At 36.4% G+C, this 72,089-nt stretch overlaps 1 protein-coding gene across 3 annotated transcripts; it reads left to right on the forward strand.

Moving 5' to 3' along the window:
- The first annotated feature begins 27,345 nt into the window (after nucleotides 1–27,345).
- Nucleotides 27,346–35,640, forward strand: LOC131050249 (kinesin-like protein KIN-5D). 3 transcript variants are annotated; one of them, XM_057984437.2, is made up of 24 exons: nucleotides 27,346–27,511; nucleotides 28,196–28,628; nucleotides 29,421–29,550; nucleotides 29,642–29,800; nucleotides 30,298–30,635; nucleotides 30,724–30,862; nucleotides 30,998–31,095; nucleotides 31,176–31,332; nucleotides 31,429–31,498; nucleotides 31,613–31,689; nucleotides 31,808–31,861; nucleotides 31,951–32,031; nucleotides 32,140–32,251; nucleotides 32,335–32,421; nucleotides 32,499–32,674; nucleotides 32,795–32,956; nucleotides 33,062–33,169; nucleotides 33,290–33,448; nucleotides 33,534–33,617; nucleotides 33,704–33,909; nucleotides 34,098–34,199; nucleotides 34,288–34,397; nucleotides 34,496–34,647; nucleotides 34,744–35,640. In XM_057984437.2, exons 2-24 carry the CDS (start codon nucleotides 28,438–28,440, stop codon nucleotides 34,975–34,977), a joined length of 3,186 nt encoding a protein of 1,061 aa, XP_057840420.2. In that variant the 5' UTR covers nucleotides 27,346–27,511; nucleotides 28,196–28,437; the 3' UTR covers nucleotides 34,978–35,640. The 3 variants fall into 3 exon arrangements, with proteins under 3 accessions (XP_057840420.2, XP_057840419.2, XP_057840421.2); XM_057984436.2 differs by having other exon boundaries at nucleotides 28,199–28,628; XM_057984438.2 differs by lacking the exon at nucleotides 27,346–27,511 and adding an exon at nucleotides 27,666–28,071 and having other exon boundaries at nucleotides 28,199–28,628.
- The last annotated feature ends 36,449 nt before the right edge of the window (nucleotides 35,641–72,089 follow it).

Genomic DNA, 72,089 nt, shown 5'->3' on the forward strand with positions numbered 1-72,089 from the left:
CCCAAAATTTTGGGAAAAATGTCCGGGACCATGTCCACTTCGGGCGCCATGGTCCCGACAACTTTTCACCAAATTTTCAGGGCCATCGGATATGATGATTTTAGAAAGAATCCCGAAGTTACAGGTGATTTCGAGATGTTTTGACCCCCGAAATCAAGCCCCCAAGTTCAAAATAGGACCTAATTAGGGTTTTTGATTAAATGATGTATTGGAAGAATAAAATGAAAGGGGCACACTTTAATGAAAGGGCCCAACTTTATAATGTGGAAGATGATGAAATAGGACCTTAGACCTAATTAATCTGATTAATTAAGTGCTAAAGGGGAAATGCAATGCAAAATGCAAAATGCGCCAAGGCGGGTGCTAAACTAGGTGTGAAATTGTACCACCCTAGCAAGTGCGTACAATTTACGACGCTACAGATACATGTTAAAGAATAGATCTATGTGACATAGAGTTAATTCACAACTATATAATTAATCCTTAAAAGAACACAATTTTGCATAGAGTTCTAGATAACATACACATTGATGATATCTAATTTTTGTGTTCTTTATTACTGAATTCTAAGCTACATAGATCTTTATATTCATCATTAATATATGAACTAAGTATTTGAATCCTTTAACAATTGTTTTCTAATATTGCATTAATTTGATTCATATAATTTATCACACTTAAATGACATTAACTTTAATGTAAATTAACTTTGTTAATTTTATACATTTATTTAATCAATATAAATTAACAATAATAATTACAAACATTTCTATTGACTAAGATGATATTTTAAACTAGAATGTATTCTTCAGGTATCCACTAGAAATTTGATCTAGTTAAATGCAAAACCCTTACACCATATAAGACCGACATTATCTTTGAGAACTCTCGACCTTTTATTTAAATGCACACTAAAAGAAAATTTCACTAGATAGTCATAAATACCTCTGAATACAAGGAGAAGCCAGAGAATCTAAGAGAATCTGAGCCAAACAACAAGCAAATTGACACAAATTAATCATTGACAGACGGTCTCGGGTTACAAACGCGTCTATTCTGGCTCCAAAATGACAATACGGATTGACTAACACGCAGGTTAGTCACACATTTTACACAGTCAATTTTTGTAATAAACGGTTGCGATTGACTAATACGTCACTATCACTCTGTACGAAAGATCTGTTTTGAAGCCATAATAGCTCTGACCTTAAATTATTGTTTGCAATGGTATATACTCACTACGTATATGACACTATATACGCATAATCTCTAGTGCTTGTGGTAAAATGTGACCGACGTAATAATAGTGGGCTTTAACCAAAACGTCTATTTCATAGCCTAAGTAATAATGCTTGTAGTTTGAACGGTGAGATTAATATCCCACAAGCGTTTAATGCTTGCGATTACGATTTGGAGGTTCTTAAATGGAGATTAATCGTGAAATTTATAGAATGTGTGATATTGTCAAGACATTTTTGTTGTGATGTGATTGACAAGAGTGGAAAGGACATCCTGGCACATGCAGAGTAAATAATATAATAATGAAGTAGGTGGGCCCATTTTCAACTCTTTTAAGGACGCATCTATTCTGGCTCCAAAATGGCACTGTCGTACAAACGAAATGCATCTGGAGCCCATTGACATACATCCCTCCCATTCCCTCCTATGATGCGATGAGTTACGTTCTGGGACCTACCATCGAGCTGACTTGGAGGCATATTGCCATTTTTCGGTTGATAGAAAGGCTTAACGAACAGTGGTTGGTGTGGGCCCCTTTGACCGTCCGCTTCCCCGTTATCATTTCCGTCATCCATAATCCTGCGCAAAGTTTGATTTTTTCAAACTCTTTTCTCCCGCCAGAAAGCATTGCTCTGATACTATATACTATATGTTTTGCTGATGGAAACATTTGGTAAGATTTTTTATTTCTTTCAAAATGATTATTATTATTTTAAAAATTATATTTTCTACATTTTATGAACTTTGAATTATTCTTTTTGAAAGGGAAATATTTGTGTAAAAAGAATAATTATATTTTACATATAAAAGTTCTTTAATGCATAATATTTAATTAATAAGTGGATTGTAATGTTATGATCTTTTAAGCTTTCATAAATATTTTTACCTGAAATTAATGAGTTGAGTATATATTTTTGGGTAAATTTTATTTATGAATAATTAAAGAATGAGTATATTTTTATTATTTTTCTCTTTTCTTGATTTAGAGAGAAATAATATTTCCAAAGGGATTTGTTAATATTGGAAATTTTCGGAATTTATTAAGTAAAAAATTCTCTAAACATTATTAAATGTAAATAGACAAATCTTTGAGAAATTTTAAAATGATTAGTGTAACTTTTGAAAGATATCTTTGAAAATCATTTGAATGTTAGGGATTCTTATTTATGTAAACATTTGCCCTAAAATTCTATTTTAAGGGGCATATTATAAAATATCCCTGTGTAACACATGTTGAGTAGGATTATTTCTCACCACATAATGATCTTTATTTACTTGCAAAAGCACTTTGAAAACAAATCTTATTTGTAGTCTTTAATATAATTATGATAATATTCTAATTGCCTTTGAAGAAGTTATAAAAGAATATATTTTGACAAAGGTGAAATTATATTTATACATAAGTGCTTTCAATATGGTGACCTAATGATATTGTCTCTCATCATGTTTTTACCCTAAATTTTTTTGAATTGAATCCATGTTAGGGTAAATATTATTCTTTATTGTATGAATAATGTATTTGAGGACCAAAGTGTGAATATTATATTTTGTTCAAAGAAGAAAATGTATTTTGAAAAGTTCTTTTTACCCAGGTAAAATGATGAATAGCATTTATTAAAATGGACTTTGGTGTTTTGAGGCAATCTTTTCATATGCATATTATTTGCCCTAAGTTAATAAATTGAATATGTTCATTAGGGTAAATTATTTTTATCATATAGTTAATGATTTGATTGATTTTTGCAAATATATATTCTATTGGAATTGCCCTTAAAGGGTGAAAATGCGTTCTTATCACATGGTTGGAATATTGATTCACTGATGTCATTTCCAAAAGGGAAGTATATTTTTATCATATCACACTACCTTATGTTATTATTTGAACGCACATCAAGATGAAACTTATATGTGTTATTTTATATAAATGGATGTTATGTCTGTAAAATTATTTTCTTAAAATGTAAATACTTTGGTTTTATTGAATTATTTTAAACAAGTATTTATATTAATATAATGATTATTGACTTTTCAAACTAAAATCTAAGGTGGAATATGTTTAATTTTTAAATCAAGGAATTTGATTGGGTTATCTTGTGTGTAGGAGATATTGAGAAGATGATGAATATTTGCCGAGGAATTTTATCATTGTTGTATTCTTAGATGTTACACATTGTTGTATTGTCATTATGAGAATTTAATATTATAGTCTACCCAATTTGTATCCTTGGATATGAATATCATAGCTTGGTGCATTGATAAGGCACGGTGGACAAAAATATTTTGTATGCTTTCATTATATTAATTTTCTTTTGTTGCGACTAAATTGTGTGTCCATGTGAGCTATATTGGTTAACTTCATGCTTTAATTGTCTATGTATATAGTCACATTTTTGTGTATATAGCATATATAATCTTAATCCTAAATATGCACAAATGGTTTAACATCAAAACTGATGGAATCTATCTCACACACACACACATACACACACACAAAATGATTTCTTATCTTTGATCACAATTGGACACACTAATATGTGCCCCAATATTCAATATCTTGGTGACAAATCTCCCCTCTAGTTGACATCACATGTTGTTGATAAGTGAATGTATTGTCTCATTTACACTCATCATGAATGTAAAAACTATAATCATGAGCTTGATTTCTTTTGTTACATGGTGTTTTTATTTAAAGCTTCAGTATTATTTCTTTTGAATGAGTCTTTCAATGACATAATCTACACTTGCTCTAGCCTACAAAATTTTATAATTTTCCATAGACGTAGCTAATAGAGATAACATGTAACCAATAAATAGAATCTAAACTTGTTATTTGACTCTTAAATGGATGATATGATGATGTTGCTATGGTTTGTTTAAAGATCTTTCAATTTTGTCTCATCTATGCATTTTCAAGACAAGAAGTGTCATGTTAGTAGAGGTTGTAAGTTGTGTTGAGTGTTTTGACAAGTTGAAGTTGTGAATACAATCATTTTCCTTCAAGCAATTATTTAATTTAAAACTTTCCCATGAACCAATTATATACTACATGTTTCTAATTTGAGTTGCGAATGAATTTGATCTCCATTGAAGTTGATTGTGGTTTTAGGATAGCAAGTAGAATCTCAAAATTTTAGTGCATCACCTCCTAGGGCTAGTGGTTTTCAATTCAAAAGCAATCTTTCTATCATTTTCTCTTGTCAAGTGCAATAATTTTAGGAGGTTTTCCAAGGGAAGTATCCCATAATATGGAGGTTCATCCTTGTTTTAGGTCACTCATAGCTTGAGAAACTCCCCATGTTGTGCAAGATTATTGAGTTTTATATCTTAGCATTTGGGCACAATCCTTAGTAACAACAGCTTTTGGCACACCAAGTGGGATAGTTCGGATTGTTTCAGTCCAAGGATTTTCCATATATTGTTGATATTGGTATTTATATCAATGATATCTTCCTTTTGAGGTAATATCTTCACATGCCTAGTGACTCTGAGTTCAAGTCTATTGGTTCAATAGTCCAAGTGTTGGTATGTTTCAAAGAAAATCTATTTTATTTTGATTCTCCAACTCTTTGAATGAATAAATATGTCTATACTTTATCAAACCTTGTTTCATGAGAGTGATATTCCTACACCATATTATCTATATTAGACCCACAACACTGCTAGTTTTATCCTAGACAAACTTTCTACAACAAGCTATTAGCATATTCAATATGCTTACCACCCACCCATCCCTGCTCAAACCCCTTGGGAACTTGAATATAAGTGTACTTATCAAGGGAATTTGATTTGCAACATGATGAGTGGGCTTATCAAGCCTATCATCATGAGAAATATTTAGAGGCTCAAACTAAGCAGTATGAATAATATCTTGTAGTGAGATAAAAACCAAGGAGAAGTAGATGAAGGTTTTTCTTGCTCAATTTTAGAGGTTGGAGACTTAATCGGCTCTTTCAATTCCTATCCTCAAACAAGCTCCCTCAACTACAATAGATCATCTTATGAAAGAAGAGGTTCGTAAGTAAAGATTTAAAAGTTTTGGGAAAGGTAAGCCTATTAAACCTTCAAGTGATTCTTCTAAAGTTGAAATCCCAAGATTTAGAAGCTTTCAACACATGCAAGATGTTATATGTATGTAGAAAACTAGGTCATCATTCCCCAAGAGAAACCCTTTAAAGAGATGTCTCTACCTCAAGGAATCCCCAAATCTTATCAAAGTCCTTTTGCAAATCAACTTTCATGCCCTAGCATCATTTGCCTTTGTCCAAGAGGTCCTATTATATATCTAAAGAGCTATTTTGTTGAACAAAAGAGAGACTTTTTTGAGATAGAAACAAAGCTATCTTTTGTTAATACACCTGCAAATGATGTAGAAATAGAAAAATTCAATTTATTGCAATAAAATGATATGTATGATGATATAGAACGATAGGTTAAAGAGCAAGAAAAAAGTATTGATAACAAGTTTTTGATTGTTTTGTTTAATGAGTTACCTAGTTATATTGAGCAAGATGATGATATAATGCTTGTTTTGTTTAATGAGCTACCTTTGTATGTTATTGATGAAGAAGAAGATACATCTATAATAACTCAACAATGATTTTGAAACATCATCAGAATACAAATTATGTTGACCTCAAGGTGTTGATTCATCAATATTATGTTTTCTCTATCTTAGTCTCCCCTCCTCTCTCTCTCCATCTCTCTTTCTCTCATTTATCTCTTGTCTCTCCCTCTCAGTATTTATCTCTCTATCTCACTCTCCTCCTCTATTAGGTGTGTCTCTCTCCCATTCCCTCGCTCTCCTACCCCTCTCTCCCTCTCTAGGGTCATATGGTATTCTTAGGGTTCATATGGTATCCTAGGGATCCATGCATGTGTCCTACAGGGTCATAGGACATCATATGAGTCCTTAGGACACCGTGTGACTTGTAACGATACATAAGATGTCATATGGAGTCCTAAGGGGTCATAAGTTGTCTCAATTTAAATATGTTAGTGCACTTCCCCTTCTTGGTGATTTTGGATCTTGGTGTCTAAATTTAACCATTGGAGGTCACCCTAATTGGTGCAAAGAGAGGGAGAGAGGGAGAGAGTGAGAAAGAGAGTTAATGAGAAAGGGAGAGAGGGAGGGGGAGGAGAGAGGGAGAGAATAAGAGAGAGATACACCTGAGAGAAGGGGAGAGTGAGATAGAGAGGATGAGAGGGAGAGACTTTAGAGATAAAGAATGAGAGAGAGAGAGAGAGAGAGACTTAAGTGAAAAAGAGAAAGGGAAGGGGGGGAGGTAGGGAGAGAGTGGGAAAAAGATACACTTGACAGAAGGAGGAGAGTGAGATAGAGAAATAGAGGTAGAGAGGGAGATAGAATTAAGAAAGAAAGAATGGGAGAGAGAGGGAGAGAGAGAGAGAGAGAAGATTCATGGAACATTGTTTAGGCACATAGCGTGTTGATGGAAGATTCGACTAACATAGTGTGTTAGTCGCTTTCGCTAATTCGCGGACTATGTGGCCGCCATTTCCTTTTGCCCCGCAAAATAGCAAATTCGACTAACATTGCGTGTTAGTGGATTTCGCTGATTCGTGGGCTGCATGGCTGCCATTTTCTTTTGCCCTGCAAAACCTATGAATTCGACTAACATGGCATGTTAGTCGCTTTCGCTGTTTCACGGACTGCATGGCTGCCATTTCTTTTTCCTCACGAAATAGTGAATTCGACTAACATAGTGTGTTAGTCGCTTTTGTTGATTCACAGGCTACCTGACACAAATGAAGTGACTACATTGGGGAAGCATATGTCGATAAGACTGAAACAACTCGATAAGGAGAGTAAGGTTAGTCAATCGCAGCCGTTCATTGCACCCTTACAATGATAAGTTAGTCAATCATGTTAGCAACAGGTTAGTCAATCATTTTAGCGATAGGTTAGTACAACGTGTTAGCGACAGGTTAGTTAATCGCAGTCGTTCATTGCAAATTTGACGATGTAAAACGTATGACTAACACGCGTGTTAGTCGATCCATACTGTCATTTTGGACCTAGAATAGACGCGTCTGGTGCAAGAAGACTCATCGAGATATCTTACGCTATCAGAGAAACATTTTTAGAGTTGTGCCGATACCCGATGGGTAGAATGCCACAAAGGTCAAATCTATCGGGGAGACTATAACTATTGGAAGCAAGGAAAATACACTATGCTGACGCCTGATGAAGCAATCGGTGAAAGTTACGCCTATCAAAAATAAAGTTAGGGATGTCATCTGGCTCCAAAATGACAGTACGGATTGACTAACACGCGTGTTAGTCGTGCGTTTGACACCATCGATTTTGTAATAAACGGCTGCGATTGACTAACACGTCGCTATCACGATGTATGAAAAGGTCTTTCTAGAGACAAAATAGCTTCAGCCCATTCACTAACACGCGTGTTAGTCAATCTGTACTGTCATTTTGGAGCTAGATGACATCCCTAACTTTATTTTTGATCAGTGTAACTTTCACCGGTTGCTTCATCAGGCGTTGGCATAGCGTATTTTCCTTGCTTCCGATAGTTATAGTCTCCCCGATAGATCTGACCTCTGTGGCATTCTGCCCATCGGGTATCGACACAACTCTAAAAATGTTTCTCCAATAGCGTAAGCTATCCCGATGAGTCTTCTTGCACCGGACGCATCTATTCTATGTCCAAAATGACAGTACGGATCAACTAACACGCGTGTTAGTCACGCGTTTTACACCGTCGATTTTGCAATGAACGACTACGATTGACTAACCTGTCGCTAACACATTGTACTAACCTATCGCTAACACGATTGACTAACCTGTCCCTAACACGATTGACTAACTTGTCGCTATAAGGTGCAATGAATGGTTGCGATTGACTAACTTTACTCTCCTTATCGGGTTGTTTCGGTCTTATCAACGTATGCTTCCCCAATGTAGTCACTTCATTTGTGTCACGCAACCCGCGAATTAGCGAAAGCGACTAACATGCTATGTTAGTCGAATTCACTATTTCGCGAGGAAAAAGAAATGGCAGCCACACAGTCCACGAAACAACAAAAGCGACTAACACACATGTTAGTCAAATTCATAGGTTTGCAAGGCAAAAGAAAATGGTGGCCACGCAACCCATGAATCAGTGAAATCTACTAACACGCTATGTTAGTCGAATTTGTTGTTTCGCAGGGCAAAAGGAAATGGCGCCACGCAGTCCGCGAATCAGTGAAAGTGACTAACACGCTATGTTAGTCGAATCTTCCATCAACACGCTATGTGCCTAAACAATGTTCCCTGAATCTTCTCTCTCTCTCTCTCTCCCTCTCTCTCCCATTCTTTCTTTCTTAAGTCTCTCCCCCTCTCTACCTCTATCTCTCTATCTCACTCTCCTCCTTCTATCAAGTGTATCTTTTTCCCTCTCTCTCTCTCTCTCTCTCTCTCTCTCTCTCTCTCTCTCCTCTCTCTCTCTCTCTCTCTCTCTCCTCTCTCTCTCCTCTCTCTCTCTCTCTCTCTCTCTCTCTCTCTCTCCCTCTCTCCCTCTATCTCTCTATCTCACTCTCCTCCTTTGTCATGTGTATCTCTTTCCCACTCTCTCCCTACCTCCCCCCCTCCCTTTCTCTTTCTCTTTTTCACTTAAAGTCTCTCTCTCTCTCTCCAATTCTTTATCTCTGAAGTCTCTCCCTCTCATCCTCTCTCCATCTCACTCTCCCCTTCTCTCAAGTGTACCTCTCTCTTATTCTCTCTCTCTCTCTCTCTCCTCTCTCTCTCTCTCTCTCTCTCTCTCTCTCTCCTCTCTCTCTCTCTCTCTCTCTCTCTCCCTTTTTTTCCCTCTTTCCCTCTCTCCCTCCCCATCCTCTATCTTCCCTCTCCCTCTCTCCCTCTCCTAAGAGGTTATTCTATTCACTTTTCAAGCTCACCATATACTACTCAAAACAAACATCTAAACCTAATTGGAAAGATAATATACCATCCTAATAACGTGGGATTATGTTATTCATTTTCGTCACTAATAACTTACAAATCTATCTAGAAACATGGTGTTCCTTGCATACACACCCCATATTTCCAAAAAGAATGTTGAATCCCAAGTTATTTCTACTCAAATTTATTATCAAATGTTATCTTATATTAAATTTTCTAGTTTTCCTTGGTTCTTGACGAGTCAATTAGATTGCGAGATCTAAATTTTATAATTATTTTGATATCAGGTATTAGTTTGTGGTAAACAAAGTTTGACTCGGGTCCTCATTATCCTCCTCTTGTTTGTGTTTTTCTTTCTTAGCTAATCCCTAAGTTACTATCATTAGAATTCTTGATTTGAGTGTTTAATTAGACTTTTTTATGTTATGTTACTATCATTCTATAGTGTTGTAAACTGTAATACTTTACAAGATTCACACTCTATTTGGGTCCCTAATTTAGTATGCCTTCTCTTGGATGATTTTAATAATATTTGGGCCATATCCTTGTTACAAGTGTGGTTGGTTTAGGGAACATAGGGTTGAGTGTAGTGGTCATATTGATTCCTCCCTCAATCTCTCCATCTTCCTCTTTGTAGTGGTCGTATAGGATCTAGTCTCAAAATTAGTATATGACAATAGTAGGATAGGATAGGGGCCCAAATAGGCTTAAATAATCCAAGAGAAGCATACAAAAGTAGGGGCCCAAGTAGAGTGTGAATCTTGTAAAGGATTACAATTTACAACACTATAGAATGATAGTAACATATCATACAAAAGTCTAATTAAACACTCAAATCAAGAATTCTAATGATAGTAACTTAGGAATTAGCTAAGAAAGAAAACACAAACAAGAGGAGGATAATGAGGACCCGAGTCAAACTTTGTTACCACAAAAACTAATGCCTTAAATCAAAATAATAATAAGATTTAGATCTCAAAATCTAATTGACTCATCAAGAACCAACAAAAACTTGAACATTTAAATATAAGATAACATTTGACAATAAATTTGAGTATAAATAACTTGGGATTCATCGTTCTTTTTGGAAATATGGGGTGTGTATGCAAGGAATTGCCATGTTTCTATTGGCAATTGACACTCATCTGGTGGTTATCGATGCTTGATTAATGGTTTACTCTCCCTTTATTCTCTATATTTCTTCTCTCTCTCACCATCCCTCCTTATCTCCATATATATCCTTCCTTCCCCCCTCCATCTCTCTTCTCCTCCTATTGTTTCTCTCAACCCTCCCTTTGTTCTCTTGATCACTACCTATCCATCCCAACATCTCTCTCCATACCTATTTTTCTCTCTTGTTTTCTTCTCTCTCTCTCTCACCTATCTACCTCCTCCCTCTCAGTCACTCCCTACCCACCTCTCTCTCTCTTCTTAGATATCTCTTTCTCTTTATTCTTCCCTCTCTCTTCTTCTCTCTCCCTCCCCTCTCCAGGTCATCACTTCTCCCTCCTTGATATAGTATTTAGAGAATAGGTTGTAGGATATAAGATTTATAATATAAGGTACAAGATTGATGGTACATAGTTTAGGTAACATAGGGTTGAGGGTAGTGGTCGTATTGATTCTCCCTCTATCTCTCCATCCATCTCTCTCTCTCTCTCTCTCTCTCTCTCCTCTCTCTCTCCTCTCTCTCTCTCCTCTCTCTCTCTCTCTCTCTCTCTCTCTCTCCTCTCTCTCTCTCTCTCTCTCCTCTCTCTCTCTCTCTCTCTCTCTCCTCTCTCTCTCTCTCTCTCTCCTCTCCTCTCTCTCTCTCTCTCTCACCTCTCTCTCCATGAACCATGGTCTCCCCCTCCCTCTATGTCTCCCCCCTTCTTTACCCTCATATATATCTTCCTCCCCTACTCTCTCATACTCTCTCTCTCCCCTCTCCATTGTCTAGGTCGTCACCTCTTCCTCCTAGCCATCTCTCTCCCTCTCTTGCATTTCTAGGTTCTCTCCCTCCTCTCTCCACCTCTATACCACTCCATATATGTCTCATTAGGAACCTCTATCTATGCCCTTGTATGTATATCTCCCCTCTCTCTCCCATATAGGTATACAAGATTGATGGAACATTGTTTAGGGTAGATAGGGTTGAGGGCACGGTGGTATTGATACTTCTCTCTATCTCTCCATCTTCCTCTCTCTTTCTTCTCTATCACCTCTCTCTTTATTCTTGGTCACCTCTCTCTCCCCTTCCTATGTCTCTGCCTCCATCTCTATCTCCCCATTCCTTACCCTCATATATATCTTCCTCCCCTACTCTCTCATACTCTCTCCATTTCATCTATTCTAACACATGTGTTTCCCCTTACAAAGATACCTAGAGGGAAAGAGAGAGGTTAGATAGCTAGATGAGAGGAGAGGGGTGAGATAGATAAAGGGGGATAGAAGAGGAAGCTGATGAATTAGGAGAATGAGAGAGAAGATGAGGGAGAGAGAGAAAAGAGAAAGAGAGGGCTAAGGAGGGGGAGAGGGAGAGGGAGAGGTATACATGGTGTGAGATACCTAGAGAGGTAGATAGGTGAGGGAGAAAGAGAAGGAACTGATAGAGAATTTAACACAGAGAGAGAGAGAGAGAGAGAGAGAGAGAGAGAGAGAGAGAGAGAGAGAGAGAGGTGAAAAGGGAGGGAGTGAACTAGAGATGGATTATATAGAGATATAAGATACCTAGAGGGGGAGAGAGACATGAGAGACCTAGATAGGGGGAGAGAGAGAGGGTTGAGATAGATGGAGGAGAATATAGAGAGGCTGGTAATGAGATATGGATGGATATGTAGAGAGGTGGTGAGAGAAAGTGGGAGAAACCTAGAGAGGGGTAGAGAGGGTGTGATGGAAAGCTGGTGATGTTGATGGTAAAGAGAATAAGAATTAGTAGGGAATGGGGAGAGGGATGGGGATAAGGGGTGAAATACATGAATCCTATATATACCCACTTCATTCCATTACCACCAATAAAAAATATTTAAGATAAATTAAAATGACTCCTTCAACCCTAAATCTAGAACTTTATTGCATTTTATTTTCCCTAGTTTCCTCCTAAATGGATACATCTTATAGCCCATCAATTTCGTATTCCTCTGCTTCAACCTATACCTCTAAAATATTGGCCTATGATGAAGAAGGAATTGGGGTCTATGGAGGATGAGATGAAGTAATTAGTATTTTGACTAGAGGAAAAAGTGGTGCTTGAGCTACCTCTTGAGTTGATGATGCTCTTGTCCTTCCAATTATTCTCAATTGTTCTATCTCTTTGATCTCTTCTTCCTATGACTTCAAGATGGTTTGCAACATGGGAACCTCTTCTTTACTTATGTTGGCCTTCCCTTTTGTAGCAAATGAAGATAATTCCTCATGTTTCTTCATTGTAGTTTGGGCCTTGATATGTAACTAATATTGAGGGTGAGGTTCATTCATTGGGCAAGGATGCCTCAACCATCTCCTAGTTCTTAGAATCATAGGCTTAATCCTAACGTTAATTGAGGTACCTCCTAGTATGAACTAGTCTATTCACTCCTTTGGCTACTTGAGGACTTTTTCCCTATGATATGAAGGTTCCAAGACCTTTTCAATCTTCATGCATAGAATTAGGGACTTCCTTATTGTTATACCACTTTAATGGGATTACTATTCAAAATTAATAACTAGTAAATCAAAGTTTTAGCCATACGTCGCAATGTAACATAGTGTGTTGTTTAAAGTATAGTCTTGTTGTTCTAGCCACCAAGATTCAAACCCCTAATGGGATTTTGTGATCATGGACATTGTACCCTCACTAATATATTATGGAACTTGTTAACATAATAGATTAGTGAGGGTACAAGAGTATCAAGTCTATCACACATGAACAGATTCAAACAATTTGAAACTTTGACTCAGTGGCTTTTTCAGTTACCCATATGCTTCATTTTCCATAACAATGAATTCCAAAGACTATACGTAACAACAAAAAGGGTAGAGTATAGTTGAATACGATGAGATCGGGGCAATAACACTATTAAATATTAAATAATAATTACAATCATTAGTTACATATTTACAAGTCGAAAGATTCACATTACTGCATATTGAGGAATCTAGACAATTTCACACGGCTAACTCGAGCCCTACTATTCTATGGCACTTGGCTATCTTTTTATGTAAATACATGACAGGAAATATCCCACCCAAAATTCGCCAAATCTTTGGATCTAACAACTTCTCTTTCGGATGCTATGGACCTGACACATGCGTACTCAACTCTTGGGATAACTATTCACCCCATTGTTCCTATTCGGATGCCTTTCCAACAAAATAGGCATTTCCCGCTACGGTTCCCCAGGCACTTCTGCATCTATGGCGGTAGCAAATCCAACTATTCAATCTAGGCATATCCGATTCTTGAAGCAGGCACTCCATCAACTCGAACTATATATAATTGTGCGACAGATCGGGTTTCAAAGTTTAGTTTTGCCTATCCAATCCGGATAGTATCCAGCAGCTCTTGAGATGTTATGATGAACAGTTGATCCTATTGAAGGGTGACCGTGATCCCTAATGTCCCTTCCCCTTTGTGAGACATATGGGTGGGAACGACTCCATCTAGCTATCTCTGATGCTGGTGCTTCGTAAGAGATCTAGGAATAACTTATGGCTATCCCCGATGTCAATGCTGGGAATGACTTCGTCTGGCTATCTCCAGTGTTGGGAAGGAATCCATCTGGCTCTCTCCATCCTTTCGACAGCAGAAGCCTTATAGAGGCCCCCAACTACTATTGTTGATTGCCCCCAACGAAACTCTTGATTGCCCCCAACTCTCCAACTACTATTCCGGTTCAAAGATCCAATGTGGTATCGGTTATGCCCACCACTCCTTTTGGAAACCAAGTAATTCGAATACTGCATATTTCCATAGCTTGAACAAGGATGGAAGATGCATCAAGAGCCCTGCAAAACTATTCGCATGATTCACAATATAGAGAATTGCATGATGAAATTGCCCAACATTTCGTGAATTTATTGGCAAAGCATTCGGAAGAGAATACTCACATATGAATACCATGCCAATGATTTTATGTCCACTATTCCATTATCGTCAATTACAAACATTTATCTCAATGCAAAAAATAATGACACTAATTTACTATCTCTTGCTTATTCCAGCCTTTCCTGGGCATTTTTGGACATAGACCATGATCTACTTACATACCTTCCCAGCGTACTGTCCACAGTACCAGGCGTTACCAAATCCAGACATTGATCTTTTTACTGCAGATCTCTGGACCGTCAATCTACGCACAGAGACACTCTGCCTTGCAGAAGCAAACTTTGCCTTCCTATTTCCAACACTAGTCACCACAACCAATGACAAGATACAGGGTTTCCTTCTGTCTTCTCAATCTAAAAATTCTACAGCACCAAACAAAGAGAAAACCCCAATTCCCTCACCCTAACTCTAAACTTGAGCATCATAAAATGAAAATGGAATTCAATAGCGGTAGAATTCAAAATAAATATGTTTGAAATTAGGTTTGGGCGGGAGCGGGAGAGGAGTTTGAAAATTGAAATTCAAATTTGCAAATGTTAGCCGCATGTTGCGTGCAAATGCTTTCTGTCAACCGCAAACGGCAACATGCCTCCACGTCAGAAGCCCGATGGTGGGTCCTGGAACGTATTGTATGGGGTTGTATGGCATGAAAGGGCATGCGATTTTGGGGAGCCACATCATGGCATGGCATGCCGTTTTGAAGCCAAAATAGCTACAGCCCTCTTTTAATATTGTGACTATGATTAATTTTAGTATTTTTTTAATGGTTAAACAATTAATAGTAATTTTACATTTTATTTGCATTAAAAAATATTTAATGTGTTAAATAATTGTAGTTTAATTGGTGATGATGATGATTTTGATAAAAAAGCCATCAACTAAAGATTCAAATTTTTAATAATTGTTTATTTGGATGTACGCTTTTTCATATTGTTATAATTCAATTGTTTCCATAAAAAAAGTGTTAAATATTTGTATTAGTTATTTCAAACCCTAAATTCAATTATGATGGCCTATGATAAAAAAAAAAAAACCAGCCACCAAAGGTTTAAACTTCTAATAATTTTTTATTTGGATGTACGCTTACTCATATTGTTATAACTCAATTGTTCCCATTAAAAAAGTGTTAAATATTTGTCTTATTTGTATTGGTTGTTTTGGACTAGGTTCAACACTTGAGTTTTATAGATGGTATCCCCTACACATGGTTGCTTAACCAAAGAACAACTTTGTATTTAGATGCATGCTTACTCATATTGTTGCAATCTACTATATGAGTTATTGTTTGTTGTTATAATATTAAAAGGATTGTTTGTTGTTTAGATTTCACAAGGAGTTTAGTGATTGATGTTATGTGGTTTTTGGCTTGTCTAGTACCTTAGGACAACTATCTTTTTGTTTGCCGCCATTTTTGTTTTGATGTTGAAACAAACATACCAATATTTCGGTAGTAAAAGTGAAAGAAGACAATTGATGGAGCAATCTAACATTAGCCTTAAACTAGCAATTGCTCCTTGGTGTGCAATAGATATGCCAAAGAGGTGTGGAAGGTCAATTAGGGAATTTTTTTGTCTGTTAGTTGCATACTCTTGTGTATTAAATGAGGTCAATTGCTAGGCCATTTAGCAAGTGATGTTGTTTATGCAACAAAGGTCTTAGTGAAGAGATGATATCTTGAAATCAATTATACATCCACTTACGAAGATCCAATCAGGAGTGAAATAAAACCTATCAATTGAGAAGATATTTAGGCTCATGTTATGTTCATAATAGGGAGAGAGAGAGAGAGAGAGAGAGAGAGAGAGAGAGAGAGAGAGAGAGAGAGAGAGAGAGAGAGAGAGAGAGAGAGAGAGAGAGAGAGAGAGAGAGAGAGAGAGAGAGAGAGAGAGGGGGGGGGGGGAAGAGTGAGAGAGAGGGGGGATAAGGAGATAGAGATAAAAAAGGGTATAGATAAAGATAGAGATGGAGGAAAGGGATATGGAGAGAAGGAGAGGGAGATAAAGAGATGAGATGGGGATAGATAGAGATTAAAGAGATAAATATGTAGAGGTAGAGGTAGAGATCTAGGGAGAGATAGAAAGATAAATATAGAGATAGGAAGTGATATATAGATAGAAATAGAGTGAGGGAGAGATGTAGGGGTGAAGAGAGAGGGTGAGATAACAAGATTGAGATAAAGGGAATTTCAGAGAAGAAGTGTGGAGAGATAGAGATAAATAGACATTGAGATACATATATAGAGGCCTAAAAATAGTGAGAGGGACAAAGAGGGAGAGACATAAATGAATGCAGGGACACATGTATAGAGATGGAGGGGGAGGAAAGAAGATAGAGGAAGACAAATAGATATAGATATAGAGAGAGGTAGAGGGAGAGATAAAGATAGAGAGAGGTAGGAAGATAGAGAGGGATATAAAGAAGAAGCGATATACAAATATAGAGGAAGAGGGAGAAGGAAAGATAGATGTATATGGCAATATAGAGTGTAGAGAGTAATAAGGATTCATTGTCAATATGCACATGTTATATTTGTGATAGGGAGAGAGGAGATAGAAGGGGGAGAGATAATATATAAGAAATGGTATATAATATAATATCTTAAAATATTTGATATAATAATGTATAAATTATATTATATATTTAAAAAATAAACAAATATAATTGAATGATAATTTTATATAAACAGATGGCATTGTGTGTGTGGGGGTTTGCGGGCTGTCGAGCTAGAGCATCGATGCCCTATTCCGTGGGTGGATTCATGTGCAGGTGCGTTGGGGGAGGGAAGTGGAAGATAGTGCAGGGCAGGGAGCGGCCGAGGGGGTGGGGGGTGAAGCAGTGGTCAACAGGTGGGGAGTTTGTTTTGTGTGGGGGGGGTCCAATTTTGCTACAAGCCAAGGGTTTCCAGTGGAGCGGGGGGCTTCAACTGGTTCTTTCTCTCAACGGTGTTTGGGAGGGGTGGGATCTTGGGTGTCGTACCTTCTCTTGTGCCCCTTTAGGGTGTGGGCTCCTTATATTTTATTGTTTTTTTGAGATCCAATGTCGGGTAATGGTGGTGAGGCCTCGAAGGCACCTCTCACCATGGATTTTTGTGTAGCGATGGGCTCAAAGTTACCATCCCTTAGTATGAAGACTTTTAACAATAATCTTTTCTCCTCTGAATTGGGGTTTGGGAGTGTTGGTAGCTCTCGCATTATGAAGATTAATGGTTTCCTGGAGAGATGCAGTGAGAGGCCAAAGCTGGTTATTCCTCCTAAGATGATAGTTGAAGACGTTGAATACTTTTCAAAACACTCGCTATATTGCAAGTTTTTGGGAATGAGGGTTTCTTTGCAATTTCTAGAAAACTGGGCACAGAGGACTTGGGCTCCGGAAGGGCAAATGGAGATTATGCTGCTGGCAAACAACTACTTCATGGTTACTTTCAACTGCATGGAGGATTGCAATAATGTCTTTGAAGGAGGCCCATATTTTTACAACCAGGTGGGGTTGTTTATCAAACCTTGGCATGCGGGGTTTAACCCTTCGGAGGAGCTCTCAAATAGGGTTCCAGTGTGGGTTTGTTTACCACATTTTCCAGTGGAATGTTGTTGGGAAGATGTGCTACAAATGCTTGCCGCTCTGCTTGGGAAGCCAGTGGGATCTTCAATGCAAATCTTAGGGAGGAAGGTAATGACCTTTGCATGTATCTGTGTTGAAATTGATCTTAGTAAACCTTTGCCAGATGTTATAGATATTTGTGCAGGCTCTTATTCTTGGGTTCAATAGTTAGAGTATGAAACTTTACCATTTTGTTGTCGTCTATGTCATGAGTATGGTAATGTACAACATAAGTGCCCTAGATATAAACTGGTGGTGAACCAACCTCAGTAGTCAAAACCGAGCCTAGATAGGGTTGATAAAGGAAAAGTTGCTATGTTGGTCAAGGTTGAGGGTGCTGATGGTTTTGTCTCAGTTAAGACAAAGAACCTGAACCGAGGACAAAAGAGGCCCTTACAAGAGAGACGGGAGCAGGATACCTTTAACAGATCCAAGGCCTTGGATGACCTTAGCCATCAGGAAGTAAATTCGGGGTTAACCCTTTTGGATCAAGGTGCATTAGGGGGGCTCCAAAAAGAGTAATTGAGGACTCTACCCAGCCCCTGCAAGTGGTTGGAAGCCAACAGATCAAGATGGATCAGCCAGTACGAGTCCAGTTGGGACTCACTCCTGGTTTGGAGGTGAATTTGGTTGAGGTGGAGGGTTGTCCAATAGCTCTAAAATTGGAACCAGCTAGGGTTAAAAGTAATAAGTCCTCCATTCACCTAGGTCTGCATCAGAAAGATATTAAGAAAAGTGCTTCAGAGAAGAGCTCAAGGGTTGGCAGAAAGAAGGATTTGGATAAGATCAAATTGATGGGGGATAATTTGGTTGAGTCAAGGTCTGTAAAGACTTTGGATTCTCACTTTTTCAATCCTCCAAAATGATTATGCTTTCATGGAATGTGAGGGGCTTGAACAATGGCCCTAGACAAAAAGTTGTTCGGGATTTGATGTCCTATTCTTGCAAGAAACTAAACTTTTGGTGGAGAGTATGATGGGTATGGTGTCGAAGTTGTGGGGGCGAGGTGAGTGTCAGTGTATTGGGGCATCTAGTTCCTCTGGAGGGGTGGCCTGTCTTTGGAACCCTTTAAGGTTTCACTTTGTCTAGTGGGTTGCCTCCAGATCTTCGTTATCCGAGATTATCTCTAGTCTTGAGACTGGGGAATTCATCTTGTTTTTTAACATCTATGCCCCTACTGATCTTCAGGGTAAGAAAAACTTATGGTCTCATATTTCTTGTATGTGAAGGTTGGCCCCTTTTCATCCTTGGATTATGGCAAGAGACTTCAATGCCATCCTTGAGTTGAGTGAAAAGAAGGGGGGTGTTATGCGGTTGGAACCTTCTTCTTTCCTTTTTTAGGATAGTATATCTTTATTGCAGCTTGTTGACATTAAGCCTGGTAATAATTTGTTCACTTGGAACAATAGGAGGGTGGGAGAGTATTAGATTGCAGAGAGGATGGATCATTTTCTGGTTTCTAGTTTTTGGATTGGTGGGGGGTGGTCCACAAGTTCTGAGATTCTTGACTGGAGAGGGTCAGATCACTGGCCCATCAAGTTGGTTTCTTCTTCGGTTTGGGTAGCTCACTCTCCTTCATTCAAATTCCAACTTATGTGGCTTCGGGATCCTACTTTGCAGGTGCTTGTAGCAGCGTGGTGGAGGAAAGGGAGGTCAGCCTTTGGCACTGCCATGTACACTTTTGCTAAGCAGCTACAATTTGTTAAGTTTCAGCTTAAACAATAGAACCACCAAGGTTTTGGGAACATTTTTCATGCTAAGAAAGCTACTCAAATTGTGTTGAATGGGATCACTAGTAAAATCAAAGAGCATGGTTTGTCTCAGGCCTTACTTAGGGAGGAAGAAAGGGTTGTTAAGGTGGTAGAGGAATGGGAGCTTAGGGAAGAAATATACTGGAAGCAGAGAGCTCGTATTGATTGGTTGTAGGAGGGGGACAAGAACACTACTTTCTTCTTCAACTCAGTGAAAGAAAGAAGACATGGAAATTCCATCCCTGTTTTGGTTTATGATAGAGGTGAGCAGTGTTTATCCTTGTAGGAGATATCTAGGGAGTCGTTACAATTTTTCTAGTCCCTCTTCAGGGAGGACTCTCAGGGGGAAACGGTGGAGGAGAATCAGGTTCTTTCTTGCATTCCTTCTCTTGTCATGGGGGAGATGAATGAGCAGCTTTTGGGTCCTATTTTGTTGGAAGAACTTGAGAGGATTGTTTTTCGCATGAGGAAAGGAAAAGCTCCTGGACCAGATGGGTTCCCAGTAGAATTCTTTCAAGAGTTCTGGGATATTATAAAACTGGATTTACTGGAAGTAATCCAGGAGTCCCAGAGGAAGAGCAGATGCTTCAGGCTGTGAATGTGACTTTCATTGCTCTAATCCCCAAGTGTGATGGGGTCGACCAGTTAGGCCAGTTCCACCCTATCTCTCTCTACAATGTGATTTATAAGATCATCTCTAAGCTGCTAGCAGATAGGTTGAAGAAGTGCCTGGGGAATGTTATCTCTGAGGAGTAGAGTGGGCTTGTGGAAGGGTGCCAAATTTTGGATGGTGTGGTTATTTCTACGGAGACCATTCATTCTATGGCAACCTCCAAGGAAAAAGCTATGTTTATCAAGCTAGATATGGATAAGGCTTACGATAGAGTTTGGTGGTCCTTCCTTCAGAAGATCCTCGGGGCTTTTGGTTTTGCTGATGAGTGGATCCATTGGGTTATGAGTTGTGTTACGTCTACTTCTTTCTCTATCCTTATCAATGGAGACCATAATGAGTTGTTTGGTGCTTCTAGGGGTCTCTGCTAGGGGGACCCCTCTCCCCTTATTTATTCATTCTTGTGGTTGAGGGTTTGGGGAGGTTTATTAAGCATAATGTGGGTCTGGGTATTATTCAGGGTTGGAGATGGGGTAATGACTTACAGCCGCAATCTCATTTGCAGTTTGTGGATGACACGACCCTTATGGGACTTGCTTGGATCAAAGAAGCTACTAATTTGCGTAAGGTTTTGGATGTTTATCTTGCGGCCTCGAGCTAGTTGATCAATGAGGATAAATATTTTATCCTCTTTTTCAACACTCTCGAAACTATTCAAAGGAGGATTTCTCTTATCTTGAGATTCCAAGTTGGCTCCCTTCCCTTGAATTATTTGGGTATTCCTGTTTCTCCTGGTAACCCTCCTAGGGAGTCATGGCAGGGTATCTTGGATAAGTTTCACACAAAGGTTGAACACTGGACTCATAGATGGCCCTCCTTTTCTAGGAGGGTTCAACTGATTCATTCAGTGGTTCAGGCTCTTCTGAACTATCGATGTATGCTTCATGTGGCTCCTAAGTGGTTCTTGAAGGGTTTGGATTCTCTAGCTAGGCAATTCTTATGGGCAGACAATCTTTCCTCTTCCAAATGGAATCTTGTAAATTGGGACTTGGTGTGTAGCACGAAGCAATCAGGGGGGCTTGATTTAAGGCAGTCTATTCTATTTGGGGAAGCTCTGGCAACTAAATTGTATTGGAGGCGGTGTGTTGAGCACGATCGAGGTTGGGCTAGGATTTTGGCCAACAAATATATGTAGAGGATCCCGATGGAGGAAATCACTAGATATTCGCTTGAGGGAAAGGGCTCAATGATTTGGTATACTCTCAAGAGGGGGGCTTCTCTCATTAAGGCAGGACTCTTTTGGATTTGCAGGAGGGGGAAGAGGTCCTTTTCTAGAATGACTCTTGGGATGGATATCCTCCCATCCTTGATCAGTTTCCTAACCTTAGTAATCTGTGCCAGTGGTTTTTGGAGGCGGGATGGTCAAGGGTGAGTGACTTCAAGGCTATTTATAGGTGTGGGTGGTTGGATTTGGAGCAGTGGAAGGCTCCTAATGAGTGGTCAGTTGCTGGGATGGAGGAAGAGTGTGCTGAGTTGCAAGGCATTTTGGCGAGTAGACATTGTAGCTCCCTCAAGGGTAGGGATGGGCTTGCTTGGTCTCCAAATCCTAAGGGCGTTTTTACTATGGCTAGTGGATACCGGGAACTGTTGAACCGAAGACTTGAGGGAAGAGAGGTGAATTGGTGGAAACAGGTGTGGAATAATGTTTCTTGGCCGAAGTGTAACTGCTTTGCTTGGACTTTGGCTTTGAATAGATGCCTAACTTGGGACAATATCCGCAAGCGGGGATTCTTGGGGTCTTCTATCTGTGTTTTGTGTGGTAATGGGGAGGAATATTCCACATACCTGTTCTACAGATGCACATTCTCTATGCTTATTTGGCATTATTGGTGGGGGGTGTGGAAGCATCCTTGTGTTCATGTGGATTCTCTGGTGGATTTTTGGAGCAGTTTGGGCAAACCTCCTATCTTGTCCTCCTTCCTCCAGGTTGTCTGGTATATTGGGCCCATCTTCATTCTGTGGCAGATCTGGCTCGAGAGGAATAGGAGGATCTTTTGTGAGGTCAGATTGTTTGTTCAACAAGTTTGGAATAAGATCATTGTTATGATCCGGGAGACAGTGGAAGCTAAATGTGAGGTGAATTTTCCTCTATGTAGAGATGAGGTAGATATTGTGAGTAGGTTTGGTCTGTAGGAGTTGTCTCTTGCCTCAGCTTGTGTCAGGAGAGGTAGATGGGCTATGCAGAAGGTGCAAAGGGTGGGAAGGTGGATACCCCCTCAGGATGAGTTTATCAAGATTAACACCAATGGCTCATCTAGGGGTAACCCAGGGCCTGTTGGAATTGGTGGTGTTGGCAAAAATAGCATGGGGGAGGTAGTTTTCCTCTTTTCGGTGCATAAAGGGTGGTAGTCTAATAATTTTATGGAGGGATTTGCGATTCTCTATGCCCTAGAGCGTGCTTGGGAGTTGGGACGAAGGAAGGTAATTTGTGAATCAGATTCACAAATTGTTGTTAACTTGTTGACTGAGTAGAAGGTGAGTGGGATTCAGTGGTAGTTGGCAGGGATTGTTCAGCAGATTCCCCAAATTAGTTCTTTAATGGAGCGGGTGCCTTTCATCCACATCCCTCGTGAATGGAATAGAGCAATTGATTGTTTGGCCAAGTGGGCCTTGGAACATGGTAGTGATTGGAAGGTTGAAGGTTGGGAGCATCTCTCTGTGGATTACTGTCAGGACTTGCAGAAGATTTTTACTGAGGACATGGATGGTTATGAAGTTGGATGATCTCGGGCTGGTTTGGTGGTTCTTTTCTGGGGCCTCGGGGCTCTGGTTCTCTTTGTAATTCTTGTGCCTGATTTTCAATAAAGTTTTTACCCCTTTATTCAAAAAAAAAAATTATATAAAAATTAAATATATAACATTTAACTATATAATATTATTATATGAAGTTTAAAAAAAAAATGTTACATGTTTATATCATATTATTTTATTTTATAAATTAATTTTAAATTAATATTTTATAAGAATTTTTTAAAACATAATAATTAACAATAATAATTTAAAATATATATATAACCAAACGAGCTGGGAAAATAGCTTCGATCCTCACCATAGGGTTTTTGAAACTATTTATTAGCACTTTGCCTTTCCTTTTGGTACCATATTTGGTTAAAGATTAAAAAATTACATTTTATAATGTAATTGTGTGGGCCCCATTATTTGTTTCTTGCAGCGTGTATCCTTGTTCTTGGAGAGTATTTGCATCGATGGTCAAATCCTGTCACAGAATGACTTAATTAAACATTAGAAAATTATCTAAATTTTTTCTGTTCACATTTCATTGGCTATCTATTTTTATTTTAAGGAAAAAAATAAAAAGCCCAGGAAAAAGTTCACTAGCCAATCAAAAAAATGTAAAAAGAGAAAGAAAAACATGTTAATAAATAAAATAATGTGAACTATAATGTAAACTATAGTATAAAAATCTGACATGGTTTTCGAAGCAAATTTACTTGAATAAATGAGGGAGATGGAAACATTAGTTTGCCTATAGATAGGTGGGACTAATAAGGATTTTGAAATAACATTTCATATATTTTTTTATTTTAAATTTAATCTCATATAAATTGAATCCATTTAACTTTTTTGGGTTGATCAATGATGAGTAATATGAGATTTAGTTCTTATGTATGTACATTCACATTCTTAAAAAGGTTTTTGACAAGCTGGTTAAAATATCCATGGTAAGCATGTGTATTGATTGTACGATGGAATTTAAACCAATGTCATCATTGTGATAATTGTTCTATATTGTCTCATTTAATCACATGTGTTAGACAAAAAGATTTTGACATGATTATTAACCTCTTTAAATTTAACAAGTAATAGAATTTGGGTATTAGTTTTTTAATTTAACAATTATAAAAAATAGTTTTAAAGTTCAAAGTTTTAAATTATTTGAAAAATTTGTTTATCTGTTTTTTTTTTCATTGTTTCTCTTGATTTTAAAATTTTATTATTAACAAAATCTTTATTCTTCATCTATTGTTTTGTAATTATACCTTGGTCTATCTTATTGAAACCAAACATAGCTTACAATATAATCTTTTGGTATCTAGCTACTCTTTTCTTTCTATATTTTTTTGTAAGGATTCACATTTTTTTTCATCTTGAAATTTAATGTATATTTTGATTGTTCTCATTTTATTTTTTTTGAATTTGAATTCTTCAAAAATTATACATGGAATAAATTTCGATTTGATTAGATTGAATTAAACCACTATTAACTTTTTCTTTTTATTTTTTTCTTTTTTTCAATAAAAGTAGATTATTTCACTAAACTTTTTTATTAATATTTTTTATTTTTTACACAGGATTCAAAGAGCATACTGGAGGAAAGAACCCTGGGAAGAAAACCTCTGGTCATAGCTCATAAAATAAACCTATAGTATCTAACAGATCAGTTTATACACCCCACCCAAAACCACATACAAAATGCAGTGACAACACATATAATATCAGTTTTACATAAAGCCCATATGGCCCATCGGATAATTTCAAATGTAGACTCCACAACTGCTATCAATGGAAGAAGACAAAATTTACCAAAGCTCTGTGCCAAATCCCATGAGCCAAAAACCTTCCTGTCAAAAAAGAAAGTATCAAAAAACCTTTGGAAAAACACTATTGTATCAAATACCATGAGCTCGAACTCTCCTCCAGACAATGAACATGAATAATTGAAATGAAAGGGGAAAGCAGGAATACTTATCATCATAAAGTCTTACATCAACATCACTCAAGAAAATCACATAACTATTGTTGGAAACCTTCCCATACCCTAGAAGGAATTTCCTTAAAACCCACCTCTTGCTAATTAGCATTGCTATCAATGGCTAAATTTGCCAAATAATCCGCAATCTTATTAACTTCTCTGTAACAATGGGATAATAAGAAAGATTCAAACAATTCTAATTTTTGTAAAATGAGATCAAGTATATACTGCAAATTCCAACAATTCAATTTCTTTTTCATAACACATTGAATAATCACCATAGAATCACCTTCAATTATTAAGTCCTTAATTCCCAAAGAGATTGCCATATCCAATCCAAAAGACAAAGCATGAAATTTCGCATAATTGTTAGTTTTAAAACTAATAGCATGACACTTAGCTCGAATAAAATTTGCATTGTGATCATAAATTACCATTCCTACCCCAGCCGACCCAGGGTTACCATGAGAGGCCCCATCAAAATTCAGTTTAAAGTGCCCCTGCGAAGGAGGTTTCCATCTAGTAGAGCATCTCTTACCTAATGCATCATTCTTTTTAAAAATTGAACCATGAGAGGGTAAAACCCAACAACATCTTCCAAACTCTTGTAACTCTACTATCCCAATGCAAAAAAGAAGTAAGATTTTCCAAATTCTTATAAATAAATGACAAAGCAACCTCAGAGATTGAAGACTCAATTTTTAATAGAACCTCAGACATCGGAGAACTTGTTTATTTAAATATCCTATTGTTTCACTCTAGCCAAACATTCCAAATCACAATAGATGGAGATATGATCCAAAGGCATGCATAAAAAGATGAGGAAAACATAAAGGGCCAAGATCTAAAATGGGAAATGAGATCCTTACCAATAACAAAGGATATATTTAACTTCTCAAACAACCACTGCCAACATTCATAAGCATAATCACAATGTAGGAAGAGGTGTGAAGAAGATTCCAAATTTTTGTTACAAATGACACAAGGGAAAACAACAGTAATACCAAGCCTGTCCAGTCTCATACCTGTAAGGACTCTATCCTGAACTACCAACCAAGCAAAGACTCTACCTTAAGGAAGACAAGTCAAATGCCAAAACAACTTATAAGGCCGGGATGTTAAATCTTTAGCAACCATAAGAGAGTTGTAATAATCTTTAACAGTGTACTTACCAAAAATATTCTTTGTCCAAATAAGTTCATCCTCAGAATCAGAAAGAAATACAATTCTACCCCAAAATCTTCTCAAAATCTAATTTCATACTTTGATCAACATCTAAGAAATCAATCGACTTCCATCTAGCTAGCTCAAGGGGTCCACTAGTCACAATTTCAAAATAATCTGCTACAAAAACACCCCAAAGGGAGGAAAGAATAGTGATCAGAGGAGACCAATCCCTAATATTCACCAGAGGTGTGTGTCCATTCCATACTTCATCCCAGAATCTGACCTTTCTACCATTATGAACAATCCACGAGAGATGAGGCAAAATAGCTTATCTACATTTACAAAGGAAATTCCAAATAGTAAAACCCGAAGGCAAATTTGAGACTTTAAAAATGTACTCTCTCGGTCCATTATTTAAATATTTGGCAAACATAATCTGAGCCCATAAGGAGCTAGGTTTGTCATATAATTTCCAAACCAACTTAGCACCTAAGGCTAAATTCTAATTCTCCAGACTCCGAATTCCTATTCCCCCAAGTTCCTTAGGCAAACATACCTTATCCCATGCAACTAAAGGGAGTTTCTTCTTGCCATCTTTATTATTGTTCCAAAGAAAATCTCTAAGAGTATCCTGTAAACTAACAATAGTTGCTTTTGGAGACTTCAAAACAGACATGAGATATACGGGAACAACATTCAAAACAGACTTGATGAGAACAATTTTACCCGCTAAAGTTAACCATCTATTAAAATTACCAAATTAATATTATATTTTTTTACTTATTTTAATATAATTCAATTATTTTTAACTAATTCAAATTATGTCTCTATGTAGATGTCCATTAATTTTTTATACTAAAAAAGTGTCCATAGACATAGAAGCTATTGACTAATTTAATGTCGTAAAAAAATAATTTAAATTATGTCTCTATGTAGATGTCCATTAAATTTTTATGATAAAAAAGTGTCCATAGACATAGAAGCTATCGACTAATTTTAAACATAAGTGCAAGGTGATGTCGTAAGCATGAATAATTTAAAAATAATATGAAATTAAATCCTCAATTTGTTGCACACAAAAAAATGAACATCAACACACGATTTTCAAAGTAAAACGTGAATTCCAAATTTTCAACAATTGAGACGTTGGGTGAACTCTCCAACGGTTGGAAAACAACATTACAAATTTCAGACCGTTAGAGTACTTCAAAATTTCACTAAATACATTAAAATCTGTCCTCGATTTGCCTCGTTAAACGCTAAATCATTCCCTTCACAGCAATTTTATGCCTCAAAAAACCAGGGTTTTGCTCACTCTGATTGAAAATCTAGTGTTTCTCTTGGAAGTTTGAAGAGTTCTAGACATTTGAAGACTTTACTGCTAAAACTATTGGTAAGTTCAACTCTTCTTCATTGTCGTGGAAATAAAAAATGCTTTAATATAGCGGCGGATCCGTCAATTTTGTTTCGTATGTTGAAGAAATAAGCATTTACAGGGATACCTTAGTTTGTTTGTTGAATTAAGGGCAAATCTGTGTATATCAGAAATCGTTTTAAATTTTTGCAGAAGTTTAGTCTAACTTTTAGTGTTGGAGAAGAAAACTTGTGAAGCTTTGGTTTCACGGGTTGAGAAGCTCTTATATGTATGGGAAATTAGGGGAAATGATGCTAAACTTAGCTCCGGGTTTGTTTTGCCATGTTTGAAAGTGTTTTAGTGTTTATCGTCATATGTAGAAGAAATTTTACGAGATTTAGCGTTACTGCAGTTATTTAATCGGGTTACCGTCAGGTTTGGGGGAAATATTTGTCGCATATAGTGCTGGAAGCATTTAGTTGTCGTTAAAAAGGGCATATTGTGAGTTTGCCGGCCATCCTTTCCATTTGCTGAGCTTCTTGTCCTGGAAATTGTGCAAAGAAAGGAAGCTCCTCACTGTTACTTCAAAGGGGTTTTGGGTTAAGTAGTTGCTAATTTTAGGATTGCCTTTGTTCGCCTCGTTTTTCCTCACTAAGTTTGTTTCTCTGCTCTAAGAATTACTTTGCCCTGCGTCTGACGTTTAAATATCCTTTTATTATTTAGCAGGATCAAACACATTTACTGAACAGCAAAACTCCGATGTTGCCCTGGCCATTTGCATATTTTGCTGTGCATTTTCTCTTTTGACAGAGTAGCATCGGCGTTCTTGTGGAGTAATAGCAATTTGTGGGTATTTTCCATTATTTGTATATATTCAAGCTGTGGGGTTCTGGATGCATATCAGAATTTGAGGAAAGGAAATCTTGAGCTGCTTCTGCGAAACTTCTGTAAAGAGCGCATTTGTCATGGACAACATGTATTATACTCCACAACATACTAGGAAATCCTTTGTATCTCCATCCCCTTCACAGACCCCAAGATCAGAGAGAGGAAGGGCTCACAGGAGTGAAACCAGAGAATCCAGAGTTGTAGAGGACCTTTCCAATAGATTTGACAAGGAGAAAGGAGTCAACGTGCAAGTGCTCTTAAGATGCAGGTACTGTTATAAACTTACGTTGTTTCTCTCTTTGCAATTGTCTTTGCCATCAATTCTGGATGTTGCATCATTGTAATGTTGCTCTTCAATTATTAGATAGCTTTTTTAACCAAAATTTAAGTCCATTTAAGGAAAATGATCATGGACCCTTGTTACATGGGAGTTCAATTCTTCACATCGCTCTCTGCCAAAATTTCAAATGATTTAAAGAAGATGGTTCCATTGCTATGTTGATGTACACTCTTCATAGAGTACTCTTTGCCAATATTTCAGGTCATTTATCGTAGATGGTAGTGCATCATTGTTATGTTGGTATTCAATTCTTCAGATGGTTCTCTTTGCCAAAATTTTAGGTCATCATTGAAGATTGTTAGGCATCATATTTATGTTGGTTAACCTTTTTACTATTTAATTTATAATGCTATAGATTGTCCGCTTTGCCAATATTTCAGGTCATTTATCGTAGACGGGTGCATCATTGTTGTGTTGGTATTCAATTCTTCAGATGGTTCTTTTTGCCAAAATCTAAATTTATCACGGTTATATTGATGTTCAAATCTCACTATAGTTCTCTTCTGCCAAAATTCCATAGCTTTTTTAACAAAGATGATCATGATAAATCATTGTTTTATTGGTTTTCAATTTGTATGTGCTTATGAGTTGCCTTCATCAAAATTTAAGACCAATTAATGAAGATGGTGTCAATGAAGTCAAATTTAAATTATTGTTGTATCGGTTCTCAAATTTTTCTTTGTTCACAAAATCTCACAGTTCTCTTTGCAAATATTGCAGACCATTTAATGAAGATGAGTTGAGGGCTAATGCCCCACAGGTTATATCCTGCAATGAGCAGAGACGAGAAGTTACTGTTTATCAAAGTGTAGCCAGCAAACTAACTGACCGGACCTTTACTTTTGACAAGGTCTGGAATATATACCATGCATTTTGATGTCTTACAGAAATTGCGTTGAAGTGATACTATAACATGGATTCTGCTTTCAAATGTGTGACAGGTTTTTGGTCCTAAGGCACAACAGAGAACCCTATATGATCAGGCTATAGCTCCCATTGTTAATGAAGTCCTTGATGGGTATAACTGCACCATTTTTGCCTATGGCCAGACAGGCACGGGAAAAACATATACCATGGAAGGAGCAGGAAGGAAAACAAAGGTATGACCTGAATCTAGTTGTAAATTATTCAGTCTATTCAAATATGCCCAATAGTCAAGTCATATCTCAAGGAAATTTGAGTCATTTATTGCTATTATTATGTATGTTAAAACAAATGATCTCTTTACCTTCAAGATAAAGAGGGATCAAGCATTCGTTGTGTTCTTCTCCTCAGTTTATCATGCCTTTTTATTTCTTTAATTTGTGGAGAGCGAACAGATTGAGTGCCCAGTGGTGAGAGAGAGACCTCAATACTTGCAGACACCTCCGAGAGTTTGTCATTCTCATAAAGCAACTATGATGGCTTTTGGCAGCTATACTTCCACTTGAGTGGGGTTATAATATGATTGCCTCGAGTAGGAGGAGAGAGCATTGAACAAGCTTTGAGACCCAAAATGTTGTTCGAAGTTGATTGTGATTAATTAAAGGCCCACTAGAGAACTTAAAATGTTGCAGTATCTAGTTTTCTGAATCACTAATCTATTGATGCTTTCTAGAGTGGAGATCTCCCCAGTGACGCCGGAGTCATACCCAGAGCCGTCCGCCAAATAATTGAAACATTGGAATCTCAGAGTGCTGAATACAGTATGAAAGTCACATTCCTGGAGCTATACAATGAAGAAATTACGGATTTATTGGCAACCGAGGACTCTCCTAAGCACTTTGATGACAAATCAAAAAAGTCAATCACTCTCTTGGAAGATGGTAAAGGTGGAGTGCTGGTGAGAGGCCTGGAAGAAGAGATTGTATATAGTGCAAATGAGATATATAATCTGATAGAAAGAGGATCTTCCAAGAGGCGCACTGCAGAAACTTTGTTAAATAAGCAGAGCAGGTAACTTGAGTGCAAATTCCATTCTCTTAATGTACAGTTTTAACTTTACCTTTTTTTCATTGATAATGTGACACCTTCATGTTTACAGTCGCTCACACTCCATATTCTCTATTACTATTCACATCAAAGAAGCAACAGCAGAGGGGGAGGAGCTTATTAGATGTGGAAAGCTTAATCTTGTAGATCTGGCTGGATCAGAAAATATATCACGTTCTGGTGCCAGAGAGGTAGGATGACAAGGGCAAGTTATATTTCCTTTCTATAAAAGTGGTAATTTTGCCAAATGCTAAGCTCAGCTTCTCTTGAATTGCCATGGGAGCCCAAAATTCACTGAATATGCACTTACATTAAGGATATGACAGGGTAGAGCAAGGGAAGCAGGGGAGATCAATAAGAGCCTGCTTACACTTGGCCGTGTGATCACTGCACTTGTAGAGCATTTAGGTCATGTGCCTTACAGGTAAGGCACATCCTTTCAACTATATCTGCTTTTAATCAACAGAATATCTCTTTGTTCTCTTATCGCCTCCGTTTCAACAGAGATAGCAAACTAACAAGGTTATTGAGAGACTCTCTTGGTGGAAAAACAAAGACTTGCATAATTGCTACGGTATCCCCATCGGTCCATTGCCTCGAAGAAACTCTTAGCACACTAGATTATGCTTATCGTGCTAAAAACATAAAGAACAAACCAGAGGTAAGTCTAAGAGGTAAATTTTTTTGCTTTGATTATGCCTCTTTCTTAAAACTGGTTGCTCTTCGTTATTTTACATTGGGGTGTTTTCCTTTTCAGGTTAATCAGAAAATGATGAAGTCTGCCTTCATTAAAGATCTTTATATGGATATTGAACGGCTGAAACAAGGTTTCATTTTTTGTGCACACATTTTCATTTTTTGTGCACACATTTTTTAAATTTGTTTTCTCTGTAAAACATTTATTTTCTGAAGCACATTCCTGTGTCTGAATGGTTGAGCAGATGTGCGTGCTGCAAGGGAGAAGAATGGTGTTTATCTTCCAAGAGATCGCTTTATACAGGAAGAAGCTGAAAAAAAGGTGAACTATTTATCACATAGTAATTTCACTAACATCACATTGTTTTTGGCAATCATTATTCATAGCAACTGACAATATCATTTTGTCTTTTCTTTTCTGTCTTTCGTGTTTCATCCAGGCTATGACGGAAAAGATTGATCGTATGGAATGTGAACTTGATTCCAAGGACAAGGTAAGTTTCTGCACGATTTGTTATCCTGTACAGTTGTTTAGCCCATGTTGAATTATCATTTTCACATTTTCTGTCTTCCCTGCATGCAGCAAATCAATGAGCTACAGGATCTCCATAGCATTCAGCAAAGAATAAGTGCAGATTTGAAAAATAAGCTTGAGGCTACACATGTATGGATGATTTTTATTCTTTTTCTTTCTGTATACAAGATCATTCATATTCCTAATACTTTTGTCTCAGAAAATTTATACTTTTATTTACTTTTGTGATGCAAACAGAAAAGACTTGAAGATACTGAGGAAGCCTTGAAAGATCTCCATGAAAAATATAGACAAGCTAACTGTGCACTTAAAGAAAAGGAGTTTTATATCTCAAATTTGTTACAGTCAGGTAATTGATGGTGTTGGGAATGGGTAATGCTAAGGTACCGAGTCTTGTAAGGATGTTAACACCATTCTAATTGTTTTGAACAGAAAAATCCCTTGTTGAGCAGGCATCAGATATTCGATCAGAGCTAGAAATTGCTGCACAGGATGTAGATGGGTTATTTGCCAAAATTGGTACTCGTCATTTGCAGAACTGTACACTGTAGATTCAATTTTTATTGCAGAAAACTTATTTCACTTTGTCTCTGCAGATCGCAAGAATAAAATAGAAACTGGAAACCAGAATCTAGTTCAAACATTTAAGTCCCAGCTATTGCAGCATCTGGAACTCTTGCATAACTCTGTTGTAGATTCAGTTTCCGAACAGAGACAACAGCTTAAAAATACAGGAGAACAACTGCTATCCTTTGTTTCCACTAAAAATCAGGCAAGAAAGCTGCCTTTTTGGCTTCATTTCCCAGTTGTTTATTGGATTTAAATGTTAATGTTTTCGGCTTCATTTCCTCCAAAAATTTTAGTCTCATATGGTGGTGATATACTGAAACAGGCTACAGAAGGAGTGAAAAATAGGGTGGAAAGCTTGCAGACTATATACTGCTCTGGAGTAAAATGCCTGCACAACTTAGTGAATGAACTTGATGAAAAAACGTTGGCAACTTCTGGGAGGGTTAACTTGGCTGTTAGTTCACAGGCTTCAGACCTTAATAGTGTAAGATTTATCATTGAGATTCCATTGAAATGGTTGGGAGTAGATTTATGTATTTCCTTTTTAAAATGTCTGGCTGAACTGAGAACTTATTTTTTTGTCTTATAGCTTCTAGAAAATGCTGTTTCTGAGGCAAATGCAATTCTCTTTGAACTTCAAAGTGCTCTTGAGAAACAGGAGAAGGAAATAGCTTCCTATGCCCATCAACAACAAGAGGTTGAAACAATTCACTCTTTTATTTATACATCTGAACATTGAAGTATAATATATGTGCTTCATAAGGTCTCAGGCAAAAGCTTTGTCAAATACTACTATCTCACTCTTTTATTTATGCAGAGATTTAAGAGAACTATGGAGTCTACAAGAGTAGTTTCAAAAGTCACCATTGATTTCTTTGAGAATCTTCACAAGAATGCACATACGTTACATCAATTTGTTGAAGAAACTCAAACAATCCATGACAAGAATTTATTGGATCTTGAGAAATCCTATGAGGTGAGATTTCGGTAAGAGAACAGCACTGACTTTCATTCTCCAGATTCTGGTTATGTGATTTTTACATGCACTTGCATCCTCACAGGAGCTTGTAGCAGAGGAGGAGAAACAAACTTTGGAGAAAATATCTGAAATATTGGCAAGTTCAACGGCTAGAAAAAGCAAACTAGTGTGTACCTTCTCTCTAGTGTGTGTACGTACTTTTAATGATTAGATTATTGTTACTTTTGCTGAATCATTCTTCTTGCTTTTCAGATGTGCACTGCTGTTCATAACATGCGAGAAACTACTTCAAATAAAGCACATGAATTGCAAGAAGGAATGATGAATATGCAAAATATCACTTCGACTGCCCAAAATGAGTGGGATTTGTACATCAAACAAGCCGAGGATAATTATCTTGAAGATGTGTCCTCTGTGGAAGCAGGGCACCGTTGTATAGAAGAAATCCTTCAAGATTGGTGAGTCTATTGTATGAGTGTCTGTTGGAATTCTGTACTTTTAAGAAAGATCAACACTAGTTTTTTTACATTATTTTTTTATTTCTTTTTATTTATTGAACATTTAATAACCATGTGTTTGTTAATAACTATGTGATTTCTTTTTATTTATTTTGTGATTACTAATAAGAAGGTACTTTTTTTGGCAGCACTACGAAAACCACCACTGTTGGGATACAATGGAAGAACACACAGGTTTCTCTGCAGCAGAGGGGGAAGAGCAACGTTGAAGCAGTGGATAATATTTTGAAGTACGCCATATATGCTGAATTTTATAAAGCAATTCATCTAATTTTATCGAAATGCATGATACTGATGAGAACCGCATCTATCTTACAGGAAAGACATGGAAGCTAATCGAGTTGTTCTTGCTGAATTGGAACACAATGCATCTTCGGCTCATGTAGAAATCGAAAATGGAATGGGAAGTTTGTTGTCCGACATTAATGGTAAGTTCAAATGCATCTGTAATTTTGATTTTCAGAAATTGAGAATGGGACTTCTCTAATTTTAAATTTCTCTTGTGATGATACAAAATGTTCTGCAGATTTATTGAAACTAGATCACAATGTATGCCAAGATATTCAACCTACTATTGCTTCCAGTACGTGCAATCTTGTTCAAATGCAAAATAACCACAATACTAGGGTGGATGATATAACCAAAGACACGGACACATATCTTGTAACAGAATATCTGGTAAGTATAATTTCTGTCTGCAATAAATTTAGGATAGGTGAATTCTTTTCTTGCTTATTGTCTAACATTCAAAATCTTTATTATAATAATAACCAGGAAGATCAGCCAACTTGTACAACACCAAAGAGGCGATCTATCTGCATACCAAGTGTTGACTGCATTGAAAAATTACAAACCCCTTGCTTTGAGGAGCTAATGCAAGCATTTGGGGATACAAAATCTGAAAGACGATTAAAATATGGAAATGGAGAGGTAAAACAGTTCTATGCATCATCGCCTGATGTGACAACTGCGCGTGAAGCCAGAGCTCCCCTTTCAACCCGTAATTGAATGAACCATTTTCAATTAAGTCGCGATATTGAACTAAGATATTTAATTGGTCTGAAAGTAAAGCTGGGTTGCTTTGCTGTATACTATGTTTGCTGTATACTATGTACATTATCTCCAGAACACATGAGTTAGAATTGAGACAAATATAGGGTGGTAACGCTTCAAACTTGAAGCAATATCTGGTGCTAACAAGTAGGTTGAAACTGCTTCACACTTGAGGCAGTTGGTGCTCGACATAACAACTCCAGTGGGAGATGCTGTAATCTTAATGAATTCTTATTTTGTTGGGGTCTATATGTAAAACATTTTAGCAACTATTACTTCTCAATTATGTTGTGAAATTTGGTTACTCCCTTCAGTAGAATAATTACATTAGTTTCTCATGCTTTGGATCTGCATATTTTTTTGTCCTGTGAAAACGTGTAACATGGTGAGCTTTGCTGTATACTATGTACATTATCCCCAGAACACATGAGTTAGAATTGAGATAAATAGGGCGGTAATGCTTCAGACTTGAAGCTATCTGCTGCTAACAAATAGGTTGAAACTGCTTCACACTTGAGGCAGTTGGTGCTCGACATGTAACAACTCCAGTGGGAGATGCTGTAATCTTAATGAATTCATATTTTGTTGGGGTCTATATGTAAAACATTTTGGCAACTATTACTTCTCAAATTATGTTGTGTGAAATTTTGGTTATTCCCTTCAGTAGAATAATTACATTAGTTTCTCATGCTTTTGGATCTGCATATATTTTTGTTCTGTGAAAACTTGTAACATGGTGAGATTTTGGTTACGTGCCTCAATCGACTTTCAAGCTTGAAACTTTGCTGATTTTTTAATGTAAGTGATTGATATATTTTTTCTCTGGGTCAACAATGCTACTATATTTTATCAACGTTTCTCATAACATATTCCAAAATATAACAACATTAATTGGCTATATAAAACATTTGTTTCAAGCTTAATCCTCACAACGGATACATTTGTTACAACTATCTGGGGTTTTAAATTGTAGGGTTTTATTTTGTGTTCGGATTGGTTGTTGAAAGTTTTAAACTAATCCGATTTCGTGTCTACAATGGAGATCAATATACCTTCAAAACCTCTCAACTGATCTGAATGCAAATGGACACGGTTATGTTATGAAAGCTTCCAAACTCTGCCTTTTCTATTCTATATGATAAATTGTAGTAGTTGAACTCATATGAGCTAATAGCTAAATTACTAGAGTTTGTTGTGTTTCCTATTACGTAACCATTTTCATGTTCAATCTAAAACAACGACCATTACGTAGTAGTTGATTTCAATGTAGAGGTTGAGAGATTTGATTGTTGTAGTAGTCTTGAGCTGTGAGGGATGAATTCAAAGATGTGTATGATGATGCATGGTCAACGACTACGTGCAAATGTGTCCAAGTCATGTGCTAGTGTTTGGCAAGGTTACGGTCGTGTTTGAACTATGTGGTAGCATGCTCCTCATTGTAGTTTCCTTTGCAACTTGTGGGAAAAGGAGTACCTACTAGCTTTTTGGGTGATCTACCGGAGTGAAATCCTTGGTGCTGAGTTAAAAGTAGAATTCGGACATATACATGCGTGGGTGAAATATACTTGGTGCTTGAGAGATAATGTAGGTTTGATGGAGGTCTAATATTGCATAAGTGTGTTGCTCCTAGATGCTTGTTGTGCTTGATGTTTTTTATACTTGGATGGAAGCTAGGTGTTGTGAGGTGGAAAAGAAAAATGATTGGGTGAGAAAAGTATATTTTGATTTCTTTTTTCTATAATATGGGTAGTGTTTCACAACTTTGGAAAGGGTTCTAGGGTAAAGGTTTCATCAATGAAAAAAGCTTTGGGATCTTGTGATCAAGAGAGTTTTGCTAGCATATGTTCTAGTTTTAGAGAAAAGAAGAAAACAAACAGATGTGATTTAGCTCCTCTCAAAGATTGAGAAAGTTGATTGAGAAGTTCATGAAGGATTTGAAGAGAAGAGCTCATATAGTTTAGAGAGTTGTAAAAAGCAGGTTGAAGCTTCACTTAAACTCTCAAAGTATGGTCCATTTAACACGTACAACAATAAATAGGTAAATCCTCTTGATTGGAGATGTATTGTTGTGGTCAAGGAAGGATGCAAAAAAAGATGCAGTTTAGCTCATCTCAAAGATCAAGAGAGGAGAAGTTAATGAAGTCCATTTGATGTTGGGAAAATAGATGTTGTACACATTGCATAATAATGTTTGTAATTGTAATATTTATTTATCATGTGAGTTTCCCATGGACATGCAATGTAATATTTATTTGATGTTGCACATGGACATGTGACATATAGAGATTCTTTGGGAATATTCTCAAGACCACTTGATGAGTTGTATTGTAACATTGGGATATTATATTGTATTTATTTAATGTTGAGGAAAGTAATTTAATAAAGTACCCAATATTAGATGTGAGGTCAATGGGGTAGTTAGGCCATGACATTTGTATATGATTTTGTAGCACATGATTTTGATGTAATACCACTTGGTGGTTTTGTGGGTGCTTGTGTCTATAAAAGCAACCACAAAGGTAGTTGTTTGGGTTAGAGCCAGTTAGCCAGGTTTAGCATTTGTGGAGGTTGGAAGCATGACATGGAATGTGTGGTTACATGCTTGATCACATGGAATGCTTGTTGAAGGTTGGGTTTCAAAAGCTTTCACAGTTGTACTATAATGTTGCATTGTTGAATAATACATGGTGATGGATGTGCTTTCGAAGGCTGGGTTTTTCCCTCATGAGAGTTTTCCCAAGATATACTTTGTGTCATTTTTTGATGGGTATGTTGTCTATTCTTTGCATGTGGATTCTAAAAGTTTATTTTGTTGAAATCTCAATTGGGTTATGTGGAAATTCTCATAAAGTTAGCTGCAAATTTCCTTACAAGTGGTATTAGAGCTATGGTTTATGGTGTTATAACCCTAGGTGTTGAATCCATGAATGCATGAAAGAATGTTAGGCAAGGAAATATATGAGGGTTTGTTGCAATTTGTGGGTTGTAGATTTGTTGGCATTTGTTATAGATCTTATTTTATAAAAAAATGTCTCATATTGGGTTTTCCATGAATTTGCAATTCGGGGGTTTTGGAGGTGAAGTTTCAGATTTGGCCCCGTGGGACAAAACAAACCCTATGGTTGTGATCAGGGAGGTCAGGAGACAAATTTTGATATATAACTTGCCCTATTTTGATGATAGGAGGTTGAGTTTGAATTTTTTGTAGACAACACGGGTGTATTGTCGTACCGCCTGCATAGTGGTCGTCGTAAAAAAAAATCATTTATTCCTGCAATATTCTCGTCAGCCTTTTTGTTAAAAATTTGAAAAATCAAATTTTTTTTAAAAGGCCGAATTTTTTAAAAAAAATTAAAGAAAAAAACCCCATGTGGGGGGGTCCGCAGACCACCCCCATGCAAGGGAGTACGCCTACAGGCAGTACCGTTGGTACCGTCTGTAGGGAGATCCTGTCGGTGGTACCATTAGTATTGTTGGCAAGGGGAGCCCACCATGGGTGGTGGGCCCCACTCCCCACTACGGTAGGTTGAACCAAAAAAAATTAACAAACAAATTTAAAAATCTGCCTTTTTAAGTGATAAAAAATAAAATAAAAAATTCAAGAGTTTTTAAATAGAACTTTGTATTATGTGAAATTGCTACCTAATGATATTTTTATATGCCATGTTTTGACACGTGGACAGGTTCGGCTAAACATCGACTTGATTTATTATTAAAAATGGAAATTTATTTTATTGGCGTATTGGAGAAATAAGGTATATTGGAGAAATATTTTTGGAGTTCAGGCTTGCATATAACCTAATTGGTTGTTTTCTTCCACAGAGCATAACTCAAACATATGATGTCAATTTTTTGACTTCTTATAGTCTTTGGAAAGGTGGTTCAACGTACTTCATGTTTATATGGTCATTTTTTCTATATTTTGTTGTTTGGGTATTGAAATGTTAGCTGGAAATGGCAATTACCTTTTTGACTTTAAGAGGTCATAACTTGAGCATTTTGGATTTTGAATAGTCAATGAAAATCTCTTAGAGAGCACTACACATTGGTTCATATTTGGAGTAGGTTTGATATGGTTTATTTGTTGATATATTGATCTGAGATTTTTATGGGTTCTTTTGGCTATGGTGACATTATGAGTTTATGGCATGTTTAGTCTTGAAGATTTGGAGCTTATGTCATTGTACACTCAAAGTTGTATCTCGATTGCTCTCATGTTGACATGGTTATCAATATTTGGTTCGAGTATGTATGTTGCATTGTTGGGTCTACAAGTTGTGCAGTTTTGTAGGTGGTCTATATTCATAGGATTGCATTTATGGCTTGGATATGGGTTGTCTATGCCCATAAACCTTTCATTGTTGATACATATTCAAATTGGTGGCTTGGTTTAGTCACATGGTTTGCTAGTTTTGTTATCATGTTGAGGAAGAGAGATGTTGTTACCAAGTACAGTCATGATAAAGGACCTGTGATGTTGACTATATGATGCTGATAGGTTGGACACATTGGGAGTTAGATGCTTGTTTCTTGGAGGCGATCTTGATGCCATGGTTATTATTTGTGTTAAGGACTTTGGCATGACATGATTGGATTTAAAGGTGCTTTGATTGGTCATGATTTGATTGGATTCCTGATTGGTTATGGCGGTGTATCTTCTTGTTTGATGATCATGGTTACTTTGGCTTTTGGGAGCTCATGATGTCGACCTTGAATTATTTGATTGCTAGATGACTTTATTTGATTCTCATGTTAGAGGATGATTTTATCATGATGTCATGGATAGCTTGGTCACACTTTCAGTGAGAGCTTTTGATAGTGATGATGTGGTGGTGTACGATTGGTTCCCGATTGTTTGTTGGTGGTTTTGTATCTTCTTGGTTTGGAGTTCATGGTTTACTTGATGTTATGGACATTTTAGTTGTATGTGTGTAGACCTAGATGATATTCATTTAGGATATGGTTATCATGATGCTATGGAGAGCTTGGTATCACGATTTAGTGGGAGCAAGTAGCAGTGGTGTGTATTCACCATTAGACGGTGGATGATCTTCTTAGTGTGCAAATGTTTGGAGGATGCCTTAGATCTTGTTGCTGCTAATGGGTCTTTCACATTTGTAGGTACACTAATAGGAGATTGTGATCTTCATGATATTTGGGGATGTTGCCATCTTGAGGACTCATGAAGTTCTTCGGTTGAGGTGTGGTTTATGCTTCCATTTGACATGTTATCCTTGCTTGATAGGATGGTTGATATTATGTCATGGTATACTCTTGATTGCATGCTTAGAGTTTTGGCATGATATGGTTCTTTGATATGTTCATATGGAGCATGTTATCTCCTTGGGAGGGATGATTAAATCATGTTGTCATGTTTATGTTCCTGATTCTGCAGTTAGAGCTTTGACATTGATCTTGGTGGGTGTCTTTGTATTGGGTACATGATCATTTGCTTGATTACTCCATGGTGATGCTATGTTTTTTATTAGAGCAAAAATAGGTTTTGAAGGGACCTGAAACCCTTTAACAGGTCTTTGATTACTCCATGGTGTTGCATTTGGAGTTTTACATGGATTGAGGAATGGTTATAGGTACTCATGTATACATGGAGACATAGGCTATGCTAATATTCTCTTTTGATTAGAGATATATGTTGAGACGATTGATTGTTTCAACAAGAAAACCAAGGAGCATTCACCTACTATGGACTTGAGAGGAGATTATTCTTAGATGAGTCATGATGACTCGAATCTCTTGGATGAGTATTCTCATTCCCCACTCTTGGTCTACTTAGCGGTTTACTACTTGAGAGGTACTGTGCATTGTTCCTTTTAGGTGCATTATGTTTATGCCCATCTTTCATAGATATGGATCTTGAGCTATGGATAGATGGTTAGTTCTGGAGGATTCAGTTTGAGAAATGTTTGGCATTGGTTATCTCCTTCTACATTTGAGTTATTATTATGATGGATTTCATTTATTATTGAGTTTGGGAGATGGTTTATTGGGCATATTCCCTTGGGATTGGGAATGGTATTAGTTTGATCTTCATGGTTATGAGAGGCTTACATCCATGTTGATTACATGATATATATGTTTGTTTGGTCCAAGGGACTGAACAGGTTTTGGGTGTTGTTATGCTATTCTCATTTGGGGTTTTATGGAGGAGATCATACTTGACACAGTTGGGATTTAGAGGTGTATGTAGAAGGACATGCTACAGGTTTTGATTTGCAGTGTTTCTCTCTTTGGTCTTAGTTATCTTCCTAGATGTTCGGTTTCACATTACATTGATTTGAGGTTGTTTGGAGCTATGTGTTCACCAGATTGTGTCCATGTGTTGTCATGTGGGAGATGACATGGGGGTTCCTTTATCTCTTTCTTTTGTTGGTTGTGGAGAACATGAGAGAGTTAAGGAGACTTGTGGTGAGAGTTGTAATTGTAGGTTATTTGTTTATAAGTTATTCATTATGTTGTGGATGTTCCTTGATACTACATGGTTATGGTTACACCTTCTATGTGATATTGTTAGTGGATTCATTTCAAATTTGACATTAACTATGTAGTAGGAGTTTCTAGGTGTGTATGTGACAAGTATTTCACTTGGAGTTTATGGTTGCATGTTATAGGTTGTATATGTTGATGAGATAAGATTCACTTGATATGTATACCTTGGAGGTATGGATAGTTGGATGTGTTAGCACGTGCTATTTCAGCTATGATTTTTTGGTTCTTAACAACTATTGATGCATTTGATACCTTTGGATAAAGTGTCTGTATTTGGATATCATTTGAGATAGGACTCATCATTCATTGTGACAGATTGTGTGGCTTTCTCTTTCGATGGCCTTTTCTATGTCTAGTGGCAGTGGCATTGTGAAGGGTGGGAGCATTCATGTATGAGATGTTGGTCACTTTGTTTCTTATTGTAGGTATCTTGATGGAGCACGTGGAGTACTTTGATTGCATGATGATATATGTGTTAGAGGGATTGTTCCCTTGTTTAGGTTGTGGTTATTTATTGCCCCTTATGCAATGTATACAACAAGTGGGAGAATGTTAGGAAAATAGGTGTTGTACACCTTGTATAATAATGTTTGTAATTGTAATATTTATTTATTATGTGAGTTTCTCATGGACATGCAATGTAATATTTATTTGATGTTGCACATGGACATGTAACATGTAGAGATTCCTTAGGAATATTCTCGAGACCACTTGATGAGTTGTATTGTAACATTGGGATATTATATTGTATTTATTTAATATCGAGGAAAGTAATTTAATAAAGTACCCAATATTAGATGTGGGGTCAATGGGATAGTTAGCTCATGGTATTTGCACATGGTTTTTATGTAATAACACTTGATGGTTTTGTGGGAGTTTGTGTCTATAAAAGCAACCACAAGGGTAGTTGTTTAGGTTAGAGTCAGTTAGCCAAGTTTAACATTTGTGGAGGTTGGAAGCATGGCATGGGATGTTTGGTTACATGCTTGTTCACGTGGAGTGCTTGTTGATGGTTGGGTTTCAGAAGCTTTCACAATTGTATTGTAATGTTGCATTGTTGAATAATACATGGTGATGGATGATTTTGGAAACTGGGTTTTTCCCTTATGAGGGTTTTCCCATAATATATCTTGTGTCATGTTTGATGGGTATGTTGTCTATTCTTTACATGAGGATTCTATAAGTTTATTTTGTTGAAATCTCAATTGGATTATGTGGAAATTATCATAAAGTTGGCTACAAATTTCCTTACATTTAACACACAACAATAGATAGGTAGAATCCTCTCGATTGGAGATGTATTATTATGGTCAAGAAAGGATGAAAAAAAAGATGCGGTTTTTCTCCTCTGAAAGATCAATAGAGGAGAAGTATTATCAAAGAGTTTAGAGTAGGTAGAATCTCCACCTAAACTCTCAGAGTATGGTCCATTTGACACATACAACAATCAAATAGGTATAATCCTCTTGATTGGAGATGTATTTTACTTTGATTACTAACTCTGATGAACCTAAGATTGTAAAGGAGGCTATGGGTATATGAAATATGTAGTCCGTGAAAGTGGCAATTAATGAGGAGATGGTTGCTTTGGAGAAAAATGACAAGTATTTTTTTGCTTGATGAATGTAAATTTATTTGATGCAAATGGGTGTTTAATAAAAAATAAATCAAATGGCAATGTTGAGAAGTACAACATGAGATTAGGCCCCAGAAAACCTATTTATAGACCACACCAACCCATTTCAAAGGCCTAAGCCCTAAATTTTAACTTCTCTTCTTTTTTTCTCATTTCTCCAATTTCCCATCACCTATACCCATATAACACTCCATTTCTTCTTTTTGAGAGCTCACTCTAAAATCTTTTTTAAGTGACCTCCTTAGGGGGCATCATTTGACCACCTTTCTCCCATCATTTCTTCTACTTGATTGCGGCATAATTTTTTACTTTGACATGACACCACTTTTGTTAGTTGTGATAAAATATGAAAGAGTGGTAAAATGAGGACACCTAAAAATTGAATCTTATTACATAGTTAATTAAACAAATTTAATTATTATTCTCATAAATTTATCATCTCCTAATTTTCCATACTCAAATATTTTATAATCTAATTAATTATTATCTTTGTAATTAATTAAATTTATATTTGATTTATTACAATTCTCCATCTTCTAAATGTTGATTAATTTAATTTAATCAACTATAGCCCCTACTCAATAATTATTTTAAACTTGACTAATTAATTAATTAAGCCCCACTAATCATCATTAAACATTTGTTCAACTAAAAATTTATCCAAATCCTCAAACTTATCATCATGTGGCAAGTGCCCCTAACCCTCTTCAATGCTCACATGTGTGATAACTTAATGATGAACAAATAGTACCAAACTGGTACTGAGAGGGGGGGAGGTGAATCAGTATAGACAAAAACACTGTCTTAAACTGGTTTGTCAACTAACACTTATGCACTGACAGACAAACAGCAGCACCGGTACTTCAACAGAGTTCAACCGGCAAAACCCAGTATAACTGAGACAAGCAAAGACCGGTTGACACTTATCTTCTCATATAATCTAACTTCTTTATTCTCATTTCACTCTAATGCATGAACAAGCAATCTACCATCAAAGATGTACATATTACTGCAAGATCAACATGCATCACCACTTAACAGAAAACAATCATAACATCACATGAAGAAAGCATCACACTTGACACACATATTTTTCACGTGGAAACCCAACTGGGAAAAACCACAATGGGGATGAATACCCACAAGCTTGTTTTTGAACTCTTTGGAAGTCCGCTCTGTTAGGAGCCTTGTCCGGTTAACGATAGATACAATAGGTTCTGTTAGGAACTGATCCTATTAGGGATCACCCGGTTAAGGGATGGCTACAATACCCGGTTAAGGGTTAAACCCTGTTAAGGGTACCTTGTTAGAGGATTTCAAGAACTCAATAGCTAAAGGATATCAATGACTCAGTAGATTTGAGTTACCTTGTCAAAGGATTTTCAAAAAGCCAGTTAAGGCTACCCTGTTAGGGGATTTCACAATTGTTGAAGTGGTTAAAGATCAACAAGTATATCAATGACCTGATAATAGCACTCAATGCCAATGCAGATCTGCTTAAGCTCCTCTTCACCTTCTGCACTTACACTCTGCAGATATGACTTCTCTTCTCTGGTCTGGCAAGAATCACGTATCTCTTCTCTTAGATACACACGCACAACTTTTGCCAACAACTTTAGAAAGAAACACAACATCAACCTTATAGGACAACAGATAGGTCAGTAGCATAAACCCTAAACCCTAGACCTGTTAGGTTAAGGAATTCAAACGGTTCAATCCTGACCATTGATCATACTGTATTAAATGCAACAAATTTTGAATAAATCTCAAGACATTCTCCATCATTCATTATCCACCGATTTCATGGCGGCTGATAATCCATCACGTGTTTTCACCGTTTACAAACTTCGCACATTCCCGAGGTAGATAGGGATAGTCTTCTTCATGCAAGATCCTTCATGCACACAAGGCTGACGTGGCAATACAATCTGTTCTTTGTTATACTGCTAACTCATCACACAAAGATTACCGATTGAGTCACATAGGCTTGAGGTACTCCAACCGAAAATCCTGAAGTGGAAACTACCTACCAACCAGTAGTCAAACAATGCTTCAATGTGCTGGTTCCCATGACTACATGTTGGTTCACCTTGACATGCCGATTCACCTTGAACAAATATACCGCTTTACTTTGGCATATATATCGGTTCTCACATATGTCGGTTCTCTCTTCATATCACATATTGACATCAATGACAACATACAATATCATTATGTCCTCATACCGGTTCATGTAATGCCAACAATCTCCCCCTTTGGCATTGATGGCAATATATGTTAGAGTAAAGGTTTTAATTTAATCATGTTGATTAAATTACCTTTATTCCTCTCTTAAGATTTCACTTTAGTTTGCATTTGTGACATTTAATAATTATATTAATTATTAAATGTCTACCTATTAGGTTTTCTTTTAGGGTTGCACAATATCCTTTTATAAGGATTCATCATTGTAATTTATCTCTCTCTTGGATGAATACATTTTTTCAGCTTTCAGAGCACCCTTGCTTGTTTGTCTCCATCTCTTCTTTCTGTGACAGGTTATTTGCATGCAGGTGATCTTCGGGGTCTGTGAAGTTGGCTTTCTCAACTTCTACATGGTATCAGAGCTTCAGACCTGCTGCTTCCTGTTCGTCTTCTGAAGAATTTGGAGCTACGAGGGTTAGATCTGACTTTCAGGTTTTGGTTGCATCAGATCTGTGTTTGTCTTCTGTTTTTTATTTTGGAATAGGGGGTATTTTTTTCGGTGCACTTTGAGCCCAAACGGACCTCACCGTTGAGCTCATAGCGCCCAAAAACCCCTATTTCCATATAAAATTCGTCCGATTTGGACACAGTTGCTCCAGAAGGCAAAAAAAATTTGCCCCAAGGCCGTACGGCCCTAGGGCACGCAGTTCGAGACAGGAAAATTCAAAAAAATAAAATAAAAAAACCATGGTTTTTTGTTTTTCAGAAGGCGCAACCAGTATATTATCGTTGCGCGCCACCGGTGCGCAGCCCGGCGGTAACCCGCCCACGCACCGCCCGCGCGCCACCTGCCTCCTGCGCGCCGCCATCCGCCCGCCCGCAGCCCGTGCGCCGCCTGCGCCCAGCCCGCACGCCGCCCTCCGCCAGCGCGCCGCCCCTGCGCCGCTGCCTCCGAGCTAGCCCCTAGTCGCCCAGCAAACCAGGGGCTTATTTTTTTTAGCCCTTGAAGGCTATAAGGGCCTATCTGGGCTTTTTTGGAGCTGTTTTACAAAATCGGGCATAACTTGGGCGTCCGATCTCCGTTTTTCAAAAACGAATAGGCGTTGGAAAGCTGGTTCCGAGCCCGATCTAATTGATGCAAGTCTTTTTCTATTATTTTGCCGTTTTATAGTGTTTTTTGCCAGTCAAAGTTAGAACAAGTTTTTTGCATTCCAGGAGACGTAGAATGAGCATCCGACCTCCGTTTTTCGAAAAATTTATATTTTCGGAAAGTGTGTTCTGTGTACTTTCCAGAAATATGAGTTTTTTTTCTAGATTCTTCTCCATGCATATTTTATTTAGTTTTTTTCTTTTCAGCACTCTGGTGGATATCGTGGTTGTTTCAGGTCCTGGGATCTCTTTTCTGAGTAGGATGTCTCTGTTTTGATTCTCATTTCTATTTCCAGTCTTCTTATCATTGTAGCTTGTAATTATGCAAACGCACTGAGATAAAGTGCCATAATGCATTGTTTACTTTGAATCTTGCATATCAAGTGCCATGAGGGGGTTGATGTTTGCCTTTGTTTGCCATCTTCCTTTGTCAAGTGAGTGTTCCTTCCACGACATTCGCCTCATGATGCTATGTTTCAGCACCTTTGATGTTTTTGGTTCTTCGTCATGCAATTGTTTTTGGCTGTCCTTTTCAGTGAAACTGTCCCTCTCCCACTTCCGCATTATGGAGAGGTTTATCCTGTTGGTTCTAATGCTTCCATGGTTCGATTGATCAGCTCTTCAGGCTTTGGTTTCTCATGCCATTTGTATCTTTGATTTCAGTTGTTTTGCCTTGTTTGCCTCCTGATTCGAGTAGTGTCATTTGAGGGCACTCATGCAGATTACAGTCTTCTCTACCTGGTCATGTTCTAGTTCAGTGGATGTTCTTCAGATCAGCAGTTATTCTTTGACAGAGTTTGCATGTTCTTCATTCTTCAGTGGTGTTCTTCCATCTCTTTTTGGAGTAGAGTTTTGTTCCCATGTGGGTTTCTCTATTTCTCCACTTTACAGAGATTTGTTTGTAATTGGGTACCTGATCAGGCCTTGTTGCCGGGACCCAAGTTTACTTTCTTGCATTGTAGTTACCTTTGCTTTCTTGCACATGTTTGTAACTGCACTTTTGCTCATCTTAAGGGGGGGTGTTAGAGTAAAGGTTTTAATTTAATCATGTTGATTAAATTACCTTTATTCCTCTCTTAAGATTTCACTTTAGTTTGCATTTGTGACATTTAATAATTATATTAATTATTAAATGTCTACCTATTAGGGTTTCTTTTAGGGTTGCACAATATCCTTTTATAAGGATTCATCATTGTAATTTATCTCTCTCTTGGATGAATACATTTTTTCAGCTTTCAGAGCACCCTTGCTTGTTTGTCTCCATCTCTTCTTTCTGTGACAGGTTATTTGCATGCAGGTGATCTTCGGGGTCTGTGAAGTTGGCTTTCTCAACTTCTACAATATACACAAAGATATCTCTATGCTAACTCATCTTCTCCCCAATTTCTGCAGATATCTTCTCCACTATAGTTCTTCTCCCCCTTTGACAACAATGCTAAAGTGGAGGCACAAACATCCCTATACCATTATGCTGCTCCCCCTGAGGAGTTGCATCCTTCAACACATCAATCAACAAAAAAAAATTTGACTATGCAATACTTGACTGATGTGGAACAGATACTTTTAATTTACCTCCTGAAGGGACAGTACCCCTAATTCACCTCTTAAATACACAAATGTAGTCTTTGGGAGAGGCTTGGTGAATATGTCTGCTAACTGCTCCTTACTGGAAACATGTTCCAGTGCAATCTCTTTATTCTGAACCTTTTCCCTCAAGAAATGATACTTAAGCTCAAAATGCTTGGTTCTAGAACGTAAAACTAGATTCTTTGAAATATTGATAGCACTTGTGTTATCACAGAATATTCTTACCGGTTCTGATATAGGAACTTTGAAGCCATTTAATACATGCTTCATCCAGATTGTCTAAGTGCAGTTCATGAAAGCTGCAACATACTCTGCTTCCACTGTAGACTGAGAGATACAACTCTACTTCTTACTCATCCATGAGACCATTCTACCACTAAGAAAGAATGCACCACCGGTTGTGCTTTTCCGATCATCCACATTACCTGCCCAATCAGCATCTGTGAATACTTTCAGGTTGAAATCATTGTTGTATGGGTACCATAATCCATAGTCAACTATTCCCTTTAGATACCTAAGAATCCGCTTGACTGCAACCAAGTGGGATTCTCTTGGACTTTTCTGGAACCTTGCAGTAATGCCAACTGCATGTGCAATATCCGGTCTACTGTGCACTACATAATGCAACTTACCAATCATTGATCGGTATTCCTTCTCATCAACCAATGCGGAATCATCCTCTTTTGATAATTTGCAACCGGTCACCATTGGTGTACCAATTGGTTTGCTATCTTCCATGCCAAAGGTCTTCAACACTTCTTTGACATATTTGGACTGAGTGATAAAAATTCCATCTTTCATCTGCTGGATCTGCAGTCCAATGAAGAACTTAATCTCCCCTATGAGTGACATCTCAAACTCTTTCTTCATCTCATCAACAAATTCATGACTCATCTTGTCATCTCCACCAAAGATAATGTCATCAACAAAAACCTCACAAATCAGGATCTGATCTCCTTCAGTCTTCAAGTAGATATTGCTATCTTCACTTGTCCTCTCAAATCCAATCTTCACAAGATGGGAATGTAGATGTTCATACCATGCTCTAGGTGCCTGCTTTAGACCATATAAGGCTTTATGTAGCCTGCACACCATATCACTGTCTTCAGATAGGGAAAACCCATCTGGTTTCTCTATATACACCTCCTCTTCAAGTACACCATTTAAGAATGTAGATTTTACATCCATTTGATATACCTTGAATCCTTTAAAAGCTGCATATGCAAGAAGCATACAAACTCCTTCCAATCTGGCTATAGGAGAAAAGGTTTCTCCATAGTCTTCTCCTTCTTCCTGAGCATATCCTTTGCACACCAATCTGGCTTTGTTCCTTATCACTGTGCCATCCTCATTCAGCTTTTTTTTGAACACCCATTTGGTGCCAATGACATTTTTATGCTCCGGTCTGGGTACCAAGGACCATGTACCATTTTTCTCTATTTGGTCAAGTTCCTCTTCCATTGCCTTGATCCAGTCTTCATCTTTATGAGCCTCTTTGAATGATTTAGGCTCAAATTCAGAGATCATACATGAGTTTTCTCTGATCTTTCTTCTTGTAAGGATTCCTGCATCCTTATCTCCTATGATTTGCTTAGGATCATGATTCAGCTTGACATATCGAGGAATAGTCTTGACTAGTTCTTCTTTCTTTTCCTCTTCATCCTCATCTTCATCAGTATCAGCATTCACCGGTTCAAGAACACTATTACTGGTACTTGGTTGACTGACAACTGGTTCCCAGAAGGTTGCAACCGGTTCATTTACAGCTTGCTCACTGCCGATTTCCTCAGTTTTCTCAGAGGATTCATCAACTCTTACATTTATACTTTCCATAATTCTCTAAGTCCTATTGTTGTAACACTTGAGAGCTTTACTCTTGGTGGAATATCCTAGGAATATTCCCTCATCACATTTAGCTTCAAATTTGCCCTAATGTTCACTCCTCTTGATGTAACATTTGCTACCAAATACCCTAAAGTAGCTAACCACAGGTGTCTTACCAGTCCAATACTCATAAGGAGTTTTGTCCTTACCTTTCTTGATGAGTACCTGGTTCATTGTGTAGACTGCAGTGCTTACCGCTTCTCTCCAAAAGGTGTGAGCTACCTTTCCTTGAATCAACATGGTTCTAGCTGCTTCAACCACAATCCGGTTATTCCTCTCTGCTAGGCCATTATGTTGTGGAGTCCGGGGGGCAGACAGTTGCCTCTTGATGCCAAATTCTTCACAATACTTGTTGAATTCACCGAAAGCGAATTCCCCTCCTTGATCAGTTGTGAGGCACTTGATCCTTTTACCGCTTTCCTTCTCCACTAATGCTCTGAAAGCTTTGAACTTCACAAAGGCTTCAAACTTGTCTTTCAAGAATGTGACCCACATCATTCTTTAGCAGTCATCAGTGAGAATCATGAAGTACCTATCACCCTGCACACTTCTAGTTTTCATAGGACCACACAAATTAGTATGCACAAGATCAAGCAAGTTGTCAGCAGTGAAAGATGTACCTTTAAAGGTTGAGGAAGACATTTTCCCCAATTGACACTCTCTGCATAAGATATTATCCGATTCGCTTAGCACCAGAAACCCTCTAACTGCCTTGATCTTACTAGCCTTCACAATGTTATCAAAGTTACATGGCAGAGTCTCTTATGCCATATCCAGCTATCATCAAATTTAGCCATAAGACATGTACTTATATTTGCATTCAGCTGAAATAGGTTACCTTTAGTCTGCATACCAGTAGCCACAATTTCGCCATTCTTTCCTTTGATTCTGCACACTCCATTCTTGAATTCCAGAGTGAGACCACTATCATTCAACTGGGCAACACTCAGAAGGTTGTGTCTGAGACCATCAACCCAATATACATTGTCAGCACTACTCTTTCCATTTAGAGAGATGGACCCTCTGCCTTTGACCATGCATGGTGCATCATTGCAAAAGTGAACCACACCACCATCATACTCCTCCAAGGATAGAAACTTGCTCCGATCACCAGTCATATGGTGAGAAGAGCCACTGTTAATGATCCACTCATTGAAATTATCAAACCGGGAGACAAGAGCCTTCTTGTCTAACACATCTTCTTTGACAACAACAAACACAATATCTTCATTTTCTTCATCCTCTGATTCTTCATCTGTGACACCTTCATCAACTGCCACAAAACAATTTCTCCGGTTTCCTCCTTTGCATTTCCTGAACCTTTCCGATTTGTCCTTGTTATCACCATTAGGATAGTTTATAGCAATATGTCCTATCCGGTTACAAGAAAAGCATTTCAAAGGTAGCTTACCTTTGTATTTACCGATTCCTTTAGGAAGCTTCCTGGCAAGGAGAGCTTCAAATGCCATCAAAATCTCCTCATCATCCATTTCTCTGCTCTGTCTAGGTTCACCACTAGTGCTAGCTTCTTTTCCTTTTCTGGATGGTATAGTAGAGGCTTTAAATGTTGATTCATTCTTTTGAACACTGTCATCAAAACTATTTAGCTCATAGGTTGTCAACTTGGCTATGATGGAGTCCAAGGATACCTTAGTCTTGTCTATTGATCTCAGCTCCTGAATAGTAGCAACCCTTATTGCATAGACCGGCAATAGGGATCTCAAGACTTTGCTTACCATAGTGGAATCTTCTATTTTACCACCTGCACTCTTAATATCTCCAACGACTATTTTGATTCTTATTCCATACTGTTGAATGGTCTCACCTTCAACCATCCACATATCTTCAAACTTCCCTCTCAGGCTTTCTTCCTTAGCCTGTTTTACATGTTCATCACCACCATAGATATTTTCAAGAGCATCCCATACCTCTTTGGGATTTACCTTGTCCTGAACATCAATAAACTCAATGTCAGATAGACTACTAATAAGGGCTTCCATGACTTGCCCATTTTCTTGTATCTCTCTCTTTTGGTCATCGGTGAGAGTACCGGTAGGGGCAACATAGACATTCTCAACATAGCTCCAGTGTTGAGCACCCATGCTTCTAATGAATATCTTCATCCTATCTTTCCATATACCGAAATTTTCCTTGTTAAACTTTGGACCTTCCCTCTTCATCATTTGACTGGGATCTTTACCTCAAGTGGCTAAACTTATAACATAGAGGACCTGGAGGATGCTCTGATACCAATTGATAACTTAATGATGAATGAATAGTACCAAACAGGTACTAAGAGGGGGGGGGGGGTGAATCAGTGTAGACAAAAACATTGTCTTAAATTGGTTTGTCAACTAACAGTTATGCACCGACAGACAAACAGCAACACCGGTCCTTCAACAGAGTTCAACTGGCAAAACCCAGTATAACTGAGACAAGCAAAGACCGATTGACACTTATCTTCTCATATAATCTAACTTCTTCACTCCCATTTCACTCTAATGCATGAACAGGCAATCTGCCATCAAAGATGTACATATTACTGCAAGATCAACATGCATCACCACTTAACAGAAAACAATCATAACATCACATGAAGAAAGCATCACACTTGACAAACATATTTTTCACGTGGAAACCCAACTGGGAAAAACCACGGTGGGGATGAATACCCACAAGCTTGTTTTTGAACTCTTTGGAAGTCCACACTATTAGGAGCCTTGTTCGATTAAAGACAGATACAATAGGTTCTGTTAGGAACCGATCCTGTTAGGGATCACCCGGTTAAGGGATGGCTACAATACCCGGTTAAGGGTTAAACCCTGTTAAGGGTACCTTGTTAGAGGATTTCAAGAACTCAATAGCTAAAGGATATCAATGACTCAGTAGCTTCGACTTCCCTTGTTAGAGGATTTTCAACAAGCCGGTTAAGGCTACCCTGTTAGGGGATTTCACAACTGTTGAAGTGGTTAAAGATCAATAGGTATATCAATGACCTGATAATAGCACTCAATGCCAATGCAGATCTGCTTAAGCTCCTCTTCACCTTCTGCACTTACACTCTGCAGATATGACTTCTCTCCTCTGGTCTGGCAAGAATCACGTATCTCTTCTCTTAGATACACACACACACACAACTTTTGCCAACAAATTTTGAAAGAAACACAACATCGACCTTATAGGACAACAGACAGGTCGGTAGCATAAACCCTAAACCCTAGACCTGTTAGGTTAAGGAATTTAAACGGTTCAATCCTGACCATTGATCATACTGTATTAAATGCAATAGATCCTGAATAAATCTCAAGAGATTCTCCATCATTCATTATCCAACGATTTCATGGCGGCTGATAATCCATCACGCGTTTTCACCGTTTACAAACTTCGCACATTCCTGAGGTAGATAGGGATAGTCTTCTTCATGCAAGATCCTTCACATGCACAAGGCTGACATGGCAACACGATCTGTTCTTTGTTATACTGCTAACTCATCACACAAATATCACCGATTGAGTCACACAGGCTTGAGGTACTCCAGCTGGAAATCCTGAAGTGGGAACTACCTACCAACCGATAGTCATACAATGCTTCCATGTGTCGGTTCCCATGACTACATGTCGGTTCACCTTGACATGCCGGTTCACCTTGAACAAATATACCGCTTTACTTTGGCATATATACCGGTTCTCACATATGTCGGTTCTCTCTTCATATCACATATTGACATCAATGACAACATACAATATCATTATGTCCTCATACCGGTTCACATAATGCCAACAATGTGTGTGGGCATGCATGAGTCACCATCACCCTCCACCTCATCCTTTGACCACTCTATTGACACTAACAAAATTTTCTAGGGCTATTGTGCATTTCTTAAAATGGCTTCATCATTCAAGCTAAAATCCTAAACCCTTTGCATATGGTTTGTTACTTTATCTTTCAATTCTTCGTGACTTGCCCAACCCATTGTTAGCTTTTAAGTTGTGTCTTCATGTCTTAGAAGTTGTTTGGCAATGGGCCCTTTTGTCCTAGCAACGAGTTTAGTCAATTAAACATATGCATACAAACAATATCAAGTCTCTCTTTAATGAGTCTATAGAGTGGTCCCTACCATTGTCCTCCTTTGCATCCATGTGGTTATTTTTTATTCGAGTGTATTAGTTCTTTCAAGTGCATTAATTCTTAATGCACAAGCTTTTCAAAGTCACACTCATGTACCATGCTTTTGCATGGAGTTTACTTGCATCAATTGTTCTAGTTGCATTAGTCGAGTGGGTCTATAGAGAATGTCAATTGTTAACATTTTATTAGTAGTGCACAAAATTTTCATAGGGTAGATTCTAAATGGCCATTGTAAAATTAATAATAGGAGATCCGACATAAAAAAAAAATAGTACAAACATATTTCCACAATCCATGAACAATATATTTAGTGCTCCTAGATTTGATTGTGTAAAAAAAAAATTCATCGCTTCGGGTCACACTACATGAACCATCATCGGGATGAGAGGGAGCTTGAGGAGTTGCAAAATGGTTGGTTACAAACCTAGACTCACTATTTAAAGAAAGAGAAAGGGAGGAGAGAGAGAAAGAGCACAAGACACAAGGAGAAGGACAACGATAAAAAAAAGAAATGAAAAACAAAAAGAAAAAAAGAATGAAAAATCCATAGCCGAAAGAAATAAAGACAAAGGAAAATAGTAAAAAGAAGAAAATAGAAAACAAAATTAAAAACAAAAAATAAGTAAAAAATAATGATAACAAATATAATGTAAAAAGAAAAACTAGGAGATAAATTAAGGAGATAAAACAAAGAAAAGAAAGAAAGCTCAAAAAAGGTAAAACCAAAATAATAAAGCACAAAGAGAACAAAGAAGAAGAAAAAAAAATAAGAAAGAAAATGATAAACACTAGAACAAACAAAATAACAAGAACAAACTAAAAGGAGCAAAAAGAAAAAAGGAAAAAGAAAAAAGATTGGAAATAAATACATACTAATAATAATATGCATATTAAGAAATACTTATTATGGTAATGAAATAAATAAAAGAAAAAAAAAAGACAAAAAAACCAGAGGAAAATACAAAATTGAAAGACAAAAAATGCTTTAAAAACTATCTAAATGAAAATCAAAATTACTAGACCAAATAGATATATAGACAAAATAAATAAATAAAATTAATAGATATATCATGAAATATGATATATGTAAATAGAAAAATACAAAAAAAATTATGCATAAAGATATATAGATATAACAAAGATAAATATCTTTGCACAAATGGGTTGTAGAAGAAAAGATCAAGAAGACAAAAATAAAAAGATAAATAGAGACAAAAAGTTGAACGAAATAAATAAGAATATAAAAAAGATCGAGAGAATGCATAAAAGAAAAAAGCAAAACCAAAAAAAGGGGAAGAAAAAGACAAGAAAAATGAATATCATATGAATATTCATATTACATTTAATATGAATATAACATATGAATATTCATCAAAATAATAAACAAATCGATAAAAAGATAAACAAACTAAAAGAAAAGAAAAATGATAAAAAAAAAAAAGACAAATAATATTATTTGGTTTTTCTCCTATTTTTCTCCTCCCCTTTTTTGTGTTCCTTTTTAGTACTTGCTATAGGCAATACTATTGAGTGATACTATTGCATTCACTAAAGTCCAATCAATCAATTGGTTTGCACCAATCAGAAGTGATTATTATTTTTGCTTTCAAAATAAACTTGGTTTTTGTAAAGTTGAGATCTATATTTTTAAATTTAAGATATTGTAGAAATTATTTATCTACACTATGATTGGTTTTAAAAAATTGGTGTTATAGGAGCAAATTTCTAGGAATGACAAATTTTTTAGGTTTTTTTTAATTTCTTTGTATTTTTGGAAAAATAAATGTCTATTTTAAAAAAAAATCTTTTTTTATTATTTATAATATTGTAAATAATTTTTTTTTTAAAATAGATATAGAAATTTTAATAATTCTTTTTTATCTCAAAATATAGATGATAAAACCAATTATAGGGATTTGATTCAGTTTAAATTAAATTATATGAAAAATTCAATAGTAATATTTCTATTAAAAAATAAACCTAATTATTATATGTACTCTTTATAATTGTATTTTATATATCTTTTTGAAAACATTATATGTTCTAATACTTTTTGAAAATCATAATTTTTTAAACATTTTATTTGGGTCGGTAATTTTATGTATTTTATTGATATTCAAAACAAAGTACATAAACTGTAGTATCATCTATCCCACATCACAAAGAAACATTGCCATAATTTTCTCCAAAACAATGTCCATAGTCTGACAGAACATCAACCAAAACCCTCCCTGCGCCTGCCAGTATTTTGCCCTATACACCCATTTATACAATTTAACAATTTAAAATATATAATTGTTGATCAAGTAACTACATAAACAAGCTTTAAACAAAAAATGGTGTTTTTCTTTTCATTTCTTCCTTGCTTCTTTCAAAGGCCCATTAACCCACTAGTCTTTCAGCTCGAATCTTGCTTCTAGTTCTTCTTTCGGTCTCGCCTTCCTCTTTCCATTGGCTCGCTCTCATTCCATCACTTGTAGGTAATGAATCAAAGAATCCCAACCAATATACGCTTATGCTTGATGCTCATCCTTGTTTGTCCCCTACTCCCAGTGAATAAATGACATCAACTGTTGAGGAGTCCCCTCATTTATGCCCTTGGCCACCTTTGCAAGCATAAACCCTAACCTAGAAATTTCTCTTTCCAACATCGAATGCAAACCATACAGCAAATCATTTTCCAAACAACCCTTCAACACCCCTTCAGCATCTTCTTTCCATCCAAGCTCCACACTGCCACCATTCACACAATGTCTATATTCATCCCGTACTTGTGTTCAATCATAAAAAAACTCTTCACCCAGAAGGATTTCCACGATCTAAATGAAAATTTCTTCATCAAATTTCAAAAGATTTTTCATTATTTTCTCATTCACTTTTCCCATGAATGCTAATTGTTGCCTTGGCATAATCAAGGCAAAGGTGGCCTCCATACTAAAATGTAGTTGCCACCCATCCTCTATTGTGAGCACCAAGTGCTACCCATGTCACATCACCCCAACACCACACCCTTTCAATAATAGCTTTTGAAAACGGTGGTGTACTATTCCACTCAGAGATCGAGCCCAAGATTATGAAAAACCTTTCATCATAGTTGTTAGCCCGTCATCATCAATCACTGCCCATTTGGACAACCTATCCGCCATGTCATTCTCTGATCTCATCATATGCCCAACTTTAAATTTCTCAAAAGTTTCTAATAAATGCTTGTCAATAGTTATATATTTATTCAAATTCTAGGCATGTATTTCACCCCTTTTTATTGCATTAATTATAATCAAAGAATCTCCTTCAAGCTGTATTTTTTAGAAGCCCAAATTTTCCCCATTTACAACACTTCAATAGTCACTTGAGCCTCAACTTCATTATTCATTCACTCCACAAGTTTTGAAGCTCCAATTGTTGCAATATTGCCCTCCCAATCTCGTGCCACAAATCCAACTCATGATGATCCTATGTTACCTTTTGAGACCCCATCAAAGTTAATTTTATACCATCCTTCCCTCATCTTGGACTAGTCCACCACCTTCACCTTCTCGGATTTTGGAGTAGCCCAAGAAAGCCCATTAACAGGCCAATTTTTTGATCATTTTAATATATACAAAATAATTTAATAACTTTTAATCATAAATTTAAATATTTTTCATTAAGTCATTTTTTAATGTCTAGTTTTACTTTTATAATTTTTAATAGTTATTCTATTAAAACCAATTATAAATATATTACATAAATATAATTAAAACAATATAATATTACACTACAAATTAATAATCAAATTTGAGTTTAATTTTATTATTATAATTATATAGATTTTTTAAATTAAATTAAGATTATGCTTTTAAGAAAAATATATATTTTTTCACTATAAAATTTGTATTATATTATAATTATTTATATTAGTTTATTAAAGTAAGAGTTATAGCTGAAATTACATAAATATAATTATACTAATATAATTCTAAAATAACAATGATTCAAAATTATAATAATTAAATATTAAAACAAATATTTAAATTACAATCCTATGACGACAAGTACTCGCCACTACGTGGCACTTGTTTCTTTTATGCATTAGGTCTTTTTTATATTCTTATTTATTTCGTTTAACTTTTTGTCTCTATTTATCTTTTTATTTTTGTCTTCATGATCTTTTCTTCTACGATCAATTTGTACCTCTACATAGAGATATTCATCTTTGTTATATCTACATACCTTTTATGTATAAAGAATTTTGTATTTTTGTATCTACATATATCATATTTCATGATATATCTATCAATTTTATTTATTTATTTTGTCAATAGATTTATTTTATTTAGTAACTTTGATTTTCATTTAGGTAGTTTTTTAGGCATTTTCTTTGTCTTTCAATTTTGTATTTTCCTTTGGTTTTTATGTCTTTCTTTTTGTTTCTTTTATTTATTTCATTATCATATTATGTATTTCTTATATGCATATTATTATTAGTATGTATTTATTTCCAACCTTTTTTCTTTTTACTCTTTTTAGTTTATTAGTATTTGTTGTAGGCAATACTTTTGCATTCACTAAAGTCCAATTAATCAATTAGTTTGCATCAATCAAAAGTGATTATCATTTTTGCTTTCAAAATAAACTTGGTTTTTGTAAAGTTGAGATTTATATTTTTTAATTTAAGATATTATAAAAATTATTTATCTACACTGTGATTGGTTTTTAAAAAAATTGGTGTTATATGAGCAAATTTTTAGGAAAGATTTTTTTTAGGTTTTTTTGGGTTTCTTTGCAAAAAAAAATTTATATTAAATATAGAGGATATAATGTTTACACAAAGGACACACTATTCACAAAGACCACCAGTCTATAACATATATTACCCTTCCCAGACTATCTAAGTAACATATATCGGGACTGTCAGTTTTATCTATACAAAAAATATATAATGGATGCAGTTTACAACTATACAAAAAGGGATAAACTTTCTATACAAAAGGTTCAGCAGATTTAGATCACATTAAGCTCTTCGTGGGGGTGTACCCATGAGGTCCACCCCCTGGGACCTTCCATCCAAATGACTCTTCTCCCTGCTTGTAGCTGAGCCAGCATTTGAATATGTTCAAGTCATGGTTCACGCACTTTCTGGATCTCAACTCTGAATGCATCAAGTGCATTAATGAACGAGGCTTGTTCTTTGGCGATTCTCCTCCAGTTGAGTCCATTTTCAAGCTCATAGATGAACACTGTGACATACCCATTCCTGGGAAACCAAAGGAACTTTGTCTTTTCAATCCTCATAGTGATTGTAACTTGCACAATAATATTGTAAAGAATGAGTCTACGAGATGACTCAGTAAGGGATCTAACTTTCCCTTGAAATCTTTCTTCATTCCTAAGTTTCCATAAACACCATAGGATAGTGGAAGATAAGGTAAACCAAAACAGATTATTATCCTTTTTAATGCCTTGAATAAAACCTGAAACCACGTCCATAATATTAATCATATTAGGAAATGATAAACCAAATAATAACCAGATTTCTTTGGCGAAAATGCAATAAAAAAAGATATGCCTAGCAAATAACAAAAACTGCATATATCTGTATTGGCTTGATTACTCCTACATGGCAATCTATTGAAGGTCATAAGCCATTAAAACATTTAATCTTTTGTGCAATAGGACTTCTCCATAGTTTTGAGAATATATCTCACCACTGATTGACAGATAAAGTTGCATTCCACAATTCATTAGCATGTCCAAGAATGGTTTCATCATACATAAGTGTATTGTAAACATTTCTAACTTTAATTTTATTCAAATGTAATCCATCTTTCCATTTATATCCGATGAATCTATCAGAATCTACATTACAATCTTTAGGTAAATTAAACACACAATAGGCCTTAATAATCATATTGTAAGTTCTTTTTTGAGTGGTAGGGAGGTTGTAATCCCGACTAAGCTTATCCCAACTCATAACGAAGTTGTTATCAATAATATCCATCAGGTAGCAAATACCTTTATTCACCCAGTTCTTTGTTGAGCAACCTTGGGTGAGGGCGAGAGGTTTGCCATTTTGGAGTAAGTTCCACCAGATGGATCTCTCTCCATGCACCTCGTTATTGTTGATGATTCGATTGTTGGTGAGATAGGGTCTGACAATATCCCAAGCCATCCATATAGACTTAAAGACATTATATCCCTACACTGATACTGGGAAAGTCCCTACCACCAAATCGCAGAAAGGAAGATTTTTCCATGACTTAGCCTCTTTTGGAATTGCTCATCTAATGTTGTTTCTAATAAGATCTTTCCAAGGTTCCTCCCCCTTAAAAGACTAAAATATCCATTTAGCTGCTAGTGCAATACCCTGAGTTTTCAAATCTTTCAATCCAAGTCCCCCCATCTTCTTATCAGTGTGACACCACTTCCACTTGACTGCATGTGCCTTATTTCCCCCTTTTCCATCAAACCATAAGAACTTTTTGATGCATTTTTGAACCTCAAATATATGATAGTTATTGAACATCCAGACCAAAGAGAAGTATAGGAGGTAAGAAGAGAGGATTTTTTGACATACCTGGACCCTACCTGCAAGAGAGAGATATCTCCTATTCCACTTAGCTATCTTATGCTCAATTTTTCCCCTGATCCAGAGCCACATATCCTTCAGAGATGGACATATAGAGAAAGGGATTCCAATATATCTAACTATTTTTTATTGGTTCCCCCATTGGTAACCAAACTTTTCTATCCAATCTAGGGGGTCCTCATGCCATCCGAGGAGTATGGACTTTGCCTATGAAATTTTTTCTCTTGATACTTTTCCAAAGAAGTTAAGCTTCTCTTCAAGAACTTTCATATTCTCCTCACTAAGGTCAACAAATAGTGCAATGTCATATGCAAATTGAATATTGATAAGCTCCTTAGTATTTGGTAGTTCTATACCTCTAATTCTTGAGGAGATTGAGTTATCTCTCAAAATATAATATAGGGAATCTGATGCAATAACAAATAAGGTCGTGACTAATGGACACCCTTGTCTGATGGATCTTCCAGGATGGATGGGTTGTGTCAAGGCCCCATTTATTTTTATCTGAGTTGAAGCATCCTTCAGAAGCACTTTCACCATATCATTGAATTCAGGGGGGAAACCAAAAGCATCTAACATCATGATAATGAAACCCCACTCTATTAGGATTTGATCATTTGATATTAACCGATAATTGTTTATTTGCTTGATGCTACTAATACATGTTTGATTATATTGTTATATGATGACTATGTTGTATGTTGTCATTGATGGCAACTATGTTTTTACAGTCATCTAAGTCCTATAGGTCAACCGGCAAGGCTTAACCGACAAGCATAGACAATTTTATCAGAACTAGTAATTAGGACTTTAACCGGTAAAAGACAGACAGAGTTATAATCCAACAATCGGTACAAGAAATCTATGAAGAATGAGATGATGTGGTTTGACAACATCAATGAAGGATGGTAGATGAAGTTATGTTCATGACCGCACATGTTGATTCAATCATATGAATGAGATTTGATTGACATAGCAGGTATTCTGATTAAGACTTAACCGGTAGTGATGAAAATTACTCAGATCGATAAAATGATATAGAATTGGATTTGTTATGTTGGTGGCCGACATAACTAAAGCATACAATGCAATATTGTCTAGATGCATTGAACCTAGGGAATTGTAACAAGGTTCTAGCCGACCTTATGATGATTTTAAATGTGTGATGAGGTATGAAAGGATATATGTGTATGAGCTTGACAGTGTGAAAGATTATTAACGAATTTTGTATTTCTGATAGTGCGGTGATTAGAGGAGTTGAGAGATGAAGTATATGTGATGTTGTAATGTTCTGAAGTAGATCTTATCAGACACTGAAGGTGTTATACTGAGATCATTTGTACTTGTTGTCTCCCTAATAGTTTTAGCAAGAAAATCCTCTTACAAGGTCACTCCTAACAGGGTGCAGTAAGATCCTAACAGTTCTTATCATTAAATCCTCTAACCAGGTGACATAATAGCTTGTGTTTGCAAATCTCAGTAACTTGGGGAGCTCCTAACATGGCTAGTCATCACAAGCATTTTGTAAATCTCTTAACCGAACTTAAACACTTCTAACTAGGTGTAACCCTAACCGGGTGTTGTAGACCTTAACCGATTAGATCTCTATACTACAGATAGTGGATCTTTGTGGGTACCTACTCCCACTGTGGTTTTTCCCATTTAGGTTTTCCATGTATAATCTCTTGTGTCATGTGGTTTCTGCTTTATGTGGTGATTGCATACTTGGTGTTATTTCTTAGATGCCTATTAAGTTTTAAGTTGGTGAAATTGATAATCAAATTTGTATTGTTTTTACTTGCACTGATTCACACCCCCCCCTCTTAGTGCCTTATAAGTTCATCACACTCCATCCTATCGTAGGATTTCTCAAAGTCTAATAGGAACATAGCAGCATTTTGACCTGATAATTTTGCCCACTCCATAGCCTCCCAACTTGTGATCAAGTTCTCTAGGATGTATCTGCCCTTAATGAAACCTATATGTGTGTCACAAATGAACTTGGGGAGGATATTCTCTATCCTAGTGGCTAGGATCTTATCAAATATTATATGATACATTATGGAGAGTGATAGGTCTCCAATTTTTAATAAGGGATTTATCACCTTCTTTAGGGATCAGCTTGATAATCCCTTTGTTAATGAATTTACCTAGTGACCCTTTCTTAATAGCTTCCTTATAAATCTCATGCAGGTCTTTTCCAATCCAATTTATGTTGGCTTTGTAGAATTCAACCGGGAGACCATCCGGTCCAAGATCTTTGTCATTACTAAGAGTTCTAATGGCCTTCTCAATTTCATCTAGGGTTATATTCTACCTCAGGATATCAACATCTTCTACTGAGATCTTCTTAAGAATGAGAGCTCTACAGTCTTCTCTAGTCCCCAACAAGTTGTGAGAATCCTCTGAAGAGAAGAGTTTTTTGTAAAACATAAAAAAGGTTGTCTTGATACCATCTATATCCATTACTTCCTTATTGTCCATATAAATCCTATCAATGTTTTCTATGATTTTCTTTTTCTTTAACGGGTTGAAGAAGAACTTGGTTCCTTTATCTCCTAAAATAGCCCACTGGTTCCTAGCTCTAACCATAGCTCCTCTAATATTGGTCGGTTGGTGCCTTCTCAATAGGTCTCTAGATTGTGCCACTTTGTGACTCAGTTCCAAGTTGCTGGGATCAGCCTAATTTTCCTCTTCCATCTTTTGTAGGTCATCTGTGAGAGACGTTTCTTGGTATCTGTTGTCTTTATCTTTTTTCTGCCCTACGGTCTGCAAGAGACATTGCCAACTCCTTACATTCTGAACCCATGTACCAATTTATGAGTCAATTGATTCATTCCTTTTATTGAATAATCTAATCAGGTTGATTGCACTGATGACATCTGGGTCCTTAAGAAGCTGAGAATTAAGTAGAAATTTCTCCCCCTTACCTATCACCTTCTTCACTACATCCCCAAACTTTATATTTGCAATGATCGGGTGATGGTCAAACAGTGTAGCAGGCCAGACCTTGATGAGAACCCCTAGATCATCTGGTTTGAATGAGAAATGGTCTTTGTTTACCTACATCCTATCAATTCTGCAATAGATCCTATTCTTTCCCTTTTGGTAGTTGCACCAAGTGTACCAAATCCCATTGCTTCCCTTCTTTTTGCCTTCCAATGGATCAAACAAATTCTTACACTTCTTCATCCTACCCAAGTGAAGTTTCTCAAATCCTTTCCAATCAAGTGTGGTGCCTCCACATTTGTCTTCTTGGTTTTCTATCATGTTAAAGTCCCCCCCGATGATCCATGGGATATTAGGGAGTGACGCAATCCAATCCCACAATCTTGTTCTTTCCCTGTAATCACTAGGAACATAGATAGAGAAAATACCAATAATAATATTATTAATATCAAATGTAACCCATGCTACCCTATTACATGGAGAATGTCCAAACTCCATAATTTTATCTTTCCATTTAGGGTGAATAAGGAGGCCCACACCTCCCCTACCTTTTTCATGATCTGAAAAGATCTCAACTGAATCTCTCCATATATAGTAAAGATTAATTTCAAGAGTGAACTTAGTGGCCTTTAATTCCTATAACATAACTACATCAACCTCCCTATGCTGATTCAAAAATCTCCTAATCACCTACTTTCTGTTAGGTGATTCTAGACCTCTAATATTCGAGAAGATGCACTTCATTGAGTATAATGGTTAATGTGAGTCCTTTGCGGCCTTGAAGTTTTTATAGCATTTAGGGAGATCCTTATTTTGTCCAATTTTATTCCTATTGGAAGGGTTTTTATTCTTAGACCCTAACGGTCTCCCTCTTCTATTGCCTATCTTGTTTAGGGTACTTCCACCTTTTGCTATTTCATTGTCCTCATTCTCCATCTCTTCTTCACTTGGAGATTCATCTTCACGATCTCCTTCCTTGGTGAGATCTATCTGGCAGGGATTCCCCATAGTCTCAAATTGGAGATCTCTAGCATTAATAATTAAGGCAGGCCTATCATTCTTGGGCAGATCACAAACGCCCTTCTCACCATCAATTGGACCAGCAAAAATAACTTTGATCTTGCAGTGGTCTGCTATCTCCACAAGAGCCTTAGAATGAGTGGTCTGAGTCGAGTTGGTAGGATTTTGTGCAAGAAGAGTTCCATTTCCCTCTCCATTGAGGTCACCGAATTCTAGATTTTCAAAGGAAAAGTCCATATCAGCTGAATCCTTTTGAGAGATCACAACCTTCAGGATCTCTTTGTTGAGGGAAAGGGACTATCCTTATCCAATTCCCCGTTGATTCAGACCCCTCGAGATTCATCTCACAAGAACTAGTCCCATTATTAATCATCTTAATTCCAGAGAATCTCCCCTCCGACGGTTTCTCCTGCAAATCATCCTCCATAGGTGAGGTATTGATGGTCTCTATCTTTTTATGAGGAGATAATTGCTTATCCTTCTTCGAATCATTACCGTTAATATGAATCTGGGGTAATTGTTGGGAGTTCTTTCATCTTTTTTTTTAGGGTTTTTTCCAGTCGTATTACGACTATATCCTTCTTCCATTTTCTCTAATGCAACAACAATTGGGGAATGTGGCAGGGGATCCGCCCTAAAATTACCAAAATTCACATCCCTATCCAAGGTGGGTGGATATTTTACATTATCCACTGCACCCATATTCGGCTTGTTATTAGCAGCATCAATTTTGTTCCAGTTGGTCAATTCAATTCTAATATTGTCCGAAATGGGGGCACTCTATTCCCCTTTTTTAGTTTTGTTTAAGCCAATTTTATGGGTTAATATAGGGCAATTTTTTTGAATATGTCCTTCTTTTCTACATAAGAAATAAGCATTTATACCACCAAGAATTTCAATGGCGCAGGAGATTATGCCATCCCCCAAATTAATGGTGAGGGAACTTGGTATATATGTTCCAAGATTAATGGAAACCAGTTCACCCTCATGTCAATATGTGGGATTAGACTAGTTGATTTGTCTATCCGAACCACTTTGCCAATTGGTTCGATCAGTTGAGGGATGAATCTCCATAATAAAGGAGGCACATCCTTGATTATCATCCACCTATGCCATGAAAGTGCCAAGATTTCATCATTTATGGTCTCCAGTGTCCAACTTAGGGCACGAAAGGTGTAGGGACCAATGGTCCAGTATTGTTTTTTCACTATCTCCGCTTGAGCTTTGTGTTCTTTAAAAAAAATAACAAACAAACCCTTCTATATGAGTCTACAGAAAGAGATATGAAACCCTAATTTTATACTCCAAACATTCCTAAACCAATCATCTAGAAATTGTCTTGTCAGGCACTTATCAATATCAACCGCAGCGAAGAAGATTGCCACATTTTTTAGTTAGTTCTTTTCTAAACCTAATTCATTCACCATAGCTTCATTAGGTACAATGGAGAGAGATTTTAAGGGGAGGTTAGATCCCTTACGTGCTATAGGTTGCTCTCCATTCTCTCTTACCTTTGTGGGGTCGATAGAAACAAATCTAGCATTTTTAGAGATCGTTAGCAAGGGGTGGACGAGGGCGTCTCTGAAAGTTTTACTTGCAATGGTAACTTGCTTTGTGCTCGATACATCTCCCTTATCGGGTTTAATTTCTTCCCCTCCAAGATCTGAGGCCATTAATGGCTCGGGTACAGTCGCCCGTGCCTAGAATGACTTCTCCTGCAAACGCACTCACTAACCAAACCTTCGCAAGAACTCTGTGGATGAAATTCACCAATCATTTCTTTGCAATTTAAGAAAAAGAAATGTTTATTTTAAATAGCTTTATCATTTTTTTATTATTTATGATATTGTAAATAATTTTATTTTATTAAATAGATATATAAATTTGAATAAAAAAAAAAATTATCTCAAAATATAGATAATAAAACCAATTGTAGGGATTTGATTCATTTTAAATTAAATTAAATACAAATATTTCTATTAAAAAATAAATCTAAGTATTATATATATTCTTTATAATTGTATTTTATATATATATTTTTAAATCATTTTAATTTTTAATACTTTTTCAAAATAATAATTTTTTAAATCATTTTAATATATACAAAATAATTTAATATGTAGCAATCATAAATTTGAATATATCTCATTAAGTTATTTAGAAAATGTCTATTTTCACTTTTATAATTATTAATACTTATTTTGAGGTGTATGATCTTCTCGCGATGTTTAATGATACTTCCTATACGATTCTTTGCTTGGCATGAGCTTCTTGTTTAAGGCTTTCGTTAATGATTCCTTTTACGTGGTGTGGCGGCTTGTGAGACTTTGCTTGTACAGGTAATGAATTATGTCTCGTGTGGCCTTATGGTTTCGTATCAGTTTTTTCGATGAGATGGAATGTCAGGCTTGTGTGATTTTATGACTGTTAGTGGTACGAGGTTGGCAAATAATGATGTTTCTTTTTATTCTTTTATATATGCTCGACGGCTCTATACATTTTGCATTGCTTGTTTCTTATGGTTTTCTGTGTTTTCTTGATGGATGTTTATAGTGCCAGTTATAGAATTTTGCTTCCTGTTAAGATTTTTGATTTTCAAGATACTCATGCCTTTGATGATGAGAAGCTTGGTAGGTTGTTTAAGTTACATTCTTCGGAATTTTCTTTTTATATTTGTATGGTGGTGGGTCGAAGGTGGCTGGTGGAAAATGTTAATGTTTTCCTTGCTAAAGTGGCTTCTCAGTTCATTACTTTTTGTATGGATATGCTCATGGATGCTTCTTTGGTTCAGGCATTATCAAATGCATACTCACATTCCTCGTTTTATTTTGCTCTTCATTTGGATCGTGCTTTGTCTTCTTATCGTTTTGAACTTGGTGATTTTCCTTATGGTGGCTTTTTATCTCAACATCAATTATTATCTAATGGCTGACATTGTGAATTACTTTTTGTATTGAGAGGAGGTTTGGTTTCTGATAACTATGATGATATTGTGCTTGCTCTTGAATTCTTCTTGGATCATGTGTCGTCGGTTGCCTTGGCTGGTGTTGTAAATATTTTTTCAGGTTTACCCTTTCTTCTTGAGTTTATGAATGCAGTTATGTCTCTTCCAAGCATGGTGAAACCTTTGCAGGTGATTTCTCTGGATGATCAAGTTTTGATTGATTCTCAGTATGAGGTGATTTTGCCTCCTCCAGATGTGGGTCCAAGCAATTGGTTTCTTCATCCTTGATGGTTGCATGCTTGGCCTTTTTTTGAGTTTTTCAGCAGGTGAATTTTGTAATTGGCCCCCAAGCTTTGGACGAGTTGGATTCTCATATTGTACTCAGGGTTGGATTATAAGCATTTTTGAATAGGTTAGGCATTGGTTGGAGGGTTGAAATCTCCTATTTTCATGTAATTTTATATGCTATATCCACCCAATGGTGGTCTTTTTATGAGCAAGACCAGAGGTTTTCTTTGCCTGGTTCTTTCCTACCGGTGCTCTTTGAACCAGGTTTGTAAAAATTTATAATTAATAAAATAAGTGGTTCTCCACTTTTATTGAAAAAAATAAAATTTATTAATAGTTAATTTATTTAAACCAATTATAATTAATATTACATAGATATAATTAAAATAATATAATATTACATCACAAATTAATAATTAAATTTGAGATTAATTTTATTATAAAAATTATAATTATTTAAAATTAAATTAGGATTATGCATATAAATATATATGAATTATAGTTAATATTACAGAAATATAATTATACTAATATAATTTTAAAATAACAACAATTCAAAATTATAATAATTAAAAATTAGAACAAATAATTTTATTGCAATACTATGATGCAAGTACTAGACATTTGTGGCACTTGTTCTTGTTATTTTATTTGTTCTAGTGTTTATCATTTTCTTTCTTTTTTTTTACTTCTTCTTTGTTCACTTTATGCTTTATGATTTTGGTTTTACCTTTTTTGAGCTTTTCTTTCTTTCTTTGTTTTTTCTCCTTGATTTATTCTTCACTTTGTTTATTTGTCTTTATATATTTTTCTCCTAGTTTTTCTTTTTACATTACATTTGTAAACATTATTTTTTGTTTAACATTCTCTTTTAGTTTTGTTTTCTATTTTCTTCTTTTTAGTATTTTCCTTTGTCTTTATTTGCTTTCATCTTTGTTTTTGTTAGATTCGTTTCTTTTTTTTTTATCCTTGTCCTTTTCCTCATGTCTTGTGCTCTTTCTCTCTCCCCTCCCTTTCTCTTTCTTTTTAGTAAGTATAGGTTTGTAACCAACCATTTTGAAACTCCTTGAGCTCTCTCTCATCCTAATGATGGTTAACGTTGTTGACCAGGTTGAAAGGACCGGAACACTGGGAGGGGGGGTGTGAATCACTATTCCCACAGATATAAAAACTTTTACCAAACTTTAATCTTCCGCTGAAATATCAAACTTCATCAAACATACTTAATAGATATAAAACAACAAATGTAGAATAAATATGAAAAACACAACCACAAGAGAAACACTGGATTTTATACGTGGAAAACCCAAATGAGAAAAACCATGGAGAGTGTTAACTCTGAAGAGAATATAACTAGTTATATGGTATTTACAAAAAGGGTGGCTCACTGCCAGATTACAAAAATGGCTCACTGTCGAAATACTCACTCTAAAGATACAAAAGATAGCTCATTGTCGGAATTCTCACTACAATAGAAAGGGTTGAACTGAAAAGGATTGTATCTCCAAATGCATGAGATCGGTTCCAAGGTTAAGCTCAGATCACAATTCACAAACCCTACAATAGATCCATTTTAAGATCTTTGTACGACTATCCTACAACAGATCCAATGAAGGGCCATTGCACTACTCCAACACTATCTGCCCTCATTGTCCGCAACTCACACTTCACACTCTACTTCTCTACTATTTTTTTTGCTAGGTCTCTTTCGCATACACACCTCATATACTTTCTTAATCTCTTGTATATCTTCCACAACCCATGCTACTACATATATATATGGGAGGACACAAATATGGAACAGTATGTCGGACAAGCCTGACATGTTATTCAACATAAACAAGACACCCACGTCGGCCTCCACAAGATCTCTCCATGCTTCCTTTTTCACACTTCATTTGGCAATGCATATATCAAGATTACCGGAATAGGACAGGGTTATCTAGACCCAAATATAATGATCCATTATCACAAAATTTAAGCACAACATCTCCATATTCCAAAGATATAGACTCCACGCATGCCAAGAATACCACAACATGAAATTTGAAGAGATACAACTGACATGACCAAAACAACTAATTTTGGAATACATAACTAATAGCGGGACCAATGAGAACTCAAAATTCTAGGACAAAGAGCTTCCAGAAATTACTTCAGAAATCCCTTCATTATATCACCTCCATCTTACTGCATCATAACATCTGCTCATAACAAAAACATCTGTCCATAACAAAAGAACTGCACATATTGACTGCATACAATATTTGGACCAATCCAGATAACATAGAACTTCATATACAATCTGGTCCAAACCGGATAACTAGTTTGAAATCAATAACAATAATGTTCACACAAGTCTAAGACACGTAGTGTGACCTAAAACGTTGATGCAGAAAAAAAAATTACACAATCAAATCCAAAAGCATTAAATATATTTAAAAAAATCTGAAGATAAATTAAGGATGTTTGTCTTGGTCGTATAATCTTGTGGACATCATTAAAATATTTTATTAATTAATTAATTCTTTCAATATAATATCATGTGGCATCCCAATAGTTGAAGCTCATTTACCATGATGTGCCACATCACTCCTAGGTGGAAAGCCATTATTCAAAGCACAAAGCTTCTTCATAGAACGACCTCTTAAAAGAAGCAAAAATTTGAAAGTGTGTTCATGCACTATTATGACATGTGGAATTGATGTGGAGTGGGCCTAGGATCTTTCATATTTTATTGAGCGTATGTTGATGGGTTCAACTAAGCATTACATGTCTTATCTTAGGGATGGGTGACTAAAATAAATTTAGGATGTTTGTCTTGGTCCTATAATCTCGTGGACGTCATTAAAATATTTCATCCATTAATTCATTCTTCCACTATGATGTCATGTGGTATCCCAAAATTTGAAGCTCATTTACCACGATGTGCTGCATCACTCCTAGGTGGCAAGATATTATTCAAAGCACAAGGCTTCTTCATAGAATGACCTCTTAAAAGAAGCAAAAATTTGAAAGTGTGTTCATGCACTATTATGACGTGTAATTGATGTGGAGTGGGCCTAGGATCTTTCATGATTTATGGAAAATATTTTGACGAGTGACTAAGCATTACATACCTTATCTTAGGGCAATGTCTTCTTTGCAGTGCGGGTTCTAAAAGGAGAAGCCATTCAAAGTTATGTGTATGTGCTCTATCAACATCTGTCATCCATAAGGTAAAGGCAAGAAAGCTCTACATCCTTGTTTGAATTCTAGATAAAGAGTGTAGGGATGCCTCCATGACCTATATTTCACATTACGGGTGATCAAACTTTATTATAGCATGTGCACTCAGTTCAACATAATTTGACCACTCAAAATTCAAACACTTTTTTGCATTGTTTTATTGTGGCTACTATAATTTGATCATCCTACATTGACCCAAATCTACAAACCAAATTCAAAGTTGAGAAATGGTTCACTACAGACACCTTGTTCACTTGTATACACCATTACTATATATGGTTGATATCTACCCAATTTTCTCATAATGTCACATTAAATCCTTTCAACTAGTTTGGAGATTTTTTTAAAATTAGAGTGATAATTTAGGGTTTCTAAGTGTGGAGAACTGACGAGTCCAAATTTATCCATGATACTATAAAATAATCTTTTAATTATGGGAATTCTATGTATTTGGCTTTATTAGTATTTCAAAATCGTTCATTATTTAGTGAAATTATAAGTTGTGTTAGATTATTTAAAAACCCTAGCCATCACAATAAACCTTAGAATGGGTCAAACTATCTCCCACAATACAAGGATTAAAAGAGGATTAGAGGAGCACATTCATGTTCAACTCCAAGGTTCCTCAAAGAAAGAAAAACACGCCTTGGGATCTGAAATATTGTTAAATAGATTGATTGATAACATATAGTCGTTGAGGGATGCGATTATCCCTATGCAAGGTTGAGACTTGTTTGACTTATACTATAAGAGCTGTGATGTTACCTGACCTATCTCTAATATTTATATTTTAGATTTTAGGAGGTTGGTGGTCCCAAATGTTGACTTGGCCAAAGCCATAACAAAGAAATATGATGCAAAATCAAGGACATTTCTAAGTGACAAAAGTGGTCTTCTAATGAGGTTAGATAGAGAATACATCTATCAAGTATTCAACCTCAATATAAATGCAAGTGTCCCTATTGATTTTAGTTCCCTATGTATAAAATACTATA

Source organism: Cryptomeria japonica, chromosome 1 (assembly GCF_030272615.1).
Source record: "Cryptomeria japonica chromosome 1, Sugi_1.0, whole genome shotgun sequence".
Lineage (NCBI taxonomy): Eukaryota > Viridiplantae > Streptophyta > Pinopsida > Cupressales > Cupressaceae > Cryptomeria > Cryptomeria japonica.

Bases quoted from the DNA above. Each gene is read 5' to 3' on its own strand.
- LOC131050249 (XM_057984437.2), top strand. From the start codon at position 28,438: ATGGACAACATGTATTATACTCCACAACATACTAGGAAATCCTTTGTA. The intron at 31,690-31,807 runs GTGAACTATTTA...TGTTTCATCCAG, and splicing joins AGGAAGAAGCTGAAAAAAAG to GCTATGACGGAAAAGATTGA. The intron at 34,398-34,495 runs GTAAGTTCAAAT...AATGTTCTGCAG, and splicing joins TTTGTTGTCCGACATTAATG to ATTTATTGAAACTAGATCAC.